The sequence below is a fragment of the Peromyscus leucopus genome, chromosome 8b, assembly GCF_004664715.2.
Source record: "Peromyscus leucopus breed LL Stock chromosome 8b, UCI_PerLeu_2.1, whole genome shotgun sequence".
Taxonomy (NCBI): Eukaryota; Metazoa; Chordata; class Mammalia; order Rodentia; family Cricetidae; genus Peromyscus; species Peromyscus leucopus.
Window position 1 is genome coordinate 72,486,764 of NC_051086.1, and position 70,678 is coordinate 72,557,441.

At 47.0% G+C, this 70,678-nt stretch overlaps 2 protein-coding genes across 2 annotated transcripts; both read left to right on the forward strand.

Annotated features, from left to right (window-relative positions):
• Positions 1-6,324: 6,324 nt before the first annotated feature.
• Positions 6,325-21,210, forward strand: Coil (coilin). The gene is made up of 7 exons (XM_028878207.2): positions 6,325-6,607; positions 10,571-11,693; positions 11,807-11,893; positions 12,134-12,181; positions 14,738-14,807; positions 18,277-18,365; positions 19,615-21,210. Exons 1-7 carry the CDS (start codon positions 6,354-6,356, stop codon positions 19,687-19,689), a joined length of 1,746 nt encoding a protein of 581 aa, XP_028734040.1. The 5' UTR covers positions 6,325-6,353; the 3' UTR covers positions 19,690-21,210.
• A 6,118-nt stretch (positions 21,211-27,328) lies between these two features.
• Trim25 (tripartite motif containing 25) lies at positions 27,329-46,771 on the forward strand. The gene is made up of 9 exons (XM_028878205.2): positions 27,329-28,018; positions 32,434-32,529; positions 35,819-36,052; positions 39,786-39,954; positions 43,157-43,222; positions 44,700-44,723; positions 45,052-45,153; positions 45,233-45,331; positions 45,822-46,771. Exons 1-9 carry the CDS (start codon positions 27,425-27,427, stop codon positions 46,349-46,351), a joined length of 1,914 nt encoding a protein of 637 aa, XP_028734038.1. The 5' UTR covers positions 27,329-27,424; the 3' UTR covers positions 46,352-46,771.
• The last annotated feature ends 23,907 nt before the right edge of the window (positions 46,772-70,678 follow it).

Below are 70,678 nucleotides of genomic sequence, written 5' to 3' on the forward strand. Positions count from 1 at the left end.
AGTTACAGGCAGCTGTGGGTGGCAGCTCAGGATGGATGCTGGAAACTGAACTGGGGTCCGGTGAGCCGGCTCTTCATCCCAGGCCTGGCATTTTTAAAACTACATTTGCCTCCACTCAGATTAAGTCAGAGGAAGCATGAATCAGCAGGTCATTTAAAACTAGATTCCATCTGCAGAAATATGTTTTTAAAAACATCATTCTGGAGTGAAGGTTCAGAGGTTAAGAGCATTTGCTGCTCTTCCGGAGGACATGAGTTTGGTTTCCCAGCATCCCCATGGTGGCTCACAACCATCCTTAACTCCACATCTCATATTCCAGGGGATCTGGCACCTTCTTCTGACTTTCTCAGGCACACGTGTGATGCACATGCAAGCAAGCAGGCAAAACTCATATAAATAAAATAAAATGAAACCAAAAAAGTATTCACTTGCCGGGCGGTGGTGGCACACGCCTTTAATCCCAGCACTCGGGAGGCAGAGCCAGGCGGATCTCTGTGAGTTCGAGGCCAGCCTGGGCTACCAAGTGAATCCCAGGAAAGGTGCAAAGCTACACAGAGAAACCCTGTCTCGAAAAACAAACAAACAAACAAACAAAAAAGTATTCACATGTATCGTGAATATATTAAAAATTAAAAAAATAGATCATATACAATCATTTGCTCATAAGTTTTGGTTATATCTTCTTAAACACAACAAAAAATGTATTTTTTAAATCTCTTGATAGCATGTGATCAACATCATACATATAAAAAAAATTAAGGCTCCAGTCAAGGCAGAGACAAATTATAAACATGACAAAGGTCATGACAGGAAAATATCAGAGATGAAATATTCTAGAGATTATTGTTGTCAAGGAAACCCACAAAGACTAGAGGGGTCTCTGGGGTTCCTACCTTCCTCTGCAGTTTTCCAGATGGCTAGCTTAATGAACCTTTCAAAAATGATACTTTGTTGTTGTTGTTTTGTTTTTTTCCTATATTTCTTTTGTTTGTTTTTTTAAAGATTTATTTATTATGTACACAGAAGAGGGCACCAGATCTCATTACAGATGGTTGTGAGCCACCATGTGAGTGCTGGGAATTGAACTCAGGACCTCTGGAAGAGCAGTCGATGCTCTTAACCTCTGAGCCATCTCTCTAGCCCAATGATACATTTTTTTATTGGCTGCTTTATTCCAAGTGGTACTTCAAGTTGTAGGATGTATATCCCAGGTAACCCAAAAGATGTGTGATGATGGGCTACTAGATGCAGGGGTGGTTTTGAACCCTGTTTTGAACTTCAGCACCTAAATTTAAATGGCCTGTAGGTGTGATAACAGGAAAAGTAACTTACCTCTAGACGTAGGTGCATTCAAATCCAGTTCAGTTGTTGCGTTTCCAAACTCAGAAGGGAGTAAACCAGGACCCAGAGATGAGTGAGTTCACTGCAGCCCATTTGCACACAGCAGCCAGAATGAAACTGGAGCAAGGCAACTCTGCCTCCAGCCAGCAGTGATAAGGACTCGGCCCTCCTCCTGTCTTGTGTGGATGTACACTCATCCACTCTGTTCAGTCCCGGCTGACGGCATTCACTTTGCTAGGCTGGGGGATGTTTCTCAGTGGTAGAGTGCTTGCCCAGTGTGTACAAAAAGCCCTGTGTTCAATCTCTAGCATTGCGAAATAAGCAAATGGTGTTGCCAAAATCATTGCGCAGGAGTCTACACGTGTAGCTTAACACCCATGACTGGGGGTAGGCTAGACACCCAGAAGAACTGCTGGGTCAAAAGGCTCGTGCACTGATCATTTAGACAGATGTCGCCAAGTACCACATGACAGGTATGTGCCAGGCCATTTGAAAAAAGAGGTAGCGGCAAATGGAGACAGGAGGATCAGGAATGCAGGCTCATCCTAAGCTACATAGCAAGTCCAAGGCCAGTTCAGGCTATACAAGACCATGTCTCAAAAAAAAATTTGGGCCGGGTGGTGATGGCGCACGCTTTTAATCCCAGCACTCAGGAGGCAGAGGCAGGCGGATCTCTGTGAGTTCAAGGCCAGCCTGGGCTACAGAGCGAGATCCAGGAAAGGCGCAAAGCTACACAGAGAAACCCTGTCTCAAAAAAACAAAAACAAAAACAAAAAAAATTTGGTTTTGTGGGGGTGGGGGTGGGAGTGGGTGCTGTGAATAAATAAAATGCTAATTGGCCAGTAGCTAGACAGGAAGTATAGGCAGGACAAAGAGAGAGGAGACGTCTGGGAAGTGGAAGGCTGAGGAGAGAGATGCTGAGGAGAGAGATGCCAGCCACTTTGATAAGATGTTAAGATACTGGTAAGCCACGAACCACATAGCAACTTATAGATTAATAGAAATGGGTTAATTTAAGATATAAGAACAGTTAGCTAGAAGCCTGAGCCATTAGGCCAAACAGTTTAAATAATATAAGTGTCTGTGTGTTTAGTTTATAAGTGGGCTGCAGGACTGTAGGGGCTTGGCAGGACCAGGGGAAAAACTCTCCAGCTACAAGTGGGGTGGAGGCTGGAAGAGTGTGTGCTAAAGAGATGACTTGGTAATTAAGAGCACTTGCTGCTCTTGCTGGATCCGGGTTTGGTTTTCAGCACCCACACAGTAGCCTACAATAATTTTGTATTTGTAACTCCAGTTTCAGGAGATCTGATGCCCTCTTCTGGCCTCAGTAGGCTTCAAGAAGGCACCGGGCATATATGTGACACCTCTCTCTCTCCCTCCCCCCCTCTCTTCCTCTCTCCCTCCCTCCCTCCCTCTCTCTCTCTCTCTCTCTCTCTCTCTCTCTGTCTCTCTCTCTCTCACACACACACACACACACACACACACACACTCACAGACAAACACATATAACATATAAGTAAATCTAAAAAAAAATCTTCTTTGGAGTCAAGGAATGGTGGTGTATGCTTTTAATCCCAGCATTAGGAATGCAGAGACAAGTGGATCTTAGTGAGCTCAAGGCCATCCAGGTCTACATAGTGAAACACTGTTTCAAGAAGAAGGAAAGGGGGGCTGGAGTTAAGAGCATTGGCTGCTTTTCCATAGGATGTGGGTTCAATTCCCAGCACCCATATAGTGGTTCACAACCATCCATCATGCCTCTGATGCCTTCTTCTGGACTCCTTGGGCAGTGCATGCATGTGACACACATTCAGGCAGGCAGAACACCCATACACATAAAATAAAAATAAATACATCACAGGGCAGTGGTGGTGCACGCCTTTAATTCCAGCACTCTGGAGGCAGAGGCAGATGGATTTTGAGGCCAGCCTAGTCTACAGAGTGAGCTCCAGGACAGCCAGGGCTAAACAGAGAAGCCTGTCTCAAAAAACACAACAAAAAAAAATTAGAAAGAAAAAAGTCATTTTAATTTTATTTATTTGTTAGTAGGGGGATGTGCATGCCATGGCACATGCGGAAGTCAGAGGACAGCTTGCGGGAGTTGGTCCTCTCCTACCAGGTGAGTGCCAGGGACCCACCTCAAGTTGTCAAGTCCTTAACCGCGGGGCCACCTCTCCAGCCCTCAAGCTTTTTGTTTTCAACATGAGGTGAGACTCAGCGCCTGGTACCAGGGCTTGTGTAGAGGCCAGGAGGCAAGGATGAAAACCAAGCTCTAAGAGGGGAGGTCTCATGTAGCTAGAGTTTTCCTGCCTTGCCCACAGTCAGGACAAATCTTTGTCACCCGCCAGTCCCACAGCCGCTCAGACCCAACCAAGTAAACACAGAGACTTATATTGCTCATAAACTATATGGCCGTGGCAGGCTTCTTGCTAACTATGTTCTTATAGCTTAAATTAATCCATTTCCATAAATCTATACCTTGCCATGTGGCTCGTGGCTTACCAGCATCTTCACATGCTGCTTGTCATGGTGGCGGCTGGCAGTGACTCCTTCTGCCTGCCCGTTCTTTCTTTTCTCCTCTCTGTTAGTCCCGCCTATACTTCCTGCCTAGCCACTAGCCAAACAGTGTTTTATTTATTGACCAATCAGAGTAACAGTAACTGACATACAGACCATCCCACAGACCATCCACAGGAAGGGGTGAGGAATGGGGTCACCAAAGCCACAAGGACCTAGAGGCGCTGTGGGGTCACTGGCAACTCCAGAGGGAAAACAAGGAGAAAGGGGAAGAACGGGGGCACAGTAGCCCATTTGGGCCTAAGGAAACTGCAGGATTGCAGCTCCAGGGGTGGAGGGATGGGGCCAGGTGAAGAGGGCCAGTCACAGCCTTAAAGAACGTGAATGGGGATACCTCCACCTCCAAGAGTACCAGAGGGGTGTTGGACAGTCAACGGTCACTTCCTTGGACTCAGGGAAACATTTACACTGACCAAAGGAGAAACTTACCCGATTGCCGCTGGTGAGTGGGGTGCTGAGCCATCAGTGAGCCGGAAGGTGAGTCTGTTCCCAGGGCACTGCAGATGAGGGATAGGGTCCCACTACATCTCAGATCACAGGGAGAGAGCACAGGCACCAGGAGAGCCTATCCCAGTCACGGCACCAAATGTTAGTGTTGCAGCCCTGATGGGAATGTATCCTGACAGCCCAGAGCCCAGGAATAAATGCCACAGAGTCACTGTAATTGTTGCAGCTTATAGCTCTGCTCTAGGGAAAGGTTTCCTCAACTCTGTTCTGTTGGGGGAGAGTTTTCCCAGCCAAGTCCTTACAGCTCTGCTCTGCTGTGCTCGGGGAAAGTTTCCCCAGCGAAAGTGTTACAGTTTTGCTATGCTCTAGCAAAAGTTGTCACAGCCCCGCTCTGCTCTAGCGAAAGTGTCACACTGCACAACAAACCTCACACAAGAGATTTCTTGGGAAGGGAAAATCCAGGAGGGTGGTTGCCTCTAGGGTGAGAAGCAGCAGCACATTGAACAGAATACAGAGCTTATATAGGGTTTCTTGGAGGAGGAGGTGAAGCTTTCCAGGGTGGCTTGGGATTGGTGGGATTTTTGCTTTAGGGATCTTAGGGATTGGTAAAATTCTGTGGCATGACTCTGGGACAAGCTCAGGGATTGGTAGGATTTCAAGGCCTTGACCCTGGTCTTGTCTGGGGTCAAGTCAGGGTCAGGGAGTTTTTCCTTGGCCCTTTTTACCCTACAACCTTTGCCTCCCGAGTGCTGGGATTAAAGGCATGGCCGCCATGTCCAGCTTTGTTTTATGTTATTTTGATTGCCTGTGCCCCTCTAATAACTATGATGGTAATGTAGGGCTGGACTGTAGCTGAGGGAATAAGACATTTCCCTAGCATGTATAGTACAACTCTTTGGCTTTGACCCAAACATCAAAAGAAAGTAATGGTGATTTAATCCGAAAGACCTAAGGATTAGAATAAAAAGAAACTTTTTTCAGTGTGCATACTGACTGCCAAGTCCCAACCATTCCCTGGTCTAATGACCTTGGGGGGTGTTGCTTAACTTCTCTGAACATTAATATTTCCGAAATCTTCCAAATAAGGATAAGAGGTCATACTTTATATGACCTCTTTGTGGTGGTGTTGACGACCCCACAGTTGTTGACTCTATCAACTGTGCTCTATCCCCAGCTCAAAGTTACTGGTTTTTATTGTTTTTAGAGGACAAGCCTTGATTTTAATTATTTTAAAAAGCTTCATAGGGGGCTGGAGAGATGGCTCAGAGGTTAAGACCACTACTAGCTGCTCTTTCAAAGGTCCTTAGTTCAATGTCCAGCAACCACATGGTGGCTCACAACCATCTGTAATGAGATCTGGCTCCCTCTTCTGGCCTGCAGGCATACATGCAGGCAGAACACTGTATACATAATAAATCTTAAAAAAAAAAAAATCTCCGTATTTAACTTTCTGATTCTCCACTTTGTGCCTTTAACACTTTTAGAATTTTTCTGCCTCAAGAAAAGGAAAGCACGCTTGATCTGGTCACAGACACAACACACATGAAACCCCTGAGGCCCCAAGGACATGTGTTTTTGTTGGTTTTAGACATTCTCATGAGAACTTTAGGTCTCACAGCACAAATCCTTCGGATTCTGCCTGGACAAATACCACATGTGGATTCTGGTGCTTTCTTGATCTTTTTGGTATAAAGGTAAAAAATCGTATTACAGGGTTTGGGGTCAGGCTGCTTACTGTTCGTACAGGCTTCCCCCTTCCCCCCCATACACGAACCGATATCTTAGGAGACATCGTGACAGATGCTTGCGTATATTCAGATATTACAATCAGTGCTGGCAGAACTCACGACGGGAGCCTGCAGTACACACTTGAGCCTCTAGGCGGCGCAAGCGCAAACGGTCTCGGGGGTGGCGGCGGGGGGGGGGGGGGGCGAGCCGCGGAGCACGCCTCTCCGTAGCCCTGTGGAACCTCTCGGCTTCCGTTGAGCATGAGCAAGATGGCAGCCTCCGAGACGGTTAGGCTACGGCTTCAATTTGACTACCCGCCGCCGGCCACGCCGCACTGCACGGTCTTCTGGCTTCTGGTGGACCTGAACAGATGCCGAGTTGTCACGGATCTCATCAGTCTCATCCGCCAGCGCTTCGGCTTCAGTTCCGGGGCGCTCCTGGGCCTCTACCTGGAAGGGGGGCTGCTGCCCCCCGCCGAGAGCGCGCGCCTGGTGAGAGACAACGACTGCCTCAGGTGTGCGGGGGCGCGCGGCGCGGGCGTGGGTAGGAGGGTGGGTGGGGTATGCGGGCGGGGGCGCGCTGGCCGGACCGCGCGTCCACCGGCCCGGGGTGGCGAGCTAACTGCAGAGAGGCACAGGCGGGGAGGTCTGGAGTGGTCCAGCCCGTTGGATGGTGCAGCATCCTTCCCTCTGCCCCTGCCTTCTCATCCCAGGGCGGCTAGACTTGGAGCAGCTCTGATGCTCCAGGGGCGGGCGGGCCCAGGGGTCCCTCAGCCAGCCGGGCTCTGTGTGCCCGTCCGCATGGCCACAGACCCGCCTTCTCTGGGCAGCACTCGGTGCGGGAGACCAAAGCAGGAAGGAGAGTAATGTTTTCATGAGCATGCGTGGAATGTCCCACCTTAGCTTCTTGGCCATGGCCGCTGAGGCTAATTTGGTGGGTGTCATTCTGCGTCTCGGTTCATGTGCCATTGGGTTCCTTTGAATTGCTTTTGGAATCCATTTCAGTTGTGAATAGGGACCGCAGACCCGGGGGTCAGGGTAGGGGGTCGGGGTAGGGGTGGGGAGCGTGTTTCAGTTGCAAAAACACAACAAAGCCTTAGATTGGATCCCCAGCCTCCCAAACAGGGAATCCCAGCACTGGGGAGGTGGAGACAAGTGATTCAGAAGTTCAAAGTCATTCTTGGCTAAATAGTTCAAGGTCAGCTTGACACACATAAGACCCTGGTTTTTTGTTTGTTTGTTTGTTTGTTTTAAAGTAAACGCCGGACAGGGTGGCCCATGCCTTTAGTCTCAGCACTCAGAGGCAGGTGGATCTCTTGACTTAAAGGCCTTGGTCTTCATAGCGAGTTCCATGACAGCCAGGGCTCTGTAGTGAGACCCTGACTCAAAAAACAAAACAACAGAATAGGAACACACAATAACTTACGTTTTGTTTTATTTTGTGGTGCTGAGTTTGGAACTCAGAGCCTCATACATGCTGGGCAAGTGCTCTATCACTGAGTATATTCCCAAACCTCACACAATATAGTTTTAAATATACTCTTAGAAATTGAAAAACTAAGCCAGATGTGGTGGTACATACCTTTAATCCCAATACACTCAGGAGTCAGAGGCAAGCAGGTCTCTGTGAGTACGAAGCCAGTCTTGTCTACATAGTGAGTTCCAGTCAATGAGGGTTATGTAGAGAAACCCTGTCTCAAACAATAACAAAGAAATTTTTTTTAAAAATTGACACTGAAGTGAGTATCCAGGGGTGATTGCAGTGTGACTAGTTGACACATGGCTTAGTTATTATCTCAGATGGTGGTGAGATGTGATGGATCATTCCAGTTCACATTCATATCTTGGCTGAATTAGTCCATCCCCCTCCCCCACCTTTAAGATTCAGCTAAAGTGAATTAATTTCAGAATTGTAAACCAGACTATTTCTTGCTTGCCTTTGTTATTTAATATTGCTTTCTCTAGAGAGTGTCACATTTACAAGATTTCTTCAGAACATCAGGGAAATGAACTCGAAACAATGACCATATCTTCGTATCTCTCTCTCTTAAATCAGGAATGCTATTAGTAATTTTTATTAGTAATGTTTTTATTTATTAGTACTGTTCAGCTTCAGGTGACAACTTGAAATAGTCCAAATTTCAAAGTTCTTCCCCTCACGCCTTTAATTTTTGAGGCAAATTCTCTCATGTAAGTCAGGCTGGCCTTGAACTACAGAGATCTACTTGCTTCTGTCTCCCAAGTGCTGGGATTAAAGGCATTCAAGGCTCTTTTCCCTTTTTCTTTTTTCTTTTTTGAGATAGGGCTTCTTGATGTAGACCAGGCAGGCTTTGAACACAGAGACCCACCTGCCTCTGCCTCCTAAGTGCTGGGATTAAAGGCATTCGCTACCATGCCTGGCTGCTCTTTTTCCTTTCCTTTTTATTGACTGAAATAAGTCCATTCTCATTACAATTGAAGGACTATTTAAACAAAGAGAAAGAGCTGTGTCTCTATCTATTAAGTTTAATGAATTAATAACTTGCTGCTGGCTACAGTTAATACTTAGATTAATGGATTACCTAGGAATTACATTTTTAAAATTTATTTATTTATTTATTTTATGTATATGAATGTTCTATCTGCATGTACAATTTTATGCCAGAAGAGGGCACCAGATCTCATTACAGATGGTTGTGAGCCACTATGTGGTTGCTGGGAATTGAACTTAGGACCTCTGGAAGATCAGCCACTACTCTTAACCGCTAAGCCATCTTTCCAGCCCAAATTACATTCTTACGATGATGTTAATGATGTCAAAAACAACAGTGAAATCTGTTACAAGTAATAATTGTAGCAGATGACAGGGAAATTCCTCCTAAATGCCTCAAATGAACAATTGCATGTGGAAAAATGGTACCCCTGTGGGCCTGAGAATGTAGCTCAGTAGCTGAATGAGTGTTTGCCTAGCTAGCATGCCTGAGGTCCTAGATTCAGCCAGGGAGCTAGAGGGGTGGATGTAGTGAGCCTCGCTGGTAAATGATGTAGATCATAGTAAAACAAAACAAAACAAAAAGACTACATGACTCAGTAGCTAAGAGCACTGTCTACTCTTGTAGAAGACCCTGGTTCAGGGTTCAGGTCCCGCACCTACATGATAGCTCACTACAGTCCCAGGAGAGTCTGATGCCCTCTTCTGGTCTTTATGGATACTGCATACACATGGGACACAAATATACATGCATCAAAACACCCAAACAAAGAAAAAGAAATAAAAATCTCAAAAAAATTTAATTAAAAAAGAAAGGCAACTAAATGTGAAAGTTTGGGGGTTTGTTTGTTTGTTACTCTTTTTGTTTTTTTCCAGTTTCTCGAGACAGGGTTTCTCTGTGTAGCTTTGCGCCTTTCCTGCATCTTGCTCCATAGACCAGGCTGGCCTCGAACTCACAAAGATCCGCCTGCCTCTGCCTCCCGAGTGCTGGGATTAAAGGCGTGCGCCACCACCTCCCGGCATTGTTTCTTACTCTTTATAATTGTCTTCCCCTGACAGATTCATTATGTGTATATGTGTCTGTGTCTTGTATGTGTATGTGCACATATGCGTTGGGTTGATGCCTAGTGCCTTCCTCAGTTATGATCGACCTTATCTTTCAGAGACAGGATCTCTCACTGAACCTGGAACCGAGCTAGGCTGGCCTGGCCAGGTGGCTCCAGGGATCGCCTGGCTCTGTCTGGCTCCATTTCCCTGGTGCTGTAACCGACATTCAGATTCATTTTATGTTTTTACTCATTTTAAAGCAAAGCTGGATGGTTAATATGTTCACCTTTTAGAATGGCTAACGCACACATAGTAGAAAGATTGTGAATTAAGGAAAAAGGGGGCATGAAGTTGGGGGCGTCTGAGAGAAGCTGGAAGCTGGTGTTTGTGTGTGAATGTGATTGAAATTAATTTTATGTGTGTATGAAATTGTCAATAAATAAAAATGTTATATTGTTTAAAAAATTGAATTTTGAAGATAGGCAAGCCAAGGTTGGAATATCCTTCTACTACTTATCAGCCCTGGGTCTTGGAAGGCCCCTGTTTGAGTTGTAGTTTTGAGACCTGTGACATGAAAGATTTCTAGTTTGTTGGTAATGTTTAAGTTAGAAAGAAATGTATGGGACACAGTAGATATTAAGTTAATAAAACTAGCCACAATGAGCACGGTATGATGATACTGCCTTTAATCCCAGCACTCAGGAGGAGGAAGAGGCAGGTGGATCTCTGTGTGTTGGAGGCCAGCCTGATCTCCTTAGCAAGTTCCAGGCCACCTAATGTGACGTAGTGAGATCCTGTCTCAAAACAACAAAGACGAAACAAAACTAGCCAATGAATGGGTTGTGCTCTGTGGGTCATTTTGTGGAGCGTTCATCCTTAGGCTGTGTGGCAGTCTGCCGCTGTGGCCATGTGGAACTGCATCCTGGAGCTCTGCTTGCTAGTTGCTCTCTTCTTTTGACAGGGTTAAATTAGAAGATGGAGGACTCCCTGAGAATCTGGTCATAAGAAATGGTGGCGACTCTCATTTTGTACCCAGAAAAGCGAAGAAGCGGGCTTTTAAGTTGGTGGAGGATGAAGAGACGGAACTGGGTTCCAAGTGCTCAAAGAAGCCCTGGAAAAAGCAGGAGGAGGGCCATAGTGAGAAGGCCTTGGGCCCGGAAACAAAACAGGTTCCAGATGAGATGGGGAGGGCGAGAAACAAGAGAAAGAGCAAAGTAACCGGCAGCCCAGCAGAGGAGGAGGAAGAGGCCAAAAAGAAATCACCAAAAAGAAAGGAGAAATGTGAACATAAGAAGCAGACCAAGGCCTCCAAGTCTTCCAAAACACCAGCGCCCAAGGAGTGGAGCCCACAGAACTGCAGCTCCCCCAGGGGCTCCCCCAGAGGCTCCCCGAAGGGCTCCCCCAAGTGCTCCCCCAGAAGCAGCCTCACTAAAGCCCGGAGGAAAAGCAACGCGGGACCCAAAGGGAGCCCAGGCTACCTGTCAGAGTCGGATTCCGGTCCAGAGTCAGTCGGCGATGACCACTGCAGTGTCACAGTGCAGGGGGGCACCTTTTCCGAGAAACTGTCAGCTGAGCTGTTGAAAGATGGGCCCGCTACAAAATCTGCAGCTGCCACCAGACAGTCCTCAAAGCCTGCCTTCGCCTTCAGCTCCGGCAAGGGCAAGGCCGCCCGAACCTCCTCATCCAGTTCAGACTCCAGTTCGGAGTCAGAGGACCAGTTTGTGGTGTCCCAGAACATCCCCGAGGGCACCTCGGACTTCCTAAAGGCAGCAGGCCTCTTTGCAGGGCAAGGGTGTCCAGAGCTGATGGTGCAGACGCCGGGAATTATGGGATGGAAAACTGACTCAAGCAGAGGCAGGCAGACTGCTGGTCCTTCTCCCAGTGTGCCTGTCTCCAGCAGTTTGGGAAGAGGATGGGGACGAGGAGAGGACTTCTTGTTTGGGAAGGGACTGAGGGGCCGGGGTGTCCGGGGCCGAGGTCGAGGCCGAGGCCATGCTATCTCCTGTATCTTAAACAGAAGCTCTGAGAGCCAGAAGCAGAAACAGTTAAATGACATCCTAACGAACTCATCCATTGTGATCCAGGTAAGGAGTCATTGTGAGTGGGCCTCCTCCCTTTCCCCGTGGTGTGCATCTTAGCTCTGTGACAAGTCCCCCTTTTCTCACCAGTAACGACGTCAAACGTGATTGTTTTCCAGAATCCTGTAGAGACACACAAGAAGGACTATAGCCTATTGCCACAGTTGGCAGCTGCCCCTCAAGTCGGCGAAAAGATTGCATTTAAGGTATATGTTAAAACAGCACCAACTGTAACAAAGGCAAGATTTCCATCCCCCACAGACACACAAGGCTTACTTAGTGAATCTTACTAAGTAATGTCTCCCCAAACTGTCTGCACGTGTCAGAAGTCGTGGTGGGGCCTCAGGTGGGGGGCAGTGTGCACCTCTGCACGGCACCTGTTCCTGGGCTAGGGAAGAAGTCCCAGGAGGGGCGGGGACTTGAGGATTCTTCTTCTTCTTTTGTAGCTGTTGGAACTCACGTCGGACTACTCCCCCGATGTCTCTGATTACAAGGTAAGGCTGTGTCTATGAACACAACGAAGTCAGCTGGTTGTGGTGGGGTGCACCTGCTGTCCAGGTTACTCAGGAGGCTGAGGCGGGAAATCATTTGAGCCTAGGAGTTCACAGCTGGCCTGGGCAATATAGTGAGCCTCCATCTCTTTAAATAAATAAATAAATAAATAAATAAATAAATAAATAAATAAATAAATAAATAAAAAGATTAAATTGTCATTATGTCAGAAACTTGTTCAGTGTAGCAGCACTTTTAATCCTGGCACTCAGGATGCTGAGGCAGGAGAATTTTGAATCTGAATGGAACTAGGCTGACATAGGGAGATCCTGTTTCAAAATGTTTTTAAATAGATGAAGTATGGGGCTAGAGAGATGCCTCAGTGGATAAGAGCCCTGGCTGCTCTTCCAAAGGTCCTGAGTTCAATTCCCAGCAACCACATGGTGGCTCACAACCATCTATAATGGGATCTGATTCCTTCTTCTGGCCTTCAGGTACACATGCAGATAGAACACTCATACACATAAAAAAATGAAAAACTCTTAAAAAATGAAATATTGATATATTTGAATAATACTTGCATGGATAATATGAATTTTCATAAATAATGTCATAAAGGAGAATGAGAGTCCTGTGGACATTTTAGAAGTGTCACTGTGAAGTCTCCTAGTCTTCTGTTGCTGACACTTGAGAGAAAAACAGGGTGGGAATGATGAGCTCCACGTGGAGTACAGGGACTATTGTGCTTCTGCGGAGCAAGCTTAGGCCCTGTCTCAAAAATAAACACGAAGACAAGACAAATAAGTCAATAAAAAGCACCTCTTGTCTGTGCCCAGAGTGTAAGGGGAGGTTGTGAGTGGTGGGGCTGGAGAGATGGCTCAGCATTAAGGAGTGCTTGCTGGCTGCTCTTAGAAAGGACCGGGGTTAGCTGGGTGGTGGTGGTGCACACCTGAATAGTCCCAGCACTCGGGAGGCAGAGGCAGGCGGATCTCTGTGAGTTCGAGGCCAGCCGGTCTACAAATTGAGTTCCAGGTGAGTCAGGGCTGTTACACAGAGAAACGTGGTCTTACAAAACATCCCAAAAAAGCTCATTGGTTGGCCTCGGTATATGGCCCCACAGCTGACTCGCCATTGCTGCTCAGCAGCAGGGCAGTGTTCCTCTCTTTCAGTGTTGTTCATTTATTTCTCGAGACAGGGTTTCTCTGTGTAGCCCTGGCTGTCTTGGAACTCACTCTGTAGATCAAGCTGGCTTCAAACTCAGATCCCCCTGCCTCTACTACAATTAAAGGGAACACCACCACGCCCACCCGGTTTAAGTTTTTTTTTTATGATTTATTTATCTTTATTTTATTTGCATTGGTGTTTGATATGTTTCTGCTGATGCAAAAGTCCAGGTCAGACCAGATTAAAAACAGATAAATGCAGGTTTATTGGGTATTGCTCTCATGTAGGTTCACCGGCCCCAGTGAACGGGGTCCGAGAAGCCACATGCCTGAGCTAAGGCAGGGAGGTTTTATAGGTGAGGTTTGATGACGTGCGAGCCAGGAGCTGGGCTTGTGCCCGGGTATGGTCAGAAGCCAAGCCCCTTGGCAGGCACTTGGATGGTCATGTCAGAAAGGTGGGTTGCTACTGGAAATGGGTAATTGGGCTTTTGGTGCTATTCCTTTGCTCAGAATTTTCTCAGTGCCTGGGGCGTGGGGTGGGAGGTGCTGGGGAAGTAGGGCAGCCCAGGTTTCCTAGGTTGTGCAGGGGCCAGCAGGGGTTCCAACCAAACAGGGTTTTGCCTGCATGTATGTCTGTGTGAGGCTGTCAAATCCCTTCAAGCTGAGTTATAGACAGTTGTGAGCTGCTGTATGGGTTCTGGGAATTGAACCCAGGTCCCCTGGAAGGGCAGACAGTGCTCTTAACCTCGGAGTCATCTCTCCAGCCCTCCTCCACCCCCCTTTTAAATTTTTGAGGGGCAGTGTCTTAGCTAGGTAGTTCAAGCTAGCCTCAAATCCATGTGCCTCCTGCCCTCTGCCTCTGAGTGCTTGGATTACAGGCATGTACCCTCCCATCTGGCGTCAGTGCTTTCAACCTGGAGACCTGGGAAGAAGCAGCTTGTGACCTTTTTGGTGACAAGGTGCCTTTCTGCCCCTGCTCAGGGGTTGTGCCCGTGCTTTAGAGTGCCCCCCCCCCACGGTGCCGGGACCGGAAGCACCGCTGTGTATGGTGAAGGCTGTGACGCTACTCCTCCCGTGAGCACACTGCTCTAGTCCACCTCCTCCCTCACCCCATCAATTCTGGGGACCTACTATAATGTTTTCCTTTTGTCAAGTGCTGCAGGTATCTGCCAGTCAGGACTAACGTGTGTCCGTTGTACCTCTGTCAACATTTCTGTCTATTCAGGGAGAGTGCTTATCACTCCATTGTTGTTTTTATTCCTCTACATGTTGATTTGTTGAGATAAATTTATATCACATGAAAGCAGCCATTTTACAGTCTACTTGCTTAGTGTCCTTTAGTACATTACAGTGTTTTACATGGAGACTTTTGACTTGGTCTTTTATTTTTGGAAGGAAGGAAAAATATTAAGCCACAACCCAGAGACCCAGCAAGTGGATATAGAAGTCCTCTCATCCTTACCAGGTGAGTCTTTTAGAAGCGGATGTGGAGAGTTAGACTCCGCCCCACAATGTGTGCTGAGCAGTCTTTACACGTAGAGGTGTGCTTTCCCTTGACCTCTGCTCGCCTAGTACCTGTCAGCACACTGTGCTCCTGGGACCTGTGGCACCTTCTCCCTGGATGGAGACATTGGGCTGACTGTTCTTATCGCTGTCATCATACACTTGGCAGGAGATTGTAAGTACTGGTGAATGTACGCTGGAAGAGCGTTACTTCTAGGAAACTTAAACTGAGTGCTGATTCGGGGAGGTGCCAGAAAAACTGCTCGTCAGCTGTTTGCATAGGTCAGCTAGAAAAGAGCAAGAGAAGGCCGGGCCGTGGCGGCAGCGCATGACTTAAATCTCAGCATGCGGGAGGCAGAGGCAGGCTTGGCCTCTGTGAGTTCAAGGACAGCCTGGTCTACAGAGAGAGTTCCAGGACAGTCAGGGCTACACAGAGAAGCCCTGTCTCAGAAAACAAAAACAAACAAACAAAAAGGTCAAAAGAAATTTTGTAAAAATCTAGGAAGAATCTACATGTAGATAACCTTGGAAACCTTTACATTTCTGTGTCATTTTTTTACATCTTTTTTGTGTATGGGATCAGAATCATGGCTTATGCCCCCCGGAGAGGTGCTCTACCACTGCGCTACATTCCCTGTCCTCTCATATGGGCTTAGAAACCAGCACTGTTGGGTGTGGTTCCGGCCCCTGAGAAGGGAGGAGGGAGGAGGCTCCCGAGCTTGCGGCCAGCCTGAGCAGCTATAGAGGGAAGACGAGAGGGAGGGTGCTCTCGGGTCCAAAGCGTGTGCATGCACAAAGAAGCCCTGGGTTCCATCCCAGTGCTGCCTAAAACCGGGCACAGTGGCACACTCCTGTAGTCCCAGCATGCAGGAGGCTGAGGCAGGAAGATTAGGAGTTCATGGTCATCCTCAGCTACATAGAAAGTTAGAGGTCAGCCTGGGTTACATAAAACCCTGTCTCCAAAAAAAAAAATAGAAACTGAAAATTACATAGAATTTATTAGGGATATAGCTTATAAAAATTTCATTTTAGTGAGGTGGTGGCAGTGCTCACTTTTAATCCCAGCACTCGGGAGGCAGAGGCAGATGGGTCTCTGTGAGGTCAAGGCCAGCCTGGTCTACAGAGTTAGCTTCAGGACAGCCAATGCTGTTATACAGAGAAGCTCTGTCTCAAAAAACAAATGAAAAAACCCAACTTTCCAGTGAACAGGACCAACTCAGAAGGTTGGCTTTTGTGTATTAAATACAGAATAAAATGCTGAAATGTGTGTATATGTTTATAGTCTTTCTATTTTTGTGATGCTGGGGATTGGCTAAACCCAGGACCTCAATGGCATATTGTAAATGATTCTCACACCTATTGGTCCTGAAAGCCTGGAACGAGACTTTTACTGTGTATAGCTTGGGTACCTAACCAGGAAGCAGGATAAATGGACAGTTGGGATCTTGGAGATAGCTCAGATAAAAAGTTTGGTAAAAAGTTTGCTGGCAAATATGAAGACCAGTGGTTGGTTCCCAGAACCATTAGACAAAAGCCTGGAGTGATGCTGGGTGCTTGGAATCTGCTGGAGAGGTAGGGACAGGTGGATTCCTGGGACACGGTGACCAGCCAGCCTGGCCAGATCAGTAAGAATCGGTGCTTCAACAGCAACAAAGTGCTAGGAACTCCCTGAGCAAAGGATCAAAAAGGGGTCATGTTTGAAGTGCCATCCTCATGAGCCTGAGTCGAGTTGTATGGACCTGGCCAGCAGTGGGAATGGTAGCACTGTGCCTGCCTGTGTCCTTCCTGACTTTAGGAGAACTGGCTGTGATGAAAAGGAGGAAGGTGTTCAGGTGACACCAGCCCAAAGCTTCATAAAGTGGCTCACACCTCAAGTCCCCCTGAAGTTATGGCACTCGGATACCGAGGCAGAAGGGTTTTGAATTTGAGTCAGGTAGGGCTCAAACCAAAACAAACGAAAGCCTACCAAGTGAAAAGGAAGCTTCTCAGCTAGGTGGTAGTTGGCGCACGCCTTTAATCCCAGCACTCCAGAGGGAGAGGCAGGAGGATCTCTGAGTTCAAGGCCAGCCTTTTCTACAGAGTGAGTTCCAGGACAGCCAGGGCTACACAGAGAAACCCTGTCTCAAAAAACAAAACAAAAAGAAACTTCTCAGAGCTGAGCTGTTGCATGGTATCAGGAGCTCAGAGGATCCAAGCTCTGAAGGGAGCAGCTGGGGCACAAGGCACAGAAGGACGTGTGGAGGCTGCAGGAGGCAAGCAGGACCCACTTTGAGAGACGTGAGCACGTCTGTCCAGTGCCTGCTCTTCTAGATTCGAGTACACAGTATGCATTCGCTAGTTTTGTTTGTTTTTTAATTTCTTTGTACAGTAAAGATTTTTAAAGTTTGGGGGTTTTATTGGGTTTGTTTTAATTTCAGTTTTTTGTTTTTTTGAGAATTTCATACATGAGTACTGTTATCACATCATCTTTCCTCCTCTTCCACCCCCAGACCAACTTCTGTGGTCCCGTCCCGTCTGCCCCCCTTGCCCCCAGTTTTTTTTTAAACATATTTCGTGTGTGTGTGTGTGTGTGTGTGTGTGTGTGTGTGTATGTTTGGGCATGTGACGGTCAGGACAACTTTCAAGAGTTGATTCTTTTCTTCCACCGCACGGGTCCTGGGGATCGAACGCACCATCTTCGGCTTGTGCAGCAAGTCCTTTCCTTTGCTGACTCCTTTCCCTGTCCCTCCTCCCTTTTTATGAGCTGGAGGCTTAAAGATCCCTGTGTGGAACTTGCTATGTAGCCAGTGATGACCTTGAACTTGTGATTCTCCTCCTGAGTGCTAGGATTCGAGGTGATCACAACCATGCCTAGTTTTATGGGGTGTTGGGAATTGAACCTAGGGCTTTGCACATGCTAGACAAGCACTCTACCAACTGGGCTGTATCCCTGGTGAGATTTTCAATATTTTGATGAATATTTTTAAAAGGTTTTCAGACGATCATAATTTTGCCCATCAATTACTGATTGTATGGTTTCAGCTTGTATGACATTTTTCTAATTCCACATTATTGTACAAGGCTGAAGCCTGCTCGTGTTTCTAAGTTTAGGCACATAAGATTTTTTTTTTTTTAAAAAAAAAAAAAACAGCATTCCATACCTTCCATCGTGAAACAAGATTATCCTTTGGGAGTATCTTGTGGTTGCACATTCTATATTGGGTGTTCTCAGTGGGTTTTTCAAGCCCGTGTCATTCTGATGAAGGGAAGCTCATCTCTGATAAATGCTAAGGAAGTTCTGTTGCTGGCACAGGGCCATGTCTTCTCTAGCAGTACGACACTTTCCTGAATGACCCCAGCCTTCACATCAGTTTCCCAGTGGGTTGAAATCCCTGTGAGGAACATCTAACCACAGAGAAATAATGCACTGTCTTTCTGCCCTCTGCTCTCAGCTCTGAAAGAACCTGGGAAGTTTGATTTGGTCTATCACAATGAGAACGGAACCGAGGTGGTGGAGTACGCCGTGACGCAAGAGAGGAGGGTAGGCAAGCTGCTCTTAAGACTTTTGACAGAAGGGGTGGGGATATGAAAGGTGACACTGCAGCTTCCTGAACAGCTTGTGTTAAAACCCTGGAGGACCAGGGCTCTGGGGCAGTTCGTCTTCCTGTGGAATAGCAAACAAGTACAAGTTCCAAAGCAGGGTGCTACCGTGGACCTCCCAGAGCCCACGTGGCAACACACCCAAACACTGCTTTCCTGTAGGAAAGCATAGCACTGATTGAAAACTCGAGTTGTGTAGGTCCCCATAGGAGCGGGCATATGTCAGACTTCATATTACCAAATACCCCGAGAGCCACCGCTAGAGCTTGAGCTTAGCCACGTGACCAGGCTCAGCTCCAGAAGTGTGAACTCAGAAGCCTCCCTCATTACCAGTTGTTACTTACTGCCCCTCAGATTCTCTGGTCCCAACCTGTGTGGCATGGATGGCATGAAGAATGACATAACACGGTGATTCTGTCCCCTGATAATAGTCTGTTTTATTTTAATGTTTAAATTACGTTTATTTATTGTGTGTGTATGCCACCGCATGCATGTGGAGGTCAGAAGACAACTCGCAGTTAGCTGCTCTCGCCTTCCCCATGTGGATCCTGGGATTGAACTCGGGTCGTCAGGCTTGGTAGCAGGCACCTTTACCTGCTGAGCCACCTTGCCGGCCCTAACGTATGGAGAGCGCATGGTCTGTGTGTTTCCCTCCGTTCAGAGCCAGCAGTCAGGTGGTGGCAGGAGCCGTTTGGCAGCTTGATTATAGTTAAGACAGTGGTCCCTCTTTGTGCTCAGATGTCAAATCTTTTTCTTATTTTGCTGTTATATTTAAGTGCCGAACACTCTTGTCTTGTCTGAACTCTGAGCCTGTGGTGACCCAGCCAGACTGTGCTGCCTGTCTGTTAAGGCAGAAGCGCCCCTAGGATTTTTTTTTCTAGAAACACATTCTTAGAGTTTGTGGCAGTGCCACCTCCTATACTTCTATGTTTGCAACATTTAAACCATATCATTTTTTGTTGAAATACGTTCCTGGAAAAACTGCAAGAAAACCTGTCGTTTCCCTTTTTGACACCAGATGGCTCTCATCATTCACCCTCGCTGAGTGCTTGGGGCATCTCTATTGGAAAATTGTGTGAGAGCTCCAGTTCTGCACAGAAATTTACTTAACTAACCTGCAATGTTTACCTTAAAATCTGTGTGACGTCAAAGTGAGTTGATTAAATTGGATGTTTTGTGTTTTTCCTCAGATCAGTGTGCACTGGAAAGAGTTGATTGATCCGAGACTGATTATTGACTCTTCAAATAGCATCTCAAGTAAATAGCTTGTCTGCACATAAGCTCTGACCTCATCGCCTCGAAGTCTATAAGGATTGTTTGTGACCGTGACCATAGCCTGGAGTTGTAAGAAGAAGATTAAATGTCGTTTGGACTCTCTGTTATCTTCACTTTACCATATTAGAAAAAGAGATCTACCTCATCGTTTAGAGTGACATGGGTGTTAGTTTGTGGACCTTTATTTCCCTCAGGCTAAGTTCAGTAACCCAGTTGAAAGCGCGGTGTTCCCTGTGGGCGGACCAGTATGGCAGGGCGCTTGCCTCTCTTCCACCTGTCGGACCACAGTAGCAATCGTCAGTAGGAGTTTACAGTACCACACGCAAGATCGTGCTGTGCATCTTGTTTTTTAAGTCACATTTTCAAATACTAAGGCATGTTTCTTGACTTAATTTTTTACCATGTGAGTTGTTCTGTTAAGCATGGAGCATCTCACGCATTCTGAGTGTTTTATACTTGTCATCCTCAAGACTTAATGGAGTTGGATTTGTTGCAGGTGATGAGTTAAGGAATCCTTTCCCATTGTTCCAGCTGTAAAATACAGGGTTCTCAGGGCCTGTGTGTGTAGAGGGCAGTGGGAAGACAACCTCGTATTGCCTGGAGGACAATTGGCCTCCCACTGCCAGAGGGCTGGCCATGAACCTCAGACTAGGGGCAAGTGACCTTGCCACCAAGGATGCCAGGAGTCTTGGCTCAGTGTGCTGAAGTGAGGATCTTGAACAGAAACTTCCTTTTCTGCTATTATTCAGCAAAGCTAAAGGCTGAATATAAACTGTGCAAATTGCTTTAACAAAAACTTAGATCCCTCCTTCAGCTTTGCAAATTTTTAAATAAAATCATACTGAACTCAATTTCCATGCTGAGTTATCATGTTTGAGTCCTACAAATAGTCATCTTGGTTTTATAATCATTTTTATAACAAGGCAGCTTGCTTTGCACCTGGGAGGCCCAGACAGGAAGTTTAAAAGTTCAGGGACAGCCTGGGCTGCATAGTGGGATAGTATCTGAAAAAAGTTGTTGTTGTTATTATTATTATTATCATTATTATTATTGCTTTGACCCAGTCTGTTGTCAAAAAGTGTGGTTCAGTGGAGTTCTATACAATCTGGGAGCTGTTGGATCAATGAAGATTCTGTTTAATTAATCTGTATAATGGGAAAGTATGTCAAAGTGTGTATTTGCCGATTTGTAGTGATGAGTTTTACTCTAGGAGGGCAGCTCAGCCCTAAGTGGTAGGACTTTGGCAGTGAGCCTTTGTATAGCATGCTGTCTTTACACGGCTTGGAAAACAGATTGAGAAAAGTAGTCAGTATTGACTGGGCTCAGAAGTGTGGACCTCAGGGTGTGTTTTCAGATGTAATCAGCATATGAACTGCCCTTCCCTCTATGCTGAAAATAGAATGCACAGAAAGATGAAGTCAGTTAGGGTTCATAAGCTGCTTTCTGAAAAACACAGGAGTTTAGAAAAATAAGTATATCATGTCCAATGAATTAAAATTTGTTTTATGAAACCTTTGCTTTATTTGTATATACACAGCCATGTGAGGACTGGGTCCCCTGTAAAGTATTTGTGTGTTTCTTCATAAAGGGCTGGAAAGATGGCTCAGTGGTTAAGAACACATACTGCTTTTATGGAGGACCTGAGTTAATTCCCAGCATCTGATGCCTTGAGCACCCACTTATGAGTACACCCCCCCACACACACACACACATACACACAATTTAAAGTAAATCTTTAAAAAATAAAAAATAGCTAGGCGGTGGTGGCGTACACCTATAATCCCAGCACTCGAGAGGCAGGGCCAAGCAGATCTCTGAGTTCAAGGCCAGCCTGGTCTACAGAGTGAGATCCAGGACAGGCACCAAAACTACACAGAGAAACCCTGTCTTGAAAAACCAAAAATAAAATAAAATAAAAAGTAATTTTTGACACAGTCTAGCTATGTAGCCCCAGCTGGCCTAGAACTCTGGCTTTGTAAACCAAACTGGCCTCAAGTTTACTGAGATCTGCTTGCCTCTGCCTCCTAAACACTGGGATTAAGATGTGAGCCATCATGTCTGGCTGAAAATAAAGTCTTTAAAAATCAAAGTATGGTGGAGAGGAATAGGAGTGGTGACCTCTGACCTTTTTATGCACTCATGTGCGTGTGTGTGCACACACAGAATCACTTTTATGATAAATGAATTATTTCTCAGTTAAAAAAAAAGGCATGGTTGCAGCTGCATAGTGATATTGCATTAATATAAAGGAAATGAGCAAATTCCTCAGAAAACACATTAAAAGACACAAGAACAAATTAAAAATCTGAATTTTTTAATAAATACTTTATTTACTTTTATTTTATATGCAATGGTGTTTTTGCCTACTTTCATGTCTGTGAGGGGCCCCTGGAACTGGAGTTACAGACAATTGTGAGCTGCCATGTGGATGCTGGGAATTGAACCTGGATCCTCTGGAAGAGCAGTCAGTGCTCCTAACCACTGAGCCATATCACCAGCCTCTGGATTTTTTTTTTAATGTGTCTGGATGTTTTGTTTACATGTATGTCTGTGCATTGTGTGCATGTTTTGTGCCCACAGAGGCCAGAAGAGGGTGCTGTATCTTTTGGGACTGGAGTAACAAGCAGTGAGGGTGCTGAGAATTGAACTCCAGATTCTCTGCAAGAGCAACAAGCCCTCTTAACCTCTGAGCTAATTCTCCAGCTCCAAGTTCTGAATATCGTTACAGCGGCTGGAGAGTTTGCTTCACTGAGCTGGAGAGATGGATGTTTCAGATGTTAAGAGCATCTGTAACCCCAGTTCCAGGGGATCTGATGTCCTCTTCTGACCTCCACGAGCAATAGGTATACATGTGATACACATACACGCAGGCAGAAAAATCATATGCATAAGATAAATCTTAAAATTTAAAAAGAAATTGAATTCACAATTCAAAGCTTTATCTTGGAGAAAATTGAGACCAAGATCCCTTAACATTGAAGAAGCGAAGCACAAGCTCTTTCAGAATAAAGGGCATTCTCAGTCCTTTATGAAGGTGACATGACCCAGATGGCTCCACGTGACAGGTATTTTAATGGGTTTAGAGACCACCATCCCTCAGATTCACAGTAGCATTGTGTCCTTTGGGGGCTTAGCATCCAGCACCCGTGTGTTGAAGGCGGGACACCCTTGTGTCCATAAGGTGGTGCTGTTGAGAGGCGGGGCCTCTGAAGGCCTGGCGTCACCGAGGGAGGGTGCTCTATCTGACAGGCATACCTGCCTCTACTTGCTTCTGCACCACAGATTCAAAGCAAAGGGACCAATTGATCATAAAGTAGAACCCCAAAAAACAGAGTTGAGGTTCACCCTTTCCTGTTACTCCGTCATCTCTGGTTTCATCACCATGATAAGATGCTGACTCAAAAGGTCTGTAAACAATATTAGCAACCCCTGACTGTGGTTGTAGTTCAATCTAGTGCTTGCCTAAACTGAATGTGCTTGCACATGGCTATAATTAGTACTTTGGAGGTGGAGACAGGAGGACCAGATTGGGGGGGGGGGGAGGAAGAAAGAGGAGGAAGGAAAAAGAGAAGGAAGAGGAGGAAAAAGAGAAAGAGAGAGAGAAAGAAAGAAAGAAAGAAAGAAAGAAAGAAAGAAAGAAAGAAAGAAAGAAAGAAAGAAAGAAAGAAAGAAAGAAAAAGAAAGAAAGCAAAAGATGGGACCTGCAAGATGGTTCATCAGGTAAAGGCGATTGCAGCCAAGCCTAACAACTTGAGTTCTATCCCTGGAATCCACTTGGTGAATGAAGAGAACCATCTCTCTCAGGTTGTCCTCTGACCTTTGCATGCATGTTGACGCATGCTCATGTCATAACAAGCACACACCCCTGAGAGCACAAACACACACTAACACACTTTAAAATTTTAATGATAAAAATCAGCAAATCAAACCCAGCAATATATAAAATGGTAGTACTTCATGCCTTTTGGTTGTTCCAGGAGTGTGTTGACGTTCCATTGGTGCACCTCGTACCACTCACCAGATAAGGTAGAAAAGCCAGCTGATGGGTGTTGACTAAACAAATGAGAGTTCCTCTATCAAAGCATGATCACAGTTTGGGAATAAAAACTTTTGAACTTTGTTAGAACTCTTTACACTTAGTTTATGGTTGGGAATAACTTTGGCGGAAACAGGAGGAATTTGAGGCCAGCCTGGGCTACACAGTGAGAGTTTCTTTTTCAAAATCTGGGGAGGGTGGGAGTTTGTTTTTAAATGTTTTGGGGACATAGACATGACAGTACATTTAAAAAAAAAAACCAAACAAACAAACAAACAAAAAAAAAACCCAAAAAACTAAGCTAAGAGACCTAAGATTTTGGGACCTCCCTCTCACCCATTCTGTTACATGCCTATTTCACAATAGGTCTTTGTCATTTAGACATCTCTGGCTTTTTCCCTCTCTTAACCTTTGATCACGTTAACTATACATTCTAGCACTAAGTTACACCCCCAGCCTCTCTGGCTGTCTTTTAAAGGAGAATCAATGTCCTTTATAAGGGTTTGAGGATTCAAAGGTGCATGTTCAAACCACAGCTGAAGTTTCGTAAGGACCGCACTGGTGGGAATAATGATATCGTATTTGCAGGTGAATGAAGCTTCTTCACCTATTTTTCCCAACCTCCAGATACAGAACATGGTTGCTAGGCATTACCCGGATGGAGCCATATAGTTCCCTCTTGACCAGCTGGGTCCCATTTGACTTTGGAACATTGCCGGACTGAAGATACCAGTTACAGTGATAAACAAACACACCCTGCCAGCCAGGAGCAGTCCCTGGCCTCACGTCAGCCCATTGTAAAGGTTAACGATGATTCACGGTGCTCATTACCGCCTACATCTGATGTGTTTACACATAGGGTCTCCCAGCGTCACAGATGAGAAATCCATGCCCTCAAGAGGAGCTGGCCTCTCAAGGACACTCCCCTTCACTGCTACAGGCAGAACTGTTTGGCTCGTACCCCTTCAGCTCTCGCTCTGTGGCACGCCTGTTGTGTAGAAGGGCTTCCTGACTCTCTCCCCCTTGGAATCTGATAAACATGGAGTCATGGCTCTCCCAGTGATCTCCATTGTCCAATCAGCCTTTCTCAACCACTCAGCCTAGAGAGAGAATTCCACCTTCTGCCGTGAGGCAGCAGGCTCCTCCACCCATGATAATTAGGCTAGAGGTGGATTTTTAGAGTGTTTATTTCCTGGAAACTGCTTTGCTTCTCCCTTGGGAGGCAGCAATTTGTAGTAGGAAGTATTTGCCTCCTGGAACCAGATAGGCCCTGTGCCAGTGTCCATTGTCCTAGCTGGATTGCTCAGTTTCTCTAAGCCTGTTTTTTCTCTGTAACGTGGGATGATTTTGTCTCCTTCAAGGGTTACTGTAAGGAGGGTCTCAGCATCTCACCCTAGAATCCTTTTGTCTTCTTTTTCCGTGCAGACAACTACTACCAAAATATGAATGGGAACAGATGGGATGATAGGCCCCGGGGAAACAAGCCCATGGATGAAAACGAGAGCAGCCAGCACTTAGGACGTGGAGTTCATCAGTCCCGAGCTGGAATCCCAGCTCTGTTTGTGACAGTGTCTTGACCTTTACCACTAAAAATGGATGTAGGACACCGACTCCTAGGGCTTCGTAAGGAATTTTCCGATAATATACTCGACTTGTCTGGTACACAGTAGGTTCCTCATAAACAGTGGCTGTTAGATACCATGGGATATTTACCTTGTCTTCATGGCTGCCTAAACTTATCATCCAAGGTAAACTCCCATAATTCCTCCAAAAACTTTTCTTTGCCACCATCAGATTTCCCAATGAACACCTGTAGTCTCCTGTCCACCCATGTGTTCTGCACTTGGCCTGGAATGGGGGACCCACAGAACTGAAAACAAAATAAGCCTAATGAATGATTTTGAGGAAAAAAAAAAGTCTGAGGCTCCAATATTATCTGTGTGCACATAAGAGGGAAAACATTTGTTAAATTTGGGAGTCCCCAAATCCCAGGTAAGTAAAAATTGCTATTTTTTCCAGTACTGGAAATTGAACTTGGAGCCTCACACATGCTAGGCAAGGGACTCTACCACTATGCATATCCCCTTATTACTTAAAAAAAAAAGGGGGGGGGTGTCTTGCTATGTAGCCCAGGCTGGTCTTGAACTTGAGATCCTCCTGCTTCCGTCTCCCCAGAGAGAGTGGGATCATAGGTGTGCCCCACCTCACCCAGTTTAGAAATACTGTAACCAATCTACCATAAGTGAAGAGATTTAAAGAGGCAATTGTGTCTCTCAATCTATCAAATTATTGAAACAATGACCCCAAAGAAATGGGAATTTCCCCAGAATCCCCTGGGGAACACTTGCCTCCTGAAAAGAGATTTCCCACAGAAGACTGGACCAGAACCGTTTGGATATGCTTGTTTTTGCCTTGTCTTTTTTTTTTGGAGCTGAGGACCGAACCCAGGGCCTTGTGCTTGCTAGGCAAGCGCTCTACCACTGAGCTAAATCCCCAACCCTTTTTGCCTTAGTCTTTTAACATCGATCTCACTTCAGAACCTGGAAGATGGACTTGAGGAGTTTGCTGGGTCTTTTTGTGGCCACAGTGAACAAATCCTTTTCTGCTTTCCTCTTTTGTTTCTTTGAATTGTCTTGAGGACCGGTGCCTGGCACTGACTGAGGCACAGGTTGTGACACCCAACTTCTGTGATAATCGTATTTTTAAAAAAGATCGTGTACCATCGAAGGAGTGAAATTGCCGAATCTGAGTGTGTGACTGCGGACCCTGCCTTTAGAGCTTTGCATGGTGACACTTCAGAGCCCAGGCTGAGGGAAGAAGTGGGAACTGAACCGGAAGGGTGGGGTGCGGGGTGGGGGTGGGGGGCTGGAGGGAAGGAGAAAGGAAAGTGGGAAGAAAGGAAAGGGCAGTCCTTACTGTCCAGATAATTGTGTTTTCTTGTTTTTCTTTTCCTTACATTATTTATTATGTGTAAGGTGTGCGTGTGGCGGGGAGGTTGGTGGACAATTTTGTGGCGTCTTAAGCCGGGTTTCAGTAGCTGAATTTAGGCCCCGCGGCCTCTTATTACAAATTCTCCCGCCCAGACATCTGCTCAACCCTGTTTGAGATGTTGAGACAGTCACTCACTCTGTAGCCTAGGCTGGCGTCGAACTTGCGGCAATCCTCCTGCCTCAGTGACAGAATTACCGGCATGAGCCATTGTGCTCTGCGGCGTCCACAGTATTTTGTTCTGTTTTGCTTTGGTTTTAATGAGGATAAGAAGACTCATCTTGTTCTGGAGGGACGGTTGGGACGCCTAGAGAACGGATGAGTGTTCTCCAAAGCGGTGCTGCACTCCAGTAGGACATAGGCCCGGACTAGAGGGGGTAGGGATGCCCCAACTCCTGAGACAGTTCATCTGCAGAGTGGCCCTGAAACGGCACCGGGTGGTCTTGCTGAGCTCGCTCGAACCCGTGGTGGTGGTGGTGGGGGGGGATCATCAGGACTCTGCGTGTGGCCCCACCTTCAGCTCCCAACACCAGCCCAGAGGCTTCTCGCCCGCGCCCCTCCCGGGACCCACGTGACTTCCTGAAAGCCCAGGGCGCCGCCCCTCCTGTCCAGTTTCATTTCCTTCGCTGCTTCCCCAGCCCCGCGCGCGGTGGTGTCGACTGCTGTCCCCGCGCGTCCCGTCGGGTGCCCCCAGGAGCGCGATGGCCGAGCTCTTTCCTCTGGCCGAAGAGCTGTCGTGCTCCATCTGCCTGGAGCCCTTCAAGGAACCCGTCACCACCCCATGCGGCCACAACTTCTGCAGGTCGTGCCTGGATGAGACGTGGGTCGTCCAGGGCCCGCCGTACCGGTGCCCGCAATGCCGCACGGTGTACCAGGTGCGCCCGCAGCTGCACAAGAACACGGTGCTGTGCGCAGTGGTGGAGCAGTTCCTGCAAGCCGAGCAGGCACGGACGCCGGTGGACGACTGGATCCCCCCTGCACGCTCCGCCACTTCCAGCTCAGCCACCCAGGTGGCCTGTGACCACTGCCTGAAGGAGGTCGCGGTGAAGACGTGCCTCGTGTGCATGGCCTCTTTCTGCCAGGAGCACCTGAGACCGCACTTCGACAGTCCCGCCTTTCAGGACCACTCCCTGCAGCCACCCGTCCGCGACCTGCTGCGCCGCAAATGCCCCCAGCACAACCGTCTTCGGGAATTGTTTTGCCCCGAGCACGGCGAGTGCATCTGCCATGTCTGCCTGGTAGAGCACAAGACCTGCTCCCCGACACCCCTAAGCCAGGCCAGCGTCGACCTGGAGGTAGGGAATGGCCAGTGACGGTGTAGAGGGCAACCCGGGCCAGTTGAATTGTGGAGAGGGCCCGCCCTGGGTATCTAGTACAGTGAGTTGCCGGAGGAGATAGGTTTACTGGGCCACAGAGCCACCTCTTCACACGACCCATAAGCCCTAGGCTCCATAGGCCACCGTCTGAGTTGGGCAGTAGGGGGCCATCCCCACTGACCAAGCGAGGGTGGGGGACGGGGACACTAGATAGCCTCCCCCTTATCCATTGCCTGCTTTCCCCAATCCTCTCATGTCCATTTTACGGAGCAGACAATTGAAGGCGCAGGTAAGGGTGCCTGCCCCCAAGCCTGCAGGCGTTTGCCCAGCGGTGTTTAGTAGTTTTGAATATTGATTGTGTACCCTGGGGTGTTACCTCGCCTCTCCCTCCGGATCCTGGCTGCCTGTAAGAACTGTGTTCCTTTAGTTCCTTCCGCAGTTCAGAAAAACAGGCCCTGAGAAGTTAGCTTAGCAACGCTAATGCAGTAATTGTTCCCAGCAGCTGGGAACCAAGCCTCCTTGACTCACAGTGCGAGGAGTTTCTTGTTCTACTCCCGTAGACCACACTGGTGTCCACATCTGTTGAGTCCAGAGCGTGGAGCGTTCTTGGAGGCTTGTAAGCAGAAGCCTGTGTTGATCCGGAGAGTTCTAATAGACAGGGAGGGTGGACAGAGCCCCAAGGAATTTCTGCATGTGACCTTCAGGGAAAGCCAGTACTGTTGCACATGGTGTGGTTCATCTATTTATTTATTTATTTATTTATTTATTTATTTATTTATTTATTTATTTAGAGACAGGGTCTCGCCATGTAGTTAGTCCTGGGTGCCCTGGAACTCACTATGTAGACCAGGCTGGCTTCGAACTCACAGAAATCCCGCCTGCCCCTGGGTCCCAAATGCGGTGACTAAAGGCATGTTCCACCATGCCTGGCAAGTTAGTCCATCTTGCTGTGTGAAATTGAGCAGGGATTTAGCCTCTGGACCTGGGTCCACCTTGATAAAGACGGGGGTAGGGGAGTGGGGAGAGTGGAGGGAGGTAGAGGGAAGGGGGGTAGTCTTGACGGCCTTCCAGGGTTGCGATGATTTGGGGGCCTTTAGTTTTATCGGCTCCTATTTTCCCCCTGTGGACTCAGCAGAAGCTGCCCCTCTTTCCCACATTTGTCAAAGTGTGATCTGATCTCATTTCAATGTCAAATGTCTGGGAAGTTGAGGCCCGTCCCAATGTTGTGAAAGGAATCGTAAGCCTGGGTGAGGTTGGCAGGCTTTGTGGTGGTGCCAGGAAATGGGATTCCAGCTCTGCTCCCTCTTGCCACAGCCCTTGCCTGGCTCTCTGGGTCTTAGCCAGGTTCCTCAGGACGGTTTCCCCCTGAATCTTGGCAGTTGGACCTAAAGGTACATCTTTTGAGTTTACCCCCTGCGGGTATGGACACCTCCGATCCTACCTGTTCTAGAAGGAAGTCTGCCTGGCCTTCGGAGCCTGGGGTGTCTGCTGTGTCCCTCAGAGCTAGCTGTTCGGCTTAAGGCAAGTCCCTGCAGATCTCTGGGAAGGTTGGGCCTCCTGGGGAGCACTTCGGAGGCAGGACCCAGTGTCAGAAGGCCTGGTCCTTAGGAGGTTCCTACCAGATCCGCTGCCAAGGTCTGGGCTGAAATCCCAACCCCTCTGGTAGCTTCCAGATGCACAATGATAAAATGGGGGACACAGTGGTGCTGGTCTCGGGTTATAGTGAACAGGGGTGAAGCTCACGGTATGGTGGCTCATGCCTATAATTCCAGCACTTGGGAGGCTTAGGCGAGGAGAGCATCAGGAGTTTGAGGCCAGCCCGGGACTACATAGTTGCAGGTTAGTTCCGGGTTGAGACTGTCTCAAAACAACAACAAATGGCCATTGAGTTAGCTCGGCTAGTAAAGAAAGGCACTTGCCACCAAGGCTGTGACCTGAGTTTGGTCCCTGGGACCCATATGGTAGAAGGAGAACCAGCTCCATCCAGCAAGTTGTCCTTTGACTTGCCATCCATATGCACGTGATCATGAATAAATGTAATAAAAATTAAGAAAACAAAACCAATAAAACAAAGTAGACGAGGCAGTCTATAAAAAGCAACTTCCTGCAAAACCTCCATATAGGTTACTACGATTTTTGTTATTGGGCCTGAGTAGATGAGGCACCCCGTGCTCTGGGGCCGCCCCAGACGGGACACACTATCCTTACTGTCTCTGTCTCAGTCAAGAGGACTTCCCACTGATTCCTGCAGTAACCTGGCTTCCAGGAAGGGTGCTTTTAGAAGTCCCTATTCTCCGAGGCAGGAGGGGCCTGCCTGGCCAGGCCTGAGCCTCAGCTCTCGTTCTGCCTTTTTGCCTAGAGCTGGAGCCAGTGGCCATTCCTGCTGTCTTTTTAATCCTGATAGCAGGATTCCCCTGCCAACTTTGTGCCCGTGTCTTTTTCTTCTTTTTTTTTTTCTTTTCTTTTCTTTTCTTTTTTTTTTTGAGACAGGGTTTCTCTGTGTAGCTTTGGAGCCTGTCCTGGAACTCACTCTGTAGACCAGGCTGACCTGGAACTCACAGAGATCCGCCTGGCTCTGCCTCCCGAGTGCTGGGATTAAAGGCGTGCGCCACCACCGCCCCGCCCTTGTCTTTTTCAACCTGGCTGTTGCTTTTGCTGTTTCAAACGCCAACCCCAAACACGACTCAGTCTTGGGTATCTTGGCTGCTTGTTTTGGGCGTGCAGACTCAGGATTCCATTCTCTCCCATGTGGAGGATCCAGGTCCTTGGTCTGCAACAAGCTCCCCCAAACTTCGAACGGTTCTTTATCCTTGGTCAGTGGACTATTATCGGCACCCAAGTCCTTGAGCTGCTTCTCTTTGGTTTGGAGTGGGGAGGAGTGGACCCCCATCCACAATGAGGGGACTGGTACCTGGTTTGATTAATAGTGGATAAACCTTTCCGCGTGGAGGGCTCATAGTGCGGTTCCGGAAGAAGTGAGCCAGTTGCTAGCTCCCGTGTGTTCTCAAGTCTCTTCTAGCTCGGGGAGGCAGGCTCTGCCTGGGTTTGCCCTTTAACCCAAATCCGTCTCCGTCACCGTTGAAGGCCTGGGGGAAGGGCTGTGTCACAGAGTTTGAGTCAAACATCACTGACCTGGGCCCTTCTGGCTAGAGTTTGCGCAGCCTTGATCTCTGTATCCGGCCTTTACATGTGACAGTGGATGGTTGAAATCCAGCCTCCAGCAAAGTAGGAGAGAGGGCGACAGGGTGTTGGGCTAGTTGGTCAGGGGAAGAAAATGTTTTGTTTTGTTTTGTTTTTCCCCTCGAAATTCCTAACATACACAGTTTGGTCACTTGTCTATATAAGTTTAGTACCAGAACCTTGGCTGTGCCAATTACTAACAATGTGGTCTTGGGCGAGTCACCCAAGTCCTCTGTGCCTCGATGTCCCTTCTAGGCATTGCTCTTCGCTTTAAAAAGTTACTAGGTGTCAGGTGCTAGGAGAGTGCCCTCATGATGGCGGTGAGTGCTGCTTCTCAACGCTGTAGGCCACCATCCATCTTAGCAGGCACAGAGGAGACCGTTGCTTCTGGAGGTGGCTAAGAGCCAGATGGTTTTGAATCAGCTTAGCTGTTTCAAGTCCCGGTTACCAGCTTATCCTGATTCCTGGCCTTTGGGTGGCCCCAGCCTGGGGTGGCCAAGTACAGTTTGATATTTGTCCCTGCCTTGCTGGAGCTGACAAAGCCTCGCCTAGCTTCCTTCCACAGTTCGAAGGCCCCTCTGGGGATGGCAGCCTTGAGTGTCGGGCTCCTTCACTGGCCCCCTTCTCCTGGAAACTGCACTGCTTTGTTAGCTCTCCAGCATCTTGTAGCGTATCTTTACTTTGGTGTTTTGTCTGCTTTCGTGGGTGTTTGCTGGGATAGGGCGAGTGACCTCACCAGCCATTACAGAAGCAACTGTTCCAGATCGTTACGTCCCTGTGAGCTTGCCCGCGCACTGTTCGCTTTGCTTGGATTTCATGCGCGGTAAAATGAGTAGTAGGAAAGAAATGTGTTAGAATAGAAGCCGACATTTAGCATGGCCTTAGGCAGATCCAGACTGTGCTCAGAGCATGGACTGTGCATTGGTTAATCTTCCTGATAGCCCCTGGAGGTGGATACAGTGGTATCTGTTCACGGCCAAGGAAATAGGCGGAAGACACATAGTTGGGAACAGGGTTTCGAAAGGTCATTTTGGTTCCAAGTCTTAAACGTATCTGTTTTGTCTGCCTAAGGGATAAAGGGGGGCATCAAACACAAGAATCCCAGGGTAGGCAGAAGTACCAGTGGGGTGGATGGTGAGACTGGCCCCCAGTGGGGCGGGGGCTGGGAGGCTGGGTAAAGAGGGGATCTCTCACCCTGGGCATGTCCTCTACAGATCAAACTGAGGCATAAGCTCACCATCATGTACAGTCACATCAGCGGGGCATCCAAAGCGCTGGAGGATGTGAGAGCCAAGCAGCAGAGTGTGCAGGTGAGTGACTCCCCCACTCCAGCCTGGAAACCCCCAAACACCATCATCCTTCAGGGAGGAGGGGCACAGTTAGGACCTGGACGTGACTGGGAGTGTAGCTCTGTCGGTAGAGGGCTTGTGTAGCTCCTTGTAGCCTTGGGTTTCATCCTAGTACCGTAGAAACTGGTGCAGTGGGATCAGAAGTTCAAGGTCATCTTTGGTTACATAGTGAGTTCCAGACCAGCCTGGGTCCCTGAGACCCTGTCTTTTGTTTTGTTTTTGTATTTGAGATAGGGTCTCACTATGTAGTCCTGGCTGTCCTGGAACTCACTATGTGGACTAGTCTGGCCTTGAATTCACAGAGATCTGCCTGCCTCTGCCTCCTGAGTGCTGGAATTAGAGGCGTGCACCCCCATGCCCAGCATGAAACTCTGTCTTTAAAAAAAAAAAAAAAAAAGCCCCGAGTGGTGGTGATGCATGCCTTTAAATGCCAGCAATCCCAGCACTGGGGAGGCAGAGGCCAGCGGATCTCTATGAGTTCAAGGCCAGACTGGTGAGACTCACGCTACAGAGTGAGTCCCAGGACAGCCAGGGCAATACAGAGAAGCCCTGTCTCTGAAAAACCAACATGTCCGAGAAATAGCCTTTTACACACAAATTGAAAACTATCTGTAAGCCCAGCCTCGGGAGAATCATTAAAAATTAAGGGTAAGGGGCCGAGAACGATGGCTTAGTTCGTAAAGGTGATTGATGTGTAAGCCTGACACCCCAAGTTCAATCCCTGGAATCCAAGCAAAGGCAGAAGGAGAGAGCCGACCCCACAGAGTTGACCTCTGACCTCCAAACCCATGCCGTGGTACACGCCTCCACCCCAATGGTAAACAAAAATTTAAGAATAAATAAATAGGCCAGGCATGGTGGTACACGCCTTTAATTCCAGGAACTCAGGAATTGGAGACAGTTGGATCTCTGTGAGTTCTAGGCTAGCCAGGACTACGTAGTAAGACCTGCTCTTAGAAGAAGAGAAGGGCCAGGTGGTGATGGCGGCACATAACTTTAATCCCAGCACTATTAACATGTCCTGTAGGGTTTGGGATTTATGTTGGGGTCATCTGGCACTTATGACCAAGATGCTAAAATTCACGCCAAGCTGGGTCCTTACACTGGGTTACCTTTACCTGCTTGCCCTAGCCTTTGAAAAGGGGAACAAGATGGGAGATACCAGCCACAAGCAATTTCCATTTAAGCAATCAGTGTGGTGTTGCACATACCACTTCTAGCCTTGCCTTACTGGAAGGAACTTAGTCACCTAGCCATCCTGGCCAGGCCTAGCTGCAGGGGACTCTGGGAAATGTAGTCTGAGAAGCTGTATACCCACTTGACACCCTGGGGCGTTCTTTTCCTAAAGAGCGAAGGAGGAAATGAACACAGAAAGGTGTTGGTGTTCCCAAGAGGAAGTAGAGTGAAGGGTCGGAGAGAGTTGAGGGTCAGCAAGATGGCGGAGTGGGCAAAGGTGCTTGCTGCCCAGCCTGACAACCTGAGTGTGATCCCCAAGACCAGTGGAAGAGGAGAACCAACTCCTGAAAGTTGTCCTCTGACCTCTTGGGGTCCTGTGCACACAACAACAACAATAGTACTAATTAATAATAATAAATGTAACCGTTTTTAAAAAATTGAATTCCACTCTTTTGGTGCACAGTGTGTATTTTTGTTTGTCATGTTTGATTCTAAACTATTGATTCTAAACTATTACCCAAGAAATTTGTTCAAAAATACGACTGTTAAAGCAACACTGTCTACCAGAAATGTCCTAGGCAACTCTGATTTTTTTTTTTTTTTTTTTTTGTGTGTGTGTGTGTGTTTTTTTTTCTGAGACGGGGTTTCTCTGTATAGCCCTGGCTGTCCTAGAACTCATTCTGTAGACCATGTTGGCCTCAAACTCATAGAGATCTGCCCACTTCTGCCTCCCAAGTGCTGGGATTAAAGGCATGCGCCACCGCCACCACCCGGTTGTATCAAGTCTTTGACATCCAGTGTCTACTCACAAGTTATGACACATCTCTTCTTGGACTGGGCACATTTCAAATGCTCAGAAGCCACATGTAACACTCAAAGGGAGACCTCTAGAAAATGAACTTCTTTAGGAATTTTTTTGAAATTGTTTCATGCCTTCTTTTACAAATTTACTAGGAGCTGCCTCTGCCTTAAGAAATTAATACCCCATGGTGGTGGTGCATGCCTTTAATCCCAGCATTTGGGAGGCAGAGGCAGGTGGATCTCTGAGTTCGAGGCCAGCCTGGTCTACAGAGCGAGTTCCAGGACAGGCTCCAACGCTGCAAGAGAAACCTTGTCTCAAAAAACAACAACAACAAAACAAGCAAACAATCCCCCCTCCCCCTAATTAGTATCTCAGCCTGGCAGTAATGGTTGGTGCATGCCTTTGATCTCAGCACTTGGGAGGCAGATAGTCTTACTGTATTGCCCAGGCTAGCCACAGGCACTTGGGCTCAAGCGACCCTCCTGCCTGGGTCTCCAGAGGAACTGGAGTAATAAACATGTGCCCGTGTGACCAGTTCACTTACGTTGCTTGTGAACAGTTGTCTCCCCTCCTCCAGTTTGGAGACAAGGGTCACACGCAGCCCAAGCTGGCCTCAAGTATGCTATGTGGTCAAGGATGACCTTGAACTCCTGGTCCTCCTGTCGCAGCCTCCCAAAGGCTGGGATTACAGTTGTGAGTCACCATACCTGGCTCTGCTTGTTAACGTTCTTTTTGTTTTGTTTTGTTTTGTTTGCTTTCTGAGACTGGGTTTCTTGGTATATCCGTGGCCATCCTGGAACTCACTATGTAGACCAGGCTGGCCTCGAACTCAGAGATAGATCTACCTGCCTCTGCCTTCGGAGTGCTGGGACTAAAGGTGTGCGCTATTACTGCCCAGCACTTGTGAACATTCTTCTTCTTCTTCTTCTTCTTCTTCTTCTTCTTCTTCTTCTTCTTCTTCTTCTTCTTCTTCTTCTTCTTCTTCTTCTATTTTTTTTTATTTATTTATTTTTTTGGTTTTTTTGAGACAGGGGTGAACATTCTTTTAAGTGCTTCTGGGGCAGGTGCTTAGAGTGTTTTCCTAGGAATTGGGGTTGCTGGGTCTTGGGGATGTGATCACCTCCACATGGATGGGACATTGCCAAATGGCTGCCCAGAGTGGTGCCATAAAGTGTCATACAGTTCCTGGTGCTCCCCTCTCACCGACGCACGGGAGCATGGCCTTAGCCTTTTCAGCACTCTGACAGGAGCCCCTTCATCTTGGCCTCGTAGGACGCTATGAACAGGAAGATGGAACAGCTGAGACTAGAATATATGGAAATGAAAGCTGTCATTGATTCGGCGGAGACCAGCTCCACACGCAAGCTGAAGGAGGAGGAGAAGAGGGTCTTCGGAAAGCTGGAGACCATCTACCAGGTTCTTGTCAAGAAGAGGAATGAGATGCAGAAACTGAAGGCAGAGGTGGAACTCACCTTGGCCAAAGCGGACGAATTTGAGTTTCTGGAGGTGAGTCATGATGAGGCTGCTGCTGTGCGTGTTAGCATCCCAGGGTTGGTAGTAGCCTGGACCTCACGGAGTTGGGGCTGGATGTCCCAGAGACACGTTCTGTTTCTATGCTCTGCAATAGTTCACCTGAATTTCGGGGCTTTGGAGAACATCTGATTATTATCCTGTTGTTCCCTTGGCTCGGCATCTGGGTGTGGCTTCCTGGTTGTTGACGTGATATCAGCGGTCTAGCTGCAGGCTGGGCTGTAGTGATTTTGGACTGCAGGGTTGTTTTCCAAGTGCACTTGGCTTCTGGCAGAATTTTAGTTCCTGGGGCGATAGACCAAGTGCACACTTTCTTGCTGGCTCTCGGCTGAGGCTTTTTTTCAACTTGGCAGCATGTGCATCCTCAAGCCAGCAGAAACATTCCTCCTTCTAGGAAGGCCCGCCTTTCTCTATTAAGGTCTTTTACCCGGTTAAGTATCCTGGCTCACCCAGGCTAATCGCCCGTTTGATTACTTGTTTCGACTGGTTTGATGTCTTCATTGTCCCTGTGGTGTATCTCCTCTGTGGTTCCTTGTAAGTCTGTTGGGCAGGAACATCCTTCCCCATCTGCCCCGTACTTGAGGAGATGGTTATGGAGGGTGTGTTTAAGAGGAGACTCTTGGGACCATCTTAGTACGTCACTCATTGTACAGGTGTCTACCTTCTCTTCCCATCCTCCCTCACGTGGTCCCCGAAAATCTCTTTCTGAAGCGCTATTCCTGCTCCATCAGGCACTGTGCTTCTTAGCGTGGTCCGTGAGTGAGATCCACGCTGTCCAGACTTGGTCTTTGCAGTCCAGCTCATCTTTGTCCGTGCCTGTGTTCTGACTACAGCAGGCGCCACACTCTTTTTATTTCCACCGAGTGAGCACATGATGTTGACCTCCTCTGCCCAGTGGATTATGCCCTTTTTCCAGGGCCACCCCTTGGGTCCCGCTGTTACATATTATTAGTGGTGCAGTTACCACCTGGGGGACCAGCCTCCAGCCAGCTTGGGGCTGGAAAGGAATCCACAGCGTCAGTGTAAGCTAAGACTTTTCTTCTATCTGAGGGGCTCAGGGAAAAAAAACACTGGCCCTCTCTTGATGATTTTCTTCATTTTTCTGTTCTCATGTTTTTCTACAGCTTCCATACCCCCAACAAAATCTTTCAGGCAATACAGGAGTCACAAAGGGGTTACATTCCATTTTTCAAGTGAATGATTCTAAGTAGAAACATGTTTTTCATTTCCCTTGTATGATTAAAAACAGGGTCATCTCCATAACCCACATACTATATATCTAAGTGTGTAAGTGACTTGTCACACACAGATTAATAGATCATGAGTAAGCAAGGAACTTTTTTTTTCTCAACCAACTCTTTTGTCGACAGGCTGTAAATTGTAGTGACAAAGAAAGAATCAATCACTTAATTATCTATCTTGAAAGGTAATCTTATAAGGAATTTTAAAGGAATCATAAACCTTAACTTTTATACATAAAAAACAAGTCAGTTAGCTGAACTTTGAATCTTCAGGGTACATACCCATTCATCAGTAGTTTCTTATATCAGAAAATTGAGGTCATGGGGCTGGAGAGATGGCTAAGAGGTTAAGAACATTGACTGTTCTTCCAGAGGTCCTGAGTTCAATTCCTAGCACCCATATGGTGGTTCACAACCATCTGTAATGAGATCTGGCTCCCTCTTCTGGCCTGCAGTGATACATGCAAACAGAACACTGTATACATAATAAATAAATAAATCTTTTTAAAAAAAAAGAAAGAAAAGAAAGAAAGAAAGTTGAGGTCAGGCATGGATACAAGGAATCAATCATCACCTTTGATCATCAACCAGACCTAGCAACAGTCGGGCTGCTTTGTATTTTCAACTCTAGCCTAATGAACCAGACAGCTCAGCTATGTGTCCTTATGAACTTTGGATTGTTTTCTGGGGTTATTTATCTTAAAACTATTAGCAAAGCATCTGGTCTCATCTGAAGTTATTTTGAAGCTTTGTTTTAGCTAATGATGCACACTGAAACCTGTAACTGGGTCTTTTCAGCATTAAGAGAGTAAGAGCCAGACAGGCTCCTGGGAGACTTGATTGTTTTCCTTACTCACTAACCTGAGCTATGATCTATAGCGGCTTCTTAGGTGGCTCATTGGCCTTAGCTGTGAAACACTTCCTTGTATTTATTTTTATTCATCAAAACTCTGTATAAGCTATCATTATTATTATCAATTTGACAGCACAATCAAGGGAGGAATCATCTTCATGACAATCCACAGATAAAAAAATGCCCAGGAAATTTCCACGGGATGAACACATTACATCAGAGGCACTGGGGATCTCCCCACACCCACACCCGTGCACACCATGCCGGATACCAGAGAAAGATGGCAGCAGCAAACATGTGAAGGCACAGAAGAAGCAAAAGATATTCCGGGGTCTGTGGTCTGGTGGCCTTGCCCAAATGATTCACCCATCAGAGAGTTTCCTCCTGGTGGGCTGAGACCCCTTGACCTTCAGTTGCCACCTGCTGCTCCTCTGTGTCACACTCCACCGCCACCCCAGCACCAATGATGCCATTTCTAGATGTGTTTCTTTTTGTGCATCCTTTGGCAGCCTGCCACACATCACTCCCCCTTCTCCCTCACCCTTCGGGTGCAGGACCCAGATCTCTGTGGTCTACCTGGTGTGGTCCCCCAAGGACCCAGGTTCTCTGCTCAGTACAGGAGCGATGGAGCTTCCTCTGTGTGTGATGCCTACTGGTACCCTGGTGGAGGTTTGATGCTGCCCCTGGAAGCTCATTCCTGTGGCCAAGAACTGCTGAGTTCTCTGGGAAAGGATTCGAAGTCCTTGTCTGAGTCCCCTTCAGTGTGGAGAACTCAAGTTAGTGAAATAGCTTTCCAACTTCAGTGACACCCCCATCCCGACCCCCATCCCATAGAAGATGTCCTTGAATGCCATGAGACATTCCTGCCCATTATCAGACCTTCGGTCAGGGCTTCATTGGGGTGGGAGGGTCTTGTATCTCTTGGGAGGAGGAGGGGAGCTCCAGAGATGGGCCATCGTGTCTGTGCCTATCATTGGCACCGTTGCTGCCAAGTCACTTACTATGTCTAGACCTCTTTCCGGATTTGTAAGACAAGTGACCTCTGAGGTCCTTCCAGCTCCAGTTCTTCTTCTTCTTTTTTTTTTTTTTAATTTAATTTTTTTGTTTTTGTTTTTTTTCGAGACAGGGTTTCTCTGTGTAGCAGGGTTTCTCTCCGTAGCTTTTGGAGTCTATCCTGGAACTCGTTCTGTAGACCAAGCTGACCTCGAACTCACAGAGATTCACCTGCCTCTGCCTCCCTAGTGCTGGGATTAAAGGCCCTGGCTAATTTAATTTAACTTATAATGTATGAGTGCTCTGTTTACATGTATACCTGTGTGCCAGAAGAGGGCATCAGATCCCATTATAGATGGTTGTGAGCCACCATGTGGTTGTTGGGAATTGAACTCAGGACTTCTGGAAGATCAGCCAGTGCTCTTCACAGGCTGAGCCATCTCTCCAGCCCCCAACTCCAGTTCTTAAAGAAGCGCTTCAATCACTGGTGACCGTGGGCTTGTGATCGAAGCAGGCACCTTCATGGGTAATATAGGAAACGTCTTGTGGGGTTGATGAGGATAGAGCCCAGGCCCTGGTTTCCCTCAAATTGCCTATACTTAACAACTTGGCTTTCTTCCAGAAAGCTGCAAAATTGCAAGGGACGTCAACAAAACCAGTCTACATCCCCAAGGTAGACGCAGACCACGAGTTGATAAAGGGGGTCTACCAGAGCGCGCTGGACCTCAAGGGTGAGCTGAGGCGCTCCCTCAAGCAGCTACAGAAGAAGGTTGAGGAGTCCCCTGGCTCAGGTAACAGCAGTGACCCCACGCTGATGGTTCCTTTGGTGCCTTAGGGTGTGATCCGGAACGTTGGGACTTAAATTTCAGGGGTTTGGAAACCACGTTCTCCACTGGCTGTGGCTCCGCTTTGTCAGGAGGTAACAACTATCCTTCCAAAAAGAGGTGTGAGGCTCAGTGTTCTGATGGCCTCTGGAGGCCGGCTTAGACGGATTTGGGGTGACTCTGGATTGCCAGTGTGTTTGGTGGACCAATGGCTGGTTCCACACCTCTCCTTTTTCTTTCTTTCCTCCACGTCTCAGCCACCATCATGCTTCACTGCTTTACATACACCCCCCCCACCCCCCCACCCCCACCCCCACTCAATTCTGGGGACTGATCCCAGTGTATGCTGGGCAAGCACTCCACCACAGACCTGTATACCCAACCCTTGGTATTTTGAAACGAGGTCTCTCTGTGTAGCCCAGGCCATCCGCCACCTCCCAAGTCCTGGGATGACAGGTGTGTACTGCCACACCTGGCCATCCAATTTTCTTTCTCTTCTGCCTCTGCCCACTGAGCCCAGTGCAGACACCACCTGCCTGCTGTCTGACTCCATCACTTGTGCTCTATGACCATGCTAGCTAGCTTCCTCCAAGGTCCGGCTGCATCTGCTGCTGTATCCAGGAAGGATTTTTCAAGCTGTAGATATCATCTTGTTTTCATCCTAACCCTGGGGGCTTTCCATTGTCCTAAGGTGACAGACCAGATCCTTGACTTTGGCTGACAAGCCAGATTAGATACTGTCCCCCAACCCCTCACACACGTCTCTACAGTCAATCTCTCAGGGCCGTGCTTCTTGCCACAGGACCTTTGTACATATCCTCCCAACACACGTGGCTTGGAGCATCACCATTCTTCACCAGCTGATTCTTTTCCACTGTTTTATTGTACAATTGGGTTTGGCTGTCCTGCCAGCTGAACCTGCCTTCATATACTAGGCAAGTGCTCTACCACACGACCCTTTTGAACATTTTCATTTTGAGGCAGGATCATTTTTTGAAACTTGAGCAAACAGCTCAAGTTGCAGTCTATCATGGCAGGATGTAGCACGAATCCTAATTGTTCTTAATAAAAAACCCGGAGCCAGATATCGGGGTAAATGCTGGAAGATCAGGGAGACAAAGGAACAAGCCGCAGCCGGGTCTCACCTCACCAACTCCTCAGCTGAAAAGGACTGAGCTCCTTTCTCCTCGTGCCTTATATTCCTTTCTCTGCCCAGCCATATCACTTCCTGTCTCAACCTCCCAAGTGCTGGGATTAAAGGTGTGTGCCACTACTGCCTCGCCTCTGTGGCTACCTAGTGACTGGCTTTGCCCTCTGATCTTCAGGCAAGTTTTATTTGTGTTAGAGCATATACAAAATATCACCATATTTCCCCTTTTTGTCTAAAATAAAAAAGATTATAACTAATATAAGAAAACTATATATATAGGTAATAGTTACATCAGTAATGTCTAGTCCATTAACACTTGGCAAATTCAGAGAAAATACTCCATTATTTCTATTTTGGTGAATCCAAAGTGTTGTATCTAATTCACTTCCTTTCCTAACTTGTATTACCAACTGAAAACTATCTTCTGATGTCTCTAACTTATTCACTTCATATCTCTTTAGTGAGCTTCTTCTCTGGCCTCTATGGCTAACTAGTGGCTGGCTCTGCCCTCTGATCTTTGGGCAAGCTTTATTTGTTAGAGCATGCACAGAATACCACCACAGCAGGAAGTCAGGGTCACAGAGCTTGCGGCAGCTGGTCACGTGACACCTTCCGTCAGAAGAGCAATGAATGTATGCACATCGGAGCTCACCTTGATTTCTCCATGTTATGCAGTCCAGCACCCCACTCAGGGAGTAGGTACACCGACTGTGTGTGTCTTCCCACCTGAGTTCATGTGATCTTGATAATCCTCCACAGGCATGCGCAGAGGGCCATCTCCCAGGTGATTCTAGACTCTGTCAAGCTGACAGTTTAACTTGGACCGTCACATTGGGCTTCCTTCTCACTGTGTGAAAATCATTGAACCTCCTTTACATTTTATCTGCCAGGTTCCCATACCAACATTCTCACTCCTTTAAAAAGAAAACACGTTTATTTATTTTGTATGTGTACATATGTATGTTTTGTGTGTGTATGTATGTGAACATGCGCACCATGGCACAGGTTTTGAGGTCAGAGGACAACACATAGTTTTCTCTTTCCACTGTGTGGGTCCTGAGGATTGAACTCAGGTTTGGTGGCAAGCTCCTTTACCCACAGAGCCATCTTGCCAGCCCCATTTCCACTCCTTAGACTAGGATCCTTTTCCTTTGGGATCCTTTACAAAGGTGCCATGTTATTGTTCCTTGAGATTCCCATCCATCTCCCTCATGAGGCGGTGACTTCTGTGAAGGCTAGGACTGTGGCGATCTGTTGTTAAAAGCTGTCCCATAGTACTGAGGACAGAGCCTGACCCATTAGTAAAAGCCCTGTTGAGTAAGGCAGGTGATGGCCTTAAACCTCAGTGTGGCCGACCCAGTGCCCTTGCGGAAGGGCTTTTGAAACAGGTGAAGATGAGGTACCTCGTGGAAAGTTCTGGAAGCACTCCCATGGGGTAAATCTGTGAGTGACTAGCCTGCCGAGTGAGGGAAGAAAGAACCAGTGGACAAGAGATTGGCCTGGTCTCCACTCCACCCCAGACACCTTGACCTCCTCCGGGGGTTCCATCAGCCATCATCAAGTTGGCGTTCTCCTTCAGGGATGGCGAAAGAAACCAAGTCTCAGAGAAGTCCCAGAGCTGGGTGGGTGCTAAGGAGGACACTTTACCCCAGCTGCCTTTTTTAAGCAGAGAAGAGAAGGAGCAAACAAATTGGTCCTCCTAACATTTTATTTCTGCCTCTTGTTTTTTGTTTTTCGAGACAGGGTTTCTCTGTGTAGCTTTGCGCCTTTCCTGGAGCTCACTTGGTAGCCCAGGCTGGCCTCGAACTCACAGAGATCCACCTGGCTCTGCCTCTCGAGTGCTGGGATTAAAGGCGTGCGCCACCACCGCCCGGCTATTTCTGCCTCTTGTAAACGAGTGGCTGGTCAGTGGGAGGGCCGTCGGTGTGGGCGTTCGGCCCACAACCTTGACAAACCTAGCTCTTGGAGTGGGTGGGGAGGAGCTACCTACAGCCAGTCCATCCCTTTTCTCTGGCGCAGATGACCTGGGAGATCTGGGTGCAGAGTCCACACCCAAGGCCACACGCCCTGCGAAGAAGACCCCACGTGAGTAGTCTCCTCTAACCTCTCTGGTGTGGCTGTGGCTTACGGGTGCTTGGCTGAGACCATCCCAAGTGTTTTACCGGGGTGTCAACTGGAGAAACATTCTGCAACAGGCCCCATATGGCAAGTGTGTGTGGGGGGGCAGACAGGTTCTCCGCTGGGGTAGGAGAGGTGACTTTTCCACCCACACTGGCTGTGTGGGATAGCACAGTCACCAAAGCTGTCATGTGTTGGAGGGACATTTGATACTCCAGACCCCACCACTAAGTGTGCTTTCTACCCAGCTGGCTTTAATGCACACCGTGGTTACGGTATTTCTCTCTCTCTCTCTCTCTCTCTCTCTCTCTCTCTCTCTCTCAGCTTTCCCGTCTTTAGTGTGCATGTCTGTGTGTTTATGTTTGTGTGGAGGACTGTGGACGTGTGGTGCACGTGTAGAAGTCAGAATTCCACCTCGGGTGCCAGTCATTATCCTTCCACCTTGTTTGAGGCAGGGTCTCTTGTTTGCCATGGCATAAGCCAGGCTCACTGCACTGAGAGCTTCCGGGAGTCTCCTGTGTCCGGGTGCCATCTTGCCGTAAGAGTTCTGGGATTTCAGATGCGTGCTGCCCCATCTGGCATTATCTGGGCTCTGAAGATCGGAACTCGGGTCCCTCACGCTTGCATGGCCGGTGCTCTCTGCCCACTGAGCCGTCTCCCCAGCCTCGTGTGTCTCACTGTTTTCCCCTGTTGACCTCTCCCACTGAGCCATAGAAAATGGTTTCCTGGGGCTGGCGAGATGGCTCAGAGGTTAAGAGCACTGGCTGCTTGTGAGAACTCTTTACAGCCCTTAAATGAGCAAGCTGTGACTATTTCCCCGAGGTCAGTATGAAAAGGCATCGAGGTGCCCCGCTGTTAGTGGGGTGCGGGGGTATGAGAGGACTCTGGGCGCGCCTTACTGCTGCTTACTGTTTGTTGCTGGTTTCTAGTGTGTGAGGAGTGGTCTTCAGCAAACCACTGATGGGCATTCGTCTCTCTGTGGACTAGAACACCTGGCCACAGAGTGTGTGCTTGGAAGAGCTCTTGGGAAGGCAGGATGTTTTTAAAGCACGAGTGTAACACTTAACCAAGACTTTTTTTTTCCTGACTTCCTCTTTCTTGCTTTTTTTTTTTTGTCCTTTTTGTAGCGTTCTAATCTACCTGTAGTAAAATACACAGACCCTAAATGTACAGTTAAATACATTTTTGACAAATGGGTCCCATTTTACCATTATCCAAATCAGTGTAAACCCTTCCTATTTGCTAATAGTCTGTACCCCCATGACCCTGGTGGCAGTTCCTGTCCTTGTAGATGTGTGTTGCCAGCTCCCCACTTGTGTTTCCAGTTAAGTCAGCCTTTCTTAGTTTGCATGAGTCAAATGCATTCTGATGACTGTTCCTATGATCTTTTGGGTATAGCAATGTGCCTTAAACTTTGTTAATCCTCAAATCTTTTCTTTTTTAGAGGAAAAGAAGACCAAGAAAGCCTGTAAGTTGTGCATTTGTGTATCTTTTTGTTTTCATGACTTGTTTGAGTCTGGAGCTAAGGTTGAGAGCAACAGTTGACCTGCTTTAACAAGGGCTCTCTACAATGGACCCATCCTTACACATGTGTGCTGTGAAGGCAGGCAGGTCTGAGCAGGGAGAGGGGGCCCATCGTAAATGAATAAGACAGATAAAGAGCCTTATCTGGACTCCCTGTGTGGCCTTGGCTGGTCAGATGTGTTTGTGGAAGTCATCGTCATAGAAGGGAAGAGAGGTCGTCTAGTCCTCTGTGTCATCCTGCTGTTTCATGTTGTCTTTCGCTCACCTCTCAGCTGCTGCTACTGGCCCCAGCCAAAGCTCTTCCTCATCCAACAAGTTTCCCACCTTTGGAGCTCCTGGAGAGTCAATGGACTTTAAAACAACTGTCCCTGAGGGTGAGTTGTTGTGGCCAAGGGAAGTATCTACCATTTGTCCTGAGTTTGTCGTAAATACCACTCCCTGTTTCTCTTCTAGCCACACCCAAAACCAACACCCCACAGCCAAACTCTGCTGCGCTCAAAAATAAGATCCTAGAAAACTTCTTAGCCAAGTCCAGAGATGAGCTTCTGGAGTGTGAGTAGCTTGGCTATGTGGATGGAAGAGTGGGTGGGTGGATACATGCATCAATGGGTAGGTGAATGGGTGGCCAGGTAGATGGTTAGGTGGGTGGATGAATAGACAGATGAATGGGTGGGTGGTCAATGGACCAGTGAGTGGGTAGTTGCATGAGTTGATAGATGATGTGTGTGTATTTGAGTGGGTGTTTGGAGAGATGAATGGTTAGTTGAATGGATGGATGGGTGGGTGGGTGGGTATGAGTGGGTAGATGGATAGATAGGTGTATATGAGTGGGTAGATGGATAGATGGATAAGTGAGTGGGTGGGCGAGTGAATGGATGGGTGAATGGATGATGTGTGAATAGATAGATGGATGGGTATGTGGATGTGTGGATGGGTAGTTGAATAGGTAGATGGATAAAATAAATATATAGATAGGGAAAGTTTTAAAATTGAAAGTACCTTGGGCCTCTTGTCATTGATTCCCTGGGGGATGTTTTCTCAGATTTCGTTAAAGTTGTCTTCGACTACAATACTGCCCACAACAAAGTGGTCCTTTCAGACAACTACACCACCGCTTCTGTGGCTGACGGGCTCCAGCACTACCGGACGCATCCCCAGAGGTTCACCTACTGCTCTCAGGTTCTGGGGCTGCATTGCTATAAGAAAGGCATCCACTACTGGGAGGTGGAGCTGCAGAAGAACAACTTCTGTGGCGTGGGCATCTGCTACGGCAGCATGGAGCGGCAGGGCCGTGAGAGCCGCCTGGGCCGGAACGCCAACTCATGGTGTGTGGAGTGGTTTAACAACAAGATCTGTGCCTGGCACAACAACGTGGAGAAAACTCTGCCCCACACCAAGACCACGCGCGTCGGTGTGCTTCTCAACTGTGACCACGGCTTCGTCATTTTCTTCGCTGTCACAGAAAAGGTCTATCTGATGTACAAGTTCAAGGTGGACTTTACTGAAGCCCTGTACCCAGCCTTCTGGGTGTTCTCTGCGGGTACCACGCTTTCCATCTGCTCCTCCAAGTAGGCAGGCCACTGGGCCAGCCTCGGACACTTGGACTTGCTGGGGAACATCCAAGACCGGTAAAAACGCTGTAAGGGGGGGATTCTACTTGGAGAACTTCTGAGTCTCCAACACCTGAGATTGGGAGGGGAGCTGGGGAAGAGGCAGAGAGAATAAAAAGGGGAGATTTGGCTCAGAAAGGGGTGGGGTGACTGTCTTGTGGGTGGGGAAGCCTATCTACCTCCTGGTGCCCTGAGGGCAGGATGAGCTCCTCCCAGTGTTCTGGGAAATCTCAGGCTGCTAGCCACTCGGCCAAGCTTCAGAGAGTAAAATCATTAGTGCCTCTGTTGTCTGACAGAAAATCTGTAGCCATGTTTTTTCTCAGGTGATGGATGTCTACTCTGGGGTAGCCCTCAGACCTTTGGGTTTTGATTATGCTCTAGATTTAAAAAAAAAAAAAAAAGGCCAGGTGTAGTGGTACACACCTTTAATCCCAGCACTTGGGAGGCAGAGGCAGGCAGATCTTTATGAATTCAAGGCCAACCTGGTCTACATAGTGAGTTTCAGGACAGCCAAAGCTACATAGTGCAACCCTGTCTCAAAAAACAATAACAACAAATCCAGTTTTTGAGTTCAGTGTATATATTCTCTCTCTGGTGCTAGGTATTGAATCCTAGGGCCTTTCTGTGCTCTACTGCAGAGCTTCCTTCCTACTCTGAATTTCCACATAACCCTTCCTCCCAGGAACCTTCTGTAGATAAGGCTTCAAACTCTGATCTGAATCAGCCGGTGTCAATTTTTGTCAAGGTAACCCTGATCCAGGTGAGATGGAGCCTCTCCCTCTCCAAGGGGAGATCTCAGTAGGGACATGTTGACCATGGCCATGGAGTTGGAGGCCTTTCTTCCCATAGCCTGTGCTGGGAGTGGGGTAGGGAAGCAGAACCTTGGCTGGCTTAATGGGAGCCTGGTGGCTCTGCTCTTACTAATGTCTTGCCTTGACATTAGTAAGTCAGCAGTAATGTCCCCCCTCTTCTGGATTGTAGATACTGGGCTGTGGCTATAAAGGCCACCATTTGCCTTCCATGGCTACCACAGTTAAGTGGCCGGCCAGACCACATTCCCATTCCCTACCGTCATGTGGATGGGCTGTGTGTGGTTGCCGCAGGAGCCATGCTAGATCACCCGCTGAGGTGACGACCTGTTGCCTGAGAGACCTGTGGGAGAAAGCCGTATTCCTGGTTTTCCCTAGCCACAGACTGCGGGCCCAGTGATGAGTCCGAGACCCATCACCTAACCTGGTCCTTTCTGCTGTCTTCCTCATTTGAGCCAATTGCTGATGCTCATGTAGAACGAACTGTAGGTTAGGAGGACTTTTAAAGATAAGAAGAAAAAAAAACAAGGAAGGTCCAGCCAGTGGCTGTTTTTTCTGCAGTCTTTCATGCAGTGAAAATAGCCCAGGCCACTAAAGGGCAGGAATGGATGACTGGGATCTCCCCGCCCTCCTTCTGTACTGATTGATGTCAAATCCAGAAGATGTGAGGATTTGGCCTCAGGATGACAGGAGTCCAGCTCTCTTTCCTAAGTGGGGAGCTCCCTCCTGTCAGCTTTCCTATGAAGAAAGGTCACCATAGGGAAGGTAGGGCCCTTAGACCTTTCCCATGGATGGATATCCGAGAACATAACTCATCTCAGATCTTGTGATGGAATTCCAGGACTCTTAGCATTGGCATTCCTGACAGATGTGTGATCTGTGTCCTCTCCCAGAAGAATGATCTGTTCCCTGGGAGCATCTTTGCAGGGAACATGTCCCTGTAGATGATATGTGGGCTTTGAAAGGTTTTTTTTTCCTTTGCTGCACAAATTCTTGGCGATTCTTCTCTGAATTTGAAGATGCCCAAAAGCATCTTCGCTGAAATTCTGAAACAAAGCCTTGTTTGGAACCAAGTTAGACTTGGGAAACATATAGGTCTAGAGAAGTAGAATGCCGAGGGTTAACTGAGGGGTCCCCCTTGGGCTCTTCTGCAGAAATGAGACTGACAGCCAAGACTTCCTGCAGCTCAGGCTGGGAAGGCATGTGTCTCTCTGTTTATGAAAGAGCCAAGCAGACGACCAAAGCCCAGAGGTGTTTGGAGTTGTAAGTGGAGGAGTGTACCCTTGCTCTCTGATACCTTTCTGTTTGCAATGGTAAGACTTTACCTTAACCATAAGCGTTTCTGGAATCCGGTACCAGAGGGTCCTAGAATGGACAGAACCTGTGTATCCATCTCACTTCTTCTTTTGCACCATCAGGCAGGTGGGAAGATGGAGGATGGCTCTGTTCACCCCTCTTGTCCTTCCAGGGTGGAAGAGATGCCTAACACGGGTGACAGGAAAACCCTGGGGCCCTGTGGACATACAGAAATTTCCAGAAACGTTAATGTAAAATCCTATCCTAGACCCAGGTGCTGGGCACTGTCTCAGTCACTCTGGTGTGATAAGCTAAAGGTCAAGTCTTTGTATTATTCGAGACTGGCTGGCTAATCTTTTTAATTACTTGGAGATTGATTTTCAGTCTATTACTAATATCGATATGTTATCTTTTACACCATTTACCTCCCTCTCTTGATTTTAGTCAATTACTAATGTTTTAGCTAATGACTTCTTGGACTTTTTAGAGGTGATTCATTATCAAGATAATCATCATAAACAGGGCAAGGCTGGCTGTTGTACCTTACTTTGATTGCAGGGAAGCAGAATTCAGTATGCCCTCTGAATTGAGGTGTGGGTGGAAGATGTTGTCACTCAAGCTGAAATCCACTGATGAGGTACCCAACCCTTGAAAGCTACTGCTCAGGACCTCTGGGTGCTCAGGTTCCACTCCAGACTTACGATCCCTTGAAGTCTACCATAGTGTAGTGACTATTTCAGGGAACTTTGGGTAAAAAATGCTCAGAGAGAGGGTGTGTGGACTTAGCTTCAAAATAGTGCCAGGGCAGAACATTGATGAAAAGTAAGTCCCACTTGAGGATTGAGTAACCAGCAAGCAGAGGTGGGAACCCGGGGCTCATTTTCTTATTCTCCCTACCATTGCATAGGCTTGAACATTTCTATCATGAAAAGTTAAAAAGTGAAATGGAAAAATGGCCCAGACCAGAGATGGGCCCTGTTGATGATCTTTTCTACAAAGGAATAGGTGTCTCAGGAAACGTAGATACTTTGTTAGCTATTGAAGGATTTGGCTGGCCTTTGTTCCTGGTTTGGGGATGTGGAGGGGTGTTAAGTCCTTGGAATTTCCTGAGAGGATGGAGTGTCATTGTTATTTGTCTGCCTTGTGGGTCACAGTGGAATTTTTGTCAAGAGAAGAGATGACCCAGGATGGCAGCTGGCCACTCTAAAGCCCAGCTTGATGATTGATCGGAGGGTTGGGGCATTGAGCTCCAAGGACCCCTGTAAAGAAGAAGAGAGAACTGGGGTTTGAGGTCAGTCTGAGACCTCTGGGGATCCTGCCAGTAAACGATGGTTCAGTTCCAGCCCCGGTAGAGACCTGATGCAACTTCTCTACAGATGAACACATACGCGCCTGTGCTTCAGGCCGATGCACTCTTGTCCTGGACAGTGAAGGACAAGGAAGCTCTGTGCTTCAGACCCTTCCAGACCTTGCCCTGTTTGTATTTCTATGTGACTGTTTCTGATTCTTTTCATTTCAATAAAGTTCAAATCATAAATACAGTTCTGTCCTGCCTTCTGTGAATTCTAGCAAATGACCAAACTGTAGGCCGGTCACAGCCACTCCCAGGATTTACAGTTAGTCAACAGTGTGTGGAACCTGAGGCCACCAAAGTGATGCTGGTGTCTGAGGCCACGCAAGGGGCACGGGAGAACTGTGTCTCTTAACTTAGGGTACCACAGATAAAAGAGTGGCAATTCAGTCGAAGCAAGCCTTGTGTGTGAGTGTGGGAATGTGCCGTGTGAGTGCAGGTGCCCCTTAAAGTCCAGAAGAGAGCTGGGGTGATTGTGAGCCCCACCACCCAGGTGCTGGGAGGAGGAGGAGGAAGCTTAAGTGCTGAGCTAGCTCTCCAGCCCCAAAGTTGAGGCTCTGTTTGCAACAGAATTTCATTGAATCCAGGCTTAATTCGCATGAAGCTGAGAGTGACCTTAAATTCCTGATCCCCCAGCTTCCACCTCCCAAATGTGGGGAACAATTTTAAAGTTGTCTGTGGAATAACGTCTGGCTGCGATTGTGTGATGGTGGAAATAAATGTATGTTAAAATGAAGGTTGAAGTCAGCTTTACTCCATCTGGGAACAGAGAAGAAGGTGAGTGAGAAGGCTTGCAGCTAGCTGGGCATGAGACAGCCAAGCTGATCTGATAAAGAGGAAGGACAGGATTTGGGGGAAAAACAACAAGGCCGGTCTTGGCAGGCTCCAGCTGCCTGGGGAAGCCCCACAACATGCACAAGGCACTTTGACCTTTCGTGTATTCTTTTGAGAGATGGAATTGCAACAGACAGAACTGTGCATAAGAACACCTTCGAGGAAAGCCTCCACCTATTCCAGGAAGACCATTCCAGAGAGAAGAGAGATTAGAAAAAACTAAGGAAAACTACAGCTACTTCTTGGGACCTATGTCCCCTGGTGGGCGGAATGGCCCATGGTAGTTAAGCATCCTTGCAGCCACAGATAGGTTGTTCCTGCTATACTAGGGACTCAGCTTTGTTAGATCATTTACATTTGTGGTTCTGATACCCATTCCCTTCTGTAAAGATCATGGGAAGAAATACCCTTGAAAGGGAGACCTGGTTCACCATAATTTCATACAGAAAAAGGGCCATCCACTTCATGAATATTCAAAAACAACTTCTTTAAAGGGCTGGCAGAATGGCTCAGAGGATAAAGGTGTGCTTTCAAGCCTAAATGGCCTGAATCCAGTCCCTGGAACCCATGAGGCAGAAGGAGAGAACTGCCTCCTGCACGTTTGTCCTCTGACCTTTTACATGTGCAAGCACGTACAAACTGAATAAATAAATGTCACTGATGTCTTTAAAATCCTCAACACTAAGCAGACTAAGCTGCTTCTGTCTTTGGGCAGCTCACTCCAGTCTGTCCTTAAAGTATTCACTTAGCTTAGCTTTGCTTGTTCTGTTCACAGATTGAAAGAGTTTGCAGAAAACTGGAGTTCAATTCCAGCACTAACAGGGCCTCACAAACACCAATATCTCCAGTTTCAGGGATCCAAGGGTGTCCTGGCCCCCATGGACCTGTGTAAACACATGGTACACATACATACACTCAGGTGACCACACACACACACACACACACACACACACACACACACACAGTCTCTCTCTCTCTCTCTCTCTCTAATAAAAAAAACTTTTTAAAAACAAATAAGTCTTAAGAAGAAAAAAAACTTTTAAGTACAGGCATTAGTAGGGAGAAGGGTGCCTGGAAAAGAACAGGACACACCCAAGACATGGGTGTGAGTTTCTCAGAAGAGCTCTGGGCTTATGTGTCAACAATAGTCAAGTGCATGTTTTTGGTGGCTTCAGAAGCTAGATTGTTCAAAGTGTTTCTAAGGAACTTATTATTTGTTAGAGCATAGGGTAATCCTGAAGTGTGCTGGGCAGAATTATATCAGAGATAAGACAAAACAGTAAGTCACAGCAAGAAAAGAATCCTTACTATGGGTGTCACAAGGGATTGTAAATGAAGCTTATAGTCTTGTTTATGAGAATCTAAGGAAGTTACAGGGCAACTTTTTAGATCAAAACATGCTGGGGGTCAGGTGGTGGTGGCACTTGCCTTTAATCTAACACTTGGGAGGCCAAGGAAGGCAGATCTCTATGAGTTCAATGCCAGCCTGGTTTAAAGAGCAGATTCCAGAACAGTCAGGGCTACACAGAGAAACCCTGTCTCGAAAAAACCATTAAAAAAAGAAAAAAATGTGTTGGGAGGGCCAGTGAAATGGACCAGTAGATAAAGGTGCTTGCTGCAAGATTGCCGACCTCATTTGGGTCCCTGGGTCCCACATGGCTGGAGGAAACTGACTTCTGTAGTTGGAAGTTTTCCTGTGTTCCGCCTGGTCCCGCAACCACTTGGTCCCAAATAAATACACAGAGGCTTATATTAATTACAAACCGTATGGCCTATGGCTCAGGCTTCTTGCTAGCTAGCTTTTACAACTTAACTCAACCCATTCCTATTAACCTATGTTTTGCCATGTGGCTTCATGGCATTATCTGTTCTCTCACATCTTGCTGCTCTTCTTGGAGGCTCTCAGCAGCTGCCTGATTCCACTCTTCCTCATCTCTATCGTCAGTTTGAATGTACCACCTAACCTTATTTTGCCTCACCATTGGCCAAACAGCTTTATTTATCAACCAATGAGAGCAATACATATTCACAGTGTACAGAAAGATATCACACAGCACTTTTCTGTCTAATCAAAACAGAAGATTTTTAACTTTAACATAGTAAAATTATATGTAATAAAACAGTTATCAAGCAATAATTACATTTACAATATCTAGTCTATTTGCATTTAGTAAAATTAAATTATAACTATCTAGTCTTCAACTCCATCAAAGACACCAGAAGGATATATTACCTAAGTAAACAGGAAGTACATTGTAAGCAACTTCCAAAATTCTAGAAATGACAGAGACAACTGACTGCCTGGACAGTCACCCAAAATTCCTCTGCAATGTTGGGGCATCCATCTTCAGCCTATAGGACTAGAGTCTCTGGCAGACTTTTTAGTGAAGCAAGAAATTTGAAGGACTGTCTCACCTATTGGCAAAGTTCATGAGTCAATTTCCTTTGTGTCCTGCAGAATGTCTGGCAGTATCTTCTGTGAAGCAGAAGGACCATCTCTCTTTGTGTTGGCAAAGTTTAGTGGTCACTTTCCTCTGGGTCATGTATGTCTGGTTTCTTGCCCAAATGGCCAGTTTTGCCAAGAAAAAGAGAACCTCCAAATGGAGAGTCTTTGATGCCCATTGGTGCTGCCAGGAACAGACGTGTCTCATTGTCCAGAAAAGTCTTAAGTTTTTAAAACATTTTAAATGCCATATTCTGTAGGTCTTTGAAGTGTTTGAAGATTACCCACCTAACTGAAATATATCTTTGTATACCTAAAAAACTTAACTAACATGACTGTAAGTTTGATTATCATAGATGACTATTAATATGTATTTCTTAATTATATATTACACTTTTAAATGAGTTGCATAAACATAATATCTTAAACAAGAGTAGAAATACACATATAGTATTACAAAATTAACTTTAAATTTGTATCAATACACCAAAATCCATAGTAATGTAAAATATTTCAAACAAGTTGTTGCTTTTTAAAAGTAGATTCAATAATCTACCCTTTTATCCTATCATATCTATATCCTCTTTTCTTCTTTAGAAAGAGATTATATTTATAATCAACCCACTTTAAATAAAAATACATTTATAAACAATATTTTGGGAGTTTGGGCATAGCTTTTCATACTACTTCCTGTTGATTAGGGGCACTGGCAATCTTACGGGGATCTTGAGAAAATTCAAGATAATGGTCAAGTCCTAGGAAGACTGGCTGTAACCTTTGTTGATAGATACCATCTGTCAAGGTTTAGGAGGTCTTGCTTGATCAATCTGATCCATCTTAACTTGGAACAAATCCACAGCCTCTTGCTTCCTGTGGAAACAAAAGCAGAGCCTCCTTTCCAAAGCAACATATCCTTAGATCCAAATTTTGAAGTCAAGATATCTTTTTTTTTCCTTTTTTTTTTTTTTTTTTTTTTTTTTTTTTTTTTTTTTTTTTTTTTGTTTGAGATAGGGTTTCTCTGTGTAGCTTTGTGCCTTTCCTGGAACTCACTCTGTAGCCCAGCATGGCCTCGAGCTCACAGAGATCCACCTGGCTCTGCCTCCCAAGTGCTGGGATTAAAGGCGTGCGCCACCACCGCCCGGCACAATCAAACATCTTTCTGCAGCTAGCTCATTAACAGTCAAAAATTTTAAAGAAAACACAATATACATAATCCAGGCTCTCTGTATTTTCCATCTTTTTGTGGCTATTTCCTTTATATTACTTTTATTGTCTCTTTAAAGACTTTATTTTTTTTTAACTTTTTTTTAATATAACTTCCTATTCTCATTTCGTTCTCTCTTCCAAGCGTATATACATTTTTACACACACTCTAAACTATTTAGAGGTTTATTCCATCTGAATCTGTCTTATTGTGTATCTATAATCCTTTTCTGACCAGGAGAGATTTTAAACTGCTAAGCTTTGCGCTGGCTTTGGCTGTTGATTCTGTCCCATTCGGTTTCCCAACATGGCAGAGGTTCATTTACCACCAGCTCTGGGAGCCATGCTCATTGCCAACTCCGGGAAGCAATGGGTTGATGCCTCCATCAAGCAGAAACCCTTTTTTTTTTTTTTGTCTGTACTAGCAAAAGATAAATCCACCCCACAGCGTGCTGCCCAGATTGGAGATGCCTTTGTGTACAGTGACGGGAATCCACCATGCTGTGCTCAAGTTCAGATCCTCAGTGTCTCTGTGCTGTGGCCCACATGAGAGACACAAACTAGGAAGCTGCTCTTGGCTCTGTTTTAGGAACCTTTTTAAAAGCTTTCTCAGGTTTTAGGTGGAAATTCTTGCCCCATGTTGGGTGCCAGGTATAATGAGAACTCCAGGGGAATCTGCTTAAGGAGTAAAGGAATTTATTAGGAAAGAAAACTCACTAAACCAGAATAGGAGAGTTGCCGCAGAATCCTGGAAGGCTGAGGTGCCGTCCCATGCTGTTCTGCCGCTTGAGTCAGTCCCACCATCCAAGCTCACGAGGGAGAGAGCTCTCTGTGTGCCTCTCTGGTCTTAAGGGTAGCCTGAGGCCACAGTTATCTGCTACATCTCTAGGGGCTGTACTTCAAGGTCATAGGTAGAACAGATATCCACTACATTTTCCCCTTTTGTCTAAATAAGAAAATTCTAACCTAATATAAAACTATATACAATAGGAACAATTATCAAGTATTGTCCAGGAAAGGGGAATGGTAATAACATGAACAAAATAGAAATACAACCAAGGAGAATGACATCAAGCAAGAAATACATACTAAAATGTTCAGAAATGTCCAGTCTTCTGACTTCCAGGCATGTGTCCACGCCCTCCAACCCCCCCACCTCCCCACCCCTGCACTCATCTGTATACACACACAGCCTTGACTGCCAAGCAAGACCTATCAAAAAGAAGATGGGTGAGGGGTTGGGTGTGGGAGAGGGGAAGGGAGGAAGAGAGAGAGGAAGGAAAAAGGAAGAGAAGGAGAGAGAGCTCACATGCAGGCAGACAAGAAAAACAAAACAAGGGTGTGTGTAGCTCATTTAGCAGGAGTCTGCCCAGCTAGTAAGGGGACTAGGATTCAGTCACCAGAACTAATATGATGGTGCCTATATGCCAGGCTTGGGTGGAGCCAATACAATATCATCCTTGGCTACATAGTGAGTTAGAGGCCAGTCTGGGCAACTTAAACCCTGTCTCAAAAAAAAAAAAAAAAAAAAAAAAAAAAAAAAGACAGTATTGTTGGACTCCAAAGTTTAGGGTCTCCCCAAGAACCCAGACTCCAGTCCAGTTAATGCAATAGCAGGAGGATTTATTAAGCTTCTATATAGAAGTGCAAACCCTGCTCCTAAGAGCAAGAGCTGCATCTTACTGCAGCCACATGGGGGTTTTTAAAGGAAAAACCCACAAAAGCCATAAGATTATAATTCCCATACAATTTCGTTTCACAAGATCATGGTCTGGGTACAGAGTGATCACAGAGGGGGTACAGTTACGTCAACAGGTACATTCTTCCTGAAACCTCAAGGGGGGTATCAGGGCAGGAGTAAAGTTTACACACAGGTCACGGTGGTCCTTCCTGGAACACCTGCAACTATCCCAGTCACAGTTGAGCACATCTCTTAACAGAAATCTCTTTACATTGTTATATGGTTGCAGGAGAGATTGAACAATGGCTAAGTCAGGTTGCCCTTGGAACTAGATTTTTAGTTTCTCATTTCCTGGTGCTTGAAGTTTCTCCTTTCCTGAGGCTTGGGGGTGTAAGCCTGAAGGGCTAGGGTCTTTCACTATTTAATCTCAAGCTTAATTTTTACAAAATCTGGTTTGTACCTAGACATCAGAACTCTCTTATCAAAACAAAGCATGTAGACAGACCCCATACATACATGCACACACACAATACACAGGCACACAGTATTAGGGGTTAATGAAAAGCTTCTGCTATGGGAGTCATTGGTGACATTCATGTAGCCCATGAAAAGTATATATATATATTTTGGTTTTCGAGACAGGGTTTCTCTGTGTAGCTTTGCGCCTTTCCTGGGACTCACTTGGTAGCCCAGGCTGGCCTCGAACTCACAGAGATCCACCTGGCTCTGCCTCCCGAGTGCTGGGATTAAAGGCGTGTGCCACCACCGCCCGGCGAAAAGTATATTTAATTTTACAATAAACTTTTTACAATAACTTTTTTTTTAAAAGATGGGCTTTCATCTGGATGGTGGTGGCACATGCCTTTAATCCCAGCACTCAGGAGGCAGAGGTAGGTGGGTCTCCGAGCTCAAGGCCAACCTGGTCTACAGAGCAAGATCCAGGACAGTCAGGGCTCACAGTGAAACCCTAACTCGAAAAACAAAGCAACAACAAAAAAGCACAGAAACTAAATTCATAAAATACAAAAATTAATCAATGATTCTTTAACAGAAAAAAGAATGATCTTTTTGGGCAGCTCACAAAAGCCTATAACCCTCACACAGCTGTGTATACATAGATGTACAAACATTGCACATAAATAAAATAAAATCCCTCTAAATTTTTTTTTTTAAATATAAGATTGGGGCTGGATGGTGGTGGCACACGCCTTTAATTCCAGTACTTGGGAGGTAGAGCCAGGAGGATCTCTGTGAGTTTGAAGAAGTCAGCCTGGTCTACAGAGCAAGATCCAGGATAGGCACCAAAACTACACAGAGAAACCCTGTCTCGAAAAACCAGATAATAATAATAATAATAATAATAATAATAATAATAATAGCAATAATAACAATAATAAATTAATAAATAAATAAAACATAAGATTGACAGCAATTTCTGCTGTGTTTTCCCCTCGGGATATAAACATGCATGCGGAAGTAAGAAGTGTCAACTGTGCAGTCTTGCATTGAGTAACACTCCAAGAAATGTAAACAGAAAGTTGGCCTGGTCTTGGAGGGTTGTGACTGCTGTGTAACTTTGAACTTCGTCCTATGAATCCAATGGAAACCTGCCAGTTTCTAGTTCCCGATTTCTTTCCTGTTTCGTTTCTAGTGACTCATAATGACTCTGCTTCATAGACCTCATGACAGATTTCTTTAAGGCACACTCTAGCAGCGCAGGGTGGTGACCTCTCATCTGTCACCTGTCTGGAAGGCAGCCAACCACTCAGTAGGTCTGGATGCCACTGTTAGGAGCCAGCGGTCTATACTGGGGAAGAAAAGGGAATTTTAGAAGTGGGAGCTCCCAGCCTCTGGAGACTAAAAGTAGGTCAGAAGTCACTGCTAGCATTCCGTGTTCCATTTCATTGCTGTTTGTCGTCCCCCCCCCACCCCCTGCCTCTCCCCCACCCCCTTGGCTGTATTGAAAGACCCCCACTCCGTTATGAGGACATGGGGCATTGGGCCGATGAAATGCTCCCCCCCCCCCCGTCCCAATAACTTAGCCCAAGAAACGCCATTCTGAAGGAATCAGAAAAACAGGAGTTCACAGCTGTGGCCAGCCATCCGGCCTTGAGAGAGAGATAACTGTGGTCAGCTGCCTCGGGAGAAAGACAGTTGAGTCAAATCAGGATATTTTATGGCTGGCCCCTGGCCTTGAGGAATAAGTGGCTGGGCTGGAAAAACACCCACTATACCCTGGGCAAGGCCAAGTCAGCCACACATCAAATTTCTGAGAATTAAGAATACGACCCCAAGTTCACCCTGGCCTTCTTTGAAACAACCAATAGGAGCCCTGTAACTATGCTTCTCGCTTCTGTAACCGCGCCTCTGCCCCTGGGATCCTATAAAAAGTCCCCCTTGCCCTAGGAAGGGGTGCAAGTCCTCCGAGAGACTTCGCCCCAGGTACCTGTGTATCTAAATAAACCCTCTTGCTGTTTGCATCTGATCTGTGGTTTCGGCGTGTTCCTTGGGTTTGGGGTCTTCCTGAAGAAAGATCTCCCCTGGGGGTCTTTCAGTATTAGTGTTTGAAACTAGGGGCTTGAACAGGTCAGGCAAGCATGGTCTACTATTGAATGACATCCCCAGGGATATTTTATTTTTGAGACAGAGTCTCACTGATTTTTTTTTTTTTTTTTTTTTTTTTAGGCAGGACTTGAATCCACTCTGTAATCCAGGCAGGTCTTGGACTTGTGAACGTCCTGCCTCAGCTTCCAGGATAGCACCCATGACAGGCCTCTGCCATCAGACCTGATTCTTTTATATTTTTGATTTCTCCCTTCCCATCAGGTAACTCCTTCTCCCTGCTCTTAGTGATGGCTGTGGTGTTTGGAATAAGAATGGACCCCACAGGCTCATATATTTGAATGCTTAGTCGTCAGGGAGTGGCACTATTTGAGAGGATTAGAAAGATCAGGAGTTGTGTCCTGGCTGGATTAAGTGTGTCACTGGGGGTGGGCTTTGAGGTTTCAAAAAAGCCCACACTATTAGGCTCCCTGCCTCTCCCTCTCCCTTTCAATCTCTCCTTCTGCCCCCGCCCCCTGTGGTGGTAATCTAAATTGTACTGAAATGTGATTTTGATTGTATGTTAATAAATAAAGTTGCCCGGGGGTCAGAGCTATTAGAGTCATAGCAAGAGTGTGGCGGTGGTGGCACACGCCTTTGATCCTGGCATTCCAGAGATAGAAATCCCTCTGGATCTCTGTGAGTTCAAGGCCACATTGGAAATAGCCAAGCATGGTGGTGACACACTCCTTTAGTCCCAGAAAGCCAGCCTTTGATCCCAGGGAGTGGTGATAGAAGGCAGAGGGATATGTGGGGCATGAGGACCAGAAACTAGAAGCATTTGGCTGGTTAAGCTTTCAGGCTTTGGAGCAACACAGTTCAGCTGAGAGCTATTGGGATGAGGACACAGAAGCTTCCAGTCTGAGGAAACAGGACCAGCTGAGGAACTGGTGAGGTGAGATAGCTGTGGCTTGTTCTGTCTCTTTAAATAGACGAACAGACAGGAAATAGGGCTCTGATTCGGGAGGCTGGGACACTGCAGGCGGAAGGGTGAGATTTTGGCTCTGAGCTCTGACCTCTCGGCTTTCTCTTTTGCAAAATAAATAAATAAATAAATAAATAAATAAATAAAAAAATGCCACGGCCATACAGTTTGCAAGCAATATAAGTCTCTGTGTTTACTTGGTTGGGTCTGAGCGGCTGTGGGACTGGCGGGTGACAGAGATTTGTCCTGACTGTGGGCAAGGCAGGAAAACTCTAGCTACACCCCCCACTCTGTTTTCAGATCGGGATGTAGCTCTCAGCTACTATTCCAGCCCCATGCTTGGTACCATGCATGCCTCCAGGCTCCCTGCCATGATGATCATGGACTGACGCCGTGAAACTGTAAGCGAGCCCCCAATTAAATGCTTTCTTTGATAAGAGTTGCCATGGTCATGCTGTCTCTTCACAGCAAGAGAACAGAGACTAAGACAATGGCCCTCTCTTCCTTCTTACAGCAGCAACATCTCTCAGAGGAAACCCCAGCTCCCACAGCTGTCAGCTGCTCTGTTTAGAACAGCTGCTTCTCCATGTCACACTCCATGTCCTGCCTGCCCGGCCAGCCCTCGTGGGTCCCCGCTGTGAACTCTGCCTTCTCCTCTCTTCATACAATGCCGCTGCTGCTGCTGCTGCGGGACAGCATCAGAAGAGTGACTTTCTTAGCCAGCAAGTCTGTCTGTCTGGAGGATTGCCGTATGCCAGGCATTGTAACCATGCTCGGGATACAAGAGTGAAATAGCACCCCAAATAAATGCCTGGGGTGGGATGGGGGCTCTATATCCTATAGGGGAATGTAGGGAAAAGGGGGCTGTAAAAAAAAAAAAAAAAAAAAAAAAAAAAGCAGGCAGGGCTGGAGAGATGGCTCAGTGGTTAAGAGCACTGACTGCTCTTCCAGAGGTCCTGAGTTCAATTCCTAGCAACCACACAGGTGGCTCACAACCACCTGTAATGAGAGCTAGGTGCCCTCTTCTGGCCTGCAAAGACACATTCAGATAGAACACTGTATACTTACTAAATAAAAATAAATCTTAAAAAAAAAAAAAAAAAAAAAAAAAAAGGCAGGCAAGACTAGCATAACAGACATTGTGTGCTGCTCTAACTAAGGCACTAGGGAAGACTCCTTTGCTGGGGTGAGCCCTTTTGTCCCCAGCAGGCAAAGCTGGGGGAGAACATGAAGGCTTGTCAGTGAAGTGTGTGTGTGTGTGTGTGTGTGTGTGTGTGTGTGTGTGTGTGTGTGTGTTTGTGTTTAAAACCTGACTTGTGGGCTGGAGAGATGGTACATCTGTTAAGAGTGCTTCCTGTTCTTGCAGAGGACTGGATGTTTAGTTCCCAGTGCCCACGCTCTGCAGCTCACAACTGCCTGTGACCCCAGCTCCAGGGGATCCCTCCTCCTGACACTCTCTTCTGGCTTCCAGGATGACTGGACTCACATACACATACGCCCTCGTCCCCCTCCACTCCTGGGCAAACATAATAAAAATCATCATCATCATCTTTGAAACTTGAGCTGAGGATGATGCTCTATACCTGAAATCACAGCACCCTTCAGGGGAGGGGGGGTGGGGAGGGTGGGGGGGTGTCTTGAGCCAAGGCCAGCCTGAGTTACATGATGAGGTCCTGTTTCAAACACTAACAACCCCCGGATGCTAAATATGACTCTACCCAGAGTCCTAAGGAGAAAAGAGAAGTTAAGGTCCTCCCTGGAGTCGCCAGCCCACAGCCCAGGCTCTCTCTCTCCAGTGGCTCTGCTGGGAGAGCATTGCCTTCAGTCTCTTGTGGAGAAAACTCTTCCCTCTCCAGGTGTCTGCACTGCTTTAGCAACAGGGATCATTCTTGCGGAGGATTCACTGTCCTCCACACCATCAAGGCTTTTCCCAAGGCCTCTCAGAGTTCCTGGGAGCAAATTTTCCATTGTTTAGGGTTTTAGTGACTTCTGAACCACCACAGGGGCTGCAGAAGTGACTCCCTCTCCACCCACAGCACCCGCTGATGTCACAGTGTCTGAGAACATCATTTGTGTCTGAGCACATCAGATTCTGTAGTGTCACACATGGCTCCCCTGAGGTCTCTCTCTCTCTCTCTCTCTCTTTTTTTTTTTTTTTTTTTTTTGGTTTTTAGAGACAGGGTTTCTCTGTGTAGTTTTGGTGCCTTTACTGGGACTCACTTGGTAGCCCAGGCTGGCCTCGAACTCACAGAGATCCGTCTGGCTCTGCCTCCCAAGTGCTGGGATTAAAGGCGTGCGCCACCACCGCCTGGTGGTTTTGCTTTTTTTTTTTTTTTAAGATTTATGTATTTATTATATATACAGTATTCTGTCTGCATGTGTCCCTGCAGGCTAGAAGAGGGCACCAGATCTCATTACAGATGGTTGTGAGCTACCATGTGATTGCTGGAAATTGAACTCAGGACCTCTGGAAGAGCAGTCAGTGCTCTTAACCTCTGAGCCATCTCTCCAGTCCTGGTTTTGCTTTCTTTTATTGGTTGTCATTTTACCTCTGTCGACCTGACCTGTCACCTCCACTGTTTAGGGGGAGTCTTCTCCACGGCTGTTTACACTGTACCACTGTGATTCCCACCTGGTATAATAGCAGTACCTGATAATGCATTTTCTCTTCCTGCTTTTTTTTTTTTTGTGGTCTCAGTTACCACCTAGCTCTTTGCATAAACATGGCGCCAGGATGCTGCTAATATTATGCCCAGATCGCAGGGACCCCTCAAAAGACCACCACCATGTAAAAGCAAAGAACCTTTATTCAAGCTTGAGCTTGGACTCTACAAATGACTGGAGAGCAGAGAGCCCCAAACCTGGGTGGGGTAGGGTTTTTATCATAGCAGAGGTTGGGGTGATTTCCAGGGCTCAGGACCCTGATTGGCTGACATTTGTCTAGGAATATAGGTGTGTGCTGGGAATGTTTGGAATGTCAGGAACTTCCCCTTCGGTGTTGACCTTCCTCAGGTGGAGTCAGCTTATGGCTTTTCCAGGGGACTGGGTGGTATCTGACAGTAAGCCTGTCATGTCTGGGCCCCTGAGCATGTGGTTAAGATGTTTTGGTCCACCCCCCCACAGCTTATGGTAATGAAACTATACTTTTTAAGTTACATTTTCTGTGTATCTATGTTTTAGCTGCATGTCTGTGCACTTCCGTTGCCTGCAGAGACCAGAAGAGGGTTTTGGATCCCCAGAAACTGGAGTTATGGATGGTTGTGAGCCACCACGTAGGTGCTGGGAATCAAATCCAGGTCCTCTGCAAGAGCAGCCAGTGCTTTTGACTGTCATGTCAGCTCTCCAGCCTTTCCCTCCTTAAAAATGTTTGGACATTTCTTCTGTGTGGTGTGTGTATGTATATACACTGAGTATGTGTGAAGGTCAGAGGACAACTTATCCTATTTTTTGAAATTACATTAATATGTGTTGGAAGGGCGTGATGCCGGGGCACACATGTGGTCAGAGGACAACTTATGGAAAATAGTTCTCTCCTTCCACCTGATTGGTCCTGGGAATCAAACTCATGGTCCTGGGAATCAAACTCAGGTCATCAGGCTTAGTATCAAGGGCCCTTTCTAAGGATTCTGTAAATGTGCAGCTCCGGGCCTCGGCTGGCGTCGTATTACATCATCAGCGGGTGACTGCGTCCCAGCCTAAAAGCCCGCTGTGCACCCCCACGCTCTCTCTCTGCGCTTCTCTTTCTGTTTCCTCTCTGCCAGGCCTGACTTCTCCTGTCCTATCCCCTCTTCTCTCTAATAAAGCCCATTCTAACTCTGGTAACCATGGCTCGTGACTCTTCCGCCCCCGACCAAACCAGTGCCCCTTACCCACTGAGCCATTTTTGCCAATCTGGGTTTTGTTTTGTTTGTTTGGGGCCCAGAACAACTTGGCTACACTGCTGCTTGATAAAAACCAGCTAAAAAGTAGGCCTAAGTTTCGCCAGGCAACACCTGGTTCTGAAAGACCCCCGCTCCATTATGAGGACATGGGGTGTTGGGCCGATGAAATGTCCCCCCCCAATAACTTAGCCTAAGAAACGCCATTCTGAAGGAATCAGAAAAACAGGAGTTCACAGCCGTAGCCAGCCACCCGGCCTTGAGAGAGATAACTATGGCCAGCCATCCGGCCTTGAGAGAGATAATTGTGGTCAGCGGCCTTGAGAGAAAGACAGTTGAGTTAAATTAGGATATTTTATGGCGGGCCCCTGGCCTTGAGGAATAAGCAGCTGGCCTGGGCAAGGCCAGATCAGCCACACACATACGACCCCAAGTTCACCCTGGCCTTCTTTGAAACAACCAATAGGGACCCTGTAACTATGCTTCTTGCTTCTGTAACCGCGCCTCTGCCCTGGAATCCCATAAAAAGTCCCCTTTGCCCTAGGAAGGGGCGCAAGTCCTCCTAGAGACTTCGCCCCGGGTACCCGTGTATCTAATAAACCCTCTTGCTTTTGCATCTGATCGGTGGTTTCGGTGTGTTCCTTGGGTTTGGGGTCTCTCCTGAAGGAAGATCTCCTCTGGGGGTTCTTTCAGTTCCACAAAAAGCCATAAACTGGCCCCACTCAGGAATGGGCCAATCAGCATCCAAAGGCAAAATACCCAACATTCCAACCTAAGGGAAAGTACCTGACATTCCAAACATTTCCGACCTTATCACCAGATGTCTCTAAGCCCAGCATGACCTATCCCCCTTCACCAAGACACCTCTAGACAAATGTCAGTCAGTCAGGGGTCCTGAACCTCAGAAATCCCCTCACCCCAACCTCTGTTATGATAAAAACCCTATCCCAATCAGGCCCTCTCTGCTCTCACCACTGTGTCAGACAGATGGAGAGCCGAAGCTTGAATAAAGGCTCTTTGCTTTTGCATACAGCTTCAGTCTCTGTGGGGGATCTTTGAGGGGTCCCCAAGATCTTGGCATAACTGTTTGTTTGTTTGTTTTTCAAGACAGAGTTTTTTGTGTAGTTCTGGCTATCCTGGAACTCACTCTGTAGACCAGGCTGGCCTCAAACTCAAGAGATCTTCCTGCCTCTGCCTCTGCTTTCCCAGTGCTGGGATTAAAAGCGTTCGTCACCACTCCCCTTGAGATAGTGTTTTACCCAGTAGTCCTAGCTGGTTTTGAACTCTAATTTAAGACAACCCTCCTGCCTTTGTCTCCTGATTGCTGGAAAACTCAACTTTTAAAAATGAGGAAATGTTTCATCTCAAGAACTCTCAGTCTCGAGGCAGGGCGTTTCTGGGTTGATTCAGCCTGCATCAACTCTATGTAACAAACACAGCAAACCTTGGAGAATAAAAACAGGTGCATTCTGTTCCTGAATCTTCGATGTGTGCACAGTTTGGGAGGGACAGCTCATTTCTGTTCCGCTTGACATCTGTTGGGGTAGCTTGAAGGCTGGAGGCTTAACCTGCTCCCTTGCACCGGCCATTAACACGAACTGGGACTCGCCCAGGCATCTGTTTGCTCTCCTTGCAGCAGGGAGATTTTGTCTGAGTGAGACTAAAGAAAGGGGTGGGATCCAAGGGCAGCTGTCTCAGCAGAACCAGGCAGAAGCTGAGATGGAACCTCAGGAGCCTTTCTCTGTGCCACACTGGCTGCAGTCTCCTCATTAGAAGTAGCCAAGTAGGCATGAAGTCCTGGGTTCCATCCCCAGCACAGCATAAGACCGGCAAGGAAGTACAAACCTGTAACCCTAGTGATTTGGAGTAGAAGCAGGAGGATCGGAAGTTCAAATTCATTCTCAGCTACATGGCTAGTTTGAAACCAGCTTGGGTTGTGTGAGACCCTGCCAAGAAAGAAAGAAAAGGTAAGAAAGGTCAGCGTACCTATTCATAGAGAGGGGATTAGATTCACTTTTGATGGGAGTTGTGTCAACACCATGCGAGGTAGGTTCTGTTACCCCACTTTGTAGATAATGAAACAGGCTCAAGAGGTCTTTTGAAAATATTATGCCAGGTATGAAAGGACAGAAACTTGATGGTCCCTGTATTCATTATTTTTCTTCCTCCCTTCCTTCCTTCCTTCCTTCCTTCCTTCCTTCCTTCCTTCCTTCCTCCCTTCCTTCTTTCTATAGTTTAGTGAGACGAGGTTTCTCTGTATAACAGCCATAGTTGTCCTGGAACTCACTTTGTAGACCAGTCTGGCCTCGAACTCAGAGATTTCTCTGCCTCTGCCTCCCAAGAGCTGGGATTAACTGTGTGCGTCACTACCGCCCAGTGCTGTGGGATGTCTTTCTGTATGCTGTGAATATATGTTGCTCCCATTGGTTAATAAACAAAGCTGCTTTGGTCTATGGCAAGGCAGCTTAGAGGCAGGCAGGAAATCCGAGTGGAGATACAAGGAGGAGAGAGATAGTCAGGGCAGATGCTGCAAACTGCCATCCAAGGAGCAATACATAATGGGACGCAGGTAAAGCCACGGAACACATGGCGATACATAGATACATAGATTAATAGTGTTGTGCCCAGATCGTGACCCCCAGAGAGACCACCAAAGACGAGCATGCCGGAATGCAAAAGCAAGGTTTAATCGTGGATATCCAAAAGCAATACAAGCCTAGGCAGGGACTTCGTCCAATACATCCAACGCAGTGGAGGCTGGAGGAAGCGCCCACCTGTCTGCAAGCTCAGTTTTTAAAGGGAAAAGTCACAAGGTTACATCATTTAGGGGTGCTAGTACAGGTACAATTCTGATTGGCTCGCTTCTAGGGACTTCTAGAAATTACTTCTAAGGGAGTGGTTGCCCGCCACCATTTCTCATTGGCTGCCCTCAGGTGGGGCATTTTTATGGTCAGTTACCCTGGAAACCAGGGAGAGGACATTCCATAGTCTGGCAGGCATTACCTCGTGACTATCTTGTGGCTCTGTATTTTTACACTTCCTGGTTTCTGGAATCTGAACTGACTGGTCTCAGTAACTTCTGGCCTGTTCCAGTAACTTATGGCCTGTAGCTAAAAGGAGCAGTCTTAGGCCTTTAGTTTTGGGGTGAGAGCATTTTGGTCTTATTTTGGTTCCACATTTCCCCCTTCTCATGTGCCTAATGGAACCCAATCATGGGTTTTGGACAGTTAGCTCCTAAGTATCCCTCTCTAATAATGGCCATGTATAATTAGCCATCTTGTCTCTATGCCAGGGAGTTTTCTTTTGACCTAGCATTTCAGCCTTTTCTGAACAGGGATCATGGGTGACGTTCTCTTCTGGAACTGCTTCGAGCTGGCATTGGGGCGCCGATGTCAGGGGGCCCCAAAAGGCTGAAAAGCTAGTCAAAGACTGGGCAAGGGGCATTTGTCAGAAGCATGGAGCTGCCTGACCCCATAGGGACAGGGAAGAACCATGTTAGCTGGGCTGGTCCACGTCAGCTTTTAGCAAGTCTGGAGCTCACAGTCGTCTGGAGCAGTGGAGTCAGCAACTGAAACCTGGAGGTGACTGCCAGCCAAATGGAAATCTGTTGAGACAAATTTAAACTAGGAACAGAAGTTAAAATTTATGAACTTATTTGGAACCCTTAGGTCCATACCCTTAGTAATGGGAAAATCAGTAGTTCCAAGACCAGGAAAGAGGAAAAATACCATCTTTAGGAATACTTATCTGGGGTCCTTTCAACCTCTGTGAAATGGGTCTAGGTTTTTATGGCTCTTTTGATCCTTTGAGGCCTACTTACAAAATGACATAAAAGTTTTAGATACATTAGTATTACCAATCTGTACTGAAATCCATATTGTAGACAAAGCAGGTAATGGGTATCTTGTAAAACAGCAGAAGTGAACTCATACCTTTGAGTCCCAACAAGAACTACAGATTTGGGTTAAAAGCTTGTGCATTTTCCTTCTGTCCAGAAAGCCAGGTATAAATTGGACAGAGATTTTTGACCTGATGAGAAGCACTTTTAGGTTTACATTTAGACATATTTAGATGACATCTAAAACAAATCCAAAATGTTGAGCTTGTGACTGAATAGTAAGTAGTCATTGCTCTACCAGCTCATCAAGGCTCCTAAATGTTAAGCTCTGAACCACAGAACAGGAGAGTAATCTGAAACATATCTCATTTTAGACTCATATCTGAACCTTTATGACTTAGAACATTTTCCTAAAAGTGAGCTAACAAGATAGCTATAGCCTTGCACAAGGATCTGGTTGATGCTGCCATGCTGACAAAGTTAGAGATAGCCTGGCCATCAGTACTGTCAGAGATCTGAGAAGGATAAACTATATCTAAGTGCAGACCAAGAAGCTTCCAATCCTATAAATTACAGGGACCAATCCCTACCCAGGTCTCCACAGCGTTGGAGGCATCAGTCAGAACAGCACAAATCTTCTTCCGCCATCAGGTCCATAAGGCAGAGTATTTTTCCTGTGGAATAGGGACACGGAAGACTGACCTTGGTCATGCAAAAGGGTGCAATCAATTCCAGTGTCCTACTGCTTGTCCACAGTCTGGGCTGGGTCCTGGTGGCAGGCGTTGCACTGGGGCATCTTGCCCTGTGGTCAGCGTTGTCATATTTCAGGCAGAGACGTTGTGGTGCCTCGTACGTAATCTTCTTTGGAGACCTTGGGTCACTGCTAGGATCTGGAAGCCTGTCTGATATAGTAAGCTTTTAGATCAACATTTAAATGCCATATTCTGCAGATCTCTGAAGTATGAGGGCTGTCCAGGTATATCTGAATAGACAAACTTTGTTTCTAATTACTTGTTTCAAGCTCAACCCTAAAAACATATGCAAGAGACTGAGTAAATGAGTAAACTTACATCAGTACTTACTTACTCTGACTACAATTAAAAAACTTGATTACTTATGACTGACTATTTATGTTCTCTAACAGTCTACAAAAGTAGCCTAAAAACAATGCTTTTAAGTTGAAGGTCTTCTAGCAACAAATACAGGTTCAGTAAAAAAACCAAAACAAAATATCATTATACAACATTCTTAAGCCTGAACGTACCTTGGGTAAGAAGAAACATTTTTTAAGCCATTGGTTTTTAACTATAAAAACTGTTCTTAAAAGACTGAGATCTCTCAAATGTCTTCCACCACTGCAACTAGACTCTTTTTGGAACTCTAGTCCTGCCATACATTTGCAAACCTCAGCTGTTTCCTGTGATTCCTTTATGTTGCAAAGTTTGGCTGCCAGAGCAAGGTATATTTCTGTGAATAAAAGCATTGATGTGCAGCTTTAATATTAATCAAATAAACATATGTTGCCATCTATTTAAATTCTCTAGAAACTTGCTGTTGAACACTTGGTAAAGACATAAGTATTAGGTGTTAACCCGAGTAGATCTTTATAACCTTAGTAAAAAATGGTGCCAGCCACATGGCTGCCCATGAGATCACCAGCCAAGATGGAGGGAGCCACGTGGTTGCTGTTTAAAGCTCGGTTTTCTAAACAATAATTACTTGCACACATACACACAGTTGGATCCAAGTTACACACATACATACATACATACAGTTAAAGCTTGCTTACATTTTCAAGTCACATGCCTGTATACATACACACATTAGCAGTAGGCATTTTTAAGATGAACACCAATAAGAATTAACTTTCAAATTCAGTATTTGCAGGTATAAGAAACCATAACAAACAGTTTACATCACATCCTCTCTGACCTTCTACGACCTTCCATGTACCCTCAGTCCGTTCCTTTGATCGCTCAGACATTTACTCCAGACAAATTCCACCTTTTCTTTCCTTCAAAACAGAAACTCTTACCAAAGTCTTTCTTGTGATTTCCCTCAGTACTCTAGAATATATTGTAAAGTTACAATATTTTAAACAAGAACAGAAATACATGCACATACCATAAGAATAACTCAATTTGCATCAGCACTGTACCACAGACAAGAAACTGTTGGTGACATTCCATTCTTGGAGCCAGACCTTGATCAGGTTTTAGCCTCAGGGCAGGTCTTGGGAGCCCCACCCAACAGCATGGAAGAGAACGGGGAAAGTGTGCACCATGGAGACAAAAGATTGCTGTTAACCTCAGATTTTCAAGTACATGAGAACGGCAGACTGAAAGTGACTCCATGCCCTGGCTGGGCCCACAGACCTGTAGGCCACTCCTCAGCTGTGACCCTGGAGGGGCAGTTAGTTCTCCACCAGCCCCCACACTAAGCTCCTTGAGGCTCCTGCTGGCTCCCGCCAGCTCTGCCCCGTGTCCACACAGGAGCCCAGCCAGAACCTGCTGGCCACATCTGGGCCCCACCGTGCTCACAGCCCGCTCTAGCACAAAGCCATGCCTAGTTCCCATGCAGCCAAGCCTCTACTCCACAGCTTTTTGAGCGAGCTGGGGCCCGAACCCGCTGCATCTAGGCCCCGTGATGCCCACGGCCGCCTAGCCCTCTCAGCGGCGCCCTGGGTCCCCGAAGTAGCAGCTGTGCAGCCGCAAGCTTTCTGCTGCCTGCTGCCTGTGCTCTGGTCAGAGAGAGCAAGGAAGCAATGTTAGGTTAGTCTGTGCCAGTTCAACCACCGAAGGGGTCTCCATCCCTTCGGCTGGCAATCGGCCCACAAGTCCCAATGCACACACAAGCTCAGGCATAAAACACTCACACATGTGGCCACAGTTCTCACACATTTATACATTTATGAAGGTATAACAAATAACACTGACGAACAAGATAGGCAGACAAAAAGGAAGAACAAGGGCCCTACAGATGGTCCAGGCAGAGGAGAGTCCGGAGAGGGAGCCTCGATAATGCCAAAGACCTACAGATGGGACAGGGACAATCTCCCGATCCCCAGATGGATCCAAACAGACGGACCCCTCATGGGCATCTCCCGATCCCCAGACGGATCCAAACAGACGGACCCCTCACGGGCATCCTAACAGACGGACCCCTCTCGGGCGTCCTATGACGGGGGGACCTGTAAGGCCCCCTGCGTCCTGATGAGGGGTTGGAACGTCTTCCAACTCCTCCAGGTCACCTTACAGGCGCGTCCGCCAAGGTGAGCCTGTCAGATTCAACCGCCGGCTTCGGATAAGAAAATGAAAGTAAAAGGAAAGCAAAGACAAGAAAATTGAGCGCTCTTACCGATCGGTGCAGATGGACCTCCGGAGCTCTTAGGTGTCCCGGCGGGGGGTCTCTGGGGATCCCGGAGAGCCCC

Excerpts from the sequence above, each read along its gene's own strand:
- Trim25 (XM_028878205.2), top strand. The coding sequence starts at position 27,425 with ATGGCCGAGCTCTTTCCTCTGGCCGAAGAGCTGTCGTGCTCCATCTGC. Across the intron at positions 36,053-39,785 it reads ACGAATTTGAGTTTCTGGAG|AAAGCTGCAAAATTGCAAGG; the intron begins GTGAGTCATGAT and ends GCTTTCTTCCAG. Across the intron at positions 44,724-45,051 it reads AAAGAAGACCAAGAAAGCCT|CTGCTGCTACTGGCCCCAGC; the intron begins GTAAGTTGTGCA and ends CTCACCTCTCAG.
- Coil (XM_028878207.2), top strand. The coding sequence starts at position 6,354 with ATGAGCAAGATGGCAGCCTCCGAGACGGTTAGGCTACGGCTTCAATTT. Across the intron at positions 6,608-10,570 it reads AGAGACAACGACTGCCTCAG|GGTTAAATTAGAAGATGGAG; the intron begins GTGTGCGGGGGC and ends TTCTTTTGACAG. Across the intron at positions 18,366-19,614 it reads CCGTGACGCAAGAGAGGAGG|ATCAGTGTGCACTGGAAAGA; the intron begins GTAGGCAAGCTG and ends GTTTTTCCTCAG.